This window comes from Pinus tabuliformis, chromosome 1_2, assembly GCF_031772625.1.
Source record: "Pinus tabuliformis cultivar Carrire ecotype Pingquan chromosome 1_2, CPIR1, whole genome shotgun sequence".
Taxonomy (NCBI): Eukaryota; Viridiplantae; Streptophyta; class Pinopsida; order Pinales; family Pinaceae; genus Pinus; species Pinus tabuliformis.
The window spans coordinates 458,843,739-458,915,827 of record NC_142298.1 but is presented as its reverse complement, the minus strand read 5'-3'; positions in this window follow the sequence as shown (position 1 = coordinate 458,915,827).

The window sequence follows — 72,089 nt, the reverse complement described above, 5'->3', positions numbered from 1 at the left end:
GTTTCATTTTTTAATGAGGTTGACACAGTAAAAGAACTATCCTCATGACTCCTTGTTTCATTTTTTAACGAGGTTGACACGAGATTAGAACCGTCCTCGGAGCCCACTGTATTTACAGTATTTCTATCAGGGCGATGATCCACGCTGACAAAATGTTTAGGAATCTTTCGAATTCATTAGATATAGAAGATTTCATATTGTAGGTTTCCACTGTGGCCACTTCTGCTAGATTACTTGCAGGTGGTAGGGCAAAAGTACCCATTAAGGCAGGGTCTTTTAGGAGACCTACTCCAATATTTTGAAGGATTGCTTCCATGGATCATTGGAATGCTTCCCGTAACTTGTGAACTGTCAGGGAGGAAAGTTTGTTGGTCGATGACTGTAATTCCTCCTTGAAAGGGAAATGCAATCTTCCTGAAGTAGGTCGACACAACTGCGGCCATGGCATATATCCAGGGCCTTCCCAGTAGGATGTTGTAATCGAGGTTTCCATCAATTACTTCAACATCAATTCCTACTGTTTTGCCCCCTAGTTCAACTTGCAAGTTACTTAAAATCCTGTATGGAGTGTATGATCGTCCATCAAATGCTTTTAACGTCGTTGATGATCTCGACAAGGGTGGTGAGCCTAAATTCTTCCAGAACTCATCGACATAATACACGTAGATGCCCCCTCATCAATAATTGTTCAGTGAACAGTTTTGTTGAGGGCTTTCACTTGGATAAGGAAAGCTAGTTGAGCTGGTAACTGAGGGTCATATCCTTTATGATCAAAGGCCACAAGATTGGAGTCCATTGGGTCAATTTCACCTATTGTTGATAATAAAGCTTGCTCTTGGGAGAGGCAATTTTGCGGTACCTCAAGCGTCGACATAGCGGACGGCGATTGGGCCAGGTCCTCTATTATATTATAATTCTGTGCTATTTTTGCACGAGGATTAAATGTCGACTTGTACACTACTCCCTTTGGCGACTTTATCATTTGTTCAGGAATGGTGGGTGGCACAACTTTGGTCAAAGTTGTTGTTGAACTACTAGGTTATTCATTAGCCTTGTTATTCGACACCTGTGGATTCCCGTAATCCTTATTCCTTGCCAAAGCATCATTTTGTTGCTTTGAGATAGACAACATAAGCACTTGGGATCGGGAAGCATTTTGATTAGCAACCAGTTTGGTACCCGGGCTTGGAAACAGATCAGTCAATACTGCTGAGGTTTTTGAACTCTTAAAGAGTTTCTTAACTTCAGCTATATGTGGACAATCTCTCGTCCAATGATCCTCATTACATATATGACACCTCGCAGGGGGTTTCCTTTTTCTCCCTTTCTTTTTCTTCTTGCCCCCTGGTTGCTTCAGTTGTTTGCCCTTGTCGGTCGACGCGGCATTTACTTCCGAGGCAAGAAGTTCCTCATTTGCATTTTGACTAGAAATCTTACGGGTCCTTTTAGATGTAGCCTTTGTCGATTTCGTGTCTGTCGTGCCAATCACACCATCGATGGCATGAGAGTCATTGTTTGATTTAGGAGGAGGAGGAATTGAGAATTCCGGTCTAGGGGCGTCAGGTATTTTGTCGTAGAGCGTGCCAGACTGAGTATAGACCAAGTCCAGATATTGCGCACGAGCGATGACTTGCTCTTCCGTTACGACTCCCCCCTTTGCCACATCTTCCGTGATTGTAGGAAGTAAGGATTTGATAAACCATTTAGCTAATAGCTGATCAGGAACGTACGTTTTTACCATCCTACGACGACGTCGCCACTCATGTATATGATCAGATATGTGAGTGGCCATTTTCTGTTTGAAGTTGGTTATGAGTTCCGTTCTCGTTTCATACCTTATCGGTAATTGAAAATGGGTTAAGGAAGTCGTGGCTAAGGTACTGAAGTTGTTGAAAGAAGCTCTAGGCAATTCAATATACCATTTTGCCGCTGGACCAGTTAACGTCCTCTGAAAAAGGCGAAGCCTAATCGAATCATCGTTTAGGGTGTTTGATGAACACCACATATGAAATGTCATCACATGATTCGATGGATCTTCACCCGGATTTCCATTAAATTTAGGAATATCTGACGGAAGTTTATGCGGAATCGCTGGCCACCAAGGGGCATAAGCAATTGGATCATTCGTCAGCCGGTTTAGATCTGGTAATTCTAGAGTTGCTACAAAGGGCAACTGTTGATTCAGGTTAGGCGAAGCATTCCCAGGATAAGATGGAATCGCCTGAGCAGTGGGTCTTTGCATACCAGCATAATGTATTTGATGCTGGCAACTTTGACAAGGTTGATGGGCATAGCCATTATAATATGGTTGTTGATAACCGCTTTGGAAATGCGATTGCGCATTACTTACAAAGACTTGTTGCTGAGGTCCTTGATATGATTGCTGGAATGGGGGTTGTTGAGTTTGAACCCGCTCTGGTTGTTGAACCATTTGTTGTTGACCAATACTAGATGATTGACCAAGATGAGGAGTCACAGTACTTGTTTGATCTTGAGTCGCTCCAGATAAGGAGGCACTAACCTGAGGTTGTGATTGAGTCGTTGAGACAAGAGGCTGTTGTATTGCAACCTGAGGCTGTTGGGGTTGACATACAACAGGTAGCGCTTGTACTTGTGACGCAGTAACCATAGCAGGTATAGTGGGAATATTCGACACAGGGTGGACTGGTTGCATTGAATATACAACCCTTGGTTGCTGAGGCAGTATTGGTACCCAACCGCTGGATGTAATTCCAGTTTGACCTGAACTTTGTTGTAAACTCTCATATGGTTGTTCTCTGGGAGGGAACAATGAAAAGGCATACTGCCCTCCATATGGTGGCAATCCAGTACTTAAAGGGCAGATTGGCCTTTGAAGACACATTGGATCAATTTGTTGAGTTTCAACATAAGAAATACTAGATGATAATCCGGATGAAGAAATAGGAACTAACCATGTCGTCGAAGCAGTCCCTGATGGGACTCCGGCTTGTTGTTGATAACTTGCCAGGACAGATGGTATACCATCGAACATCGTTGGGGTAGCAGCAGGAGGCTCTGCCGCTGCTGTGTCGGATGACACAGTCCTAGGTGTCGATGGTTGTTCAGACATATCTAGTCTATCCAAAAGATTTTCTAGCGATTCTACAAGAACTTACGATGAAAAGAGACTAACTTCGAAGATCAACGAGGGAATGGTGATGATTATTCCGTTTAAAATAAATTTTAACGACGCTTAGACACAACCTGCTTTTTCAATTTTAAAGAGTCGAGAAAAAGCAAAAGATGACTCTAGTCTCCTTCGATGTTTTAACGAGCCCGAAGTGACAAATGCTCGGATGGACTTTTTTTGTTATAGAGTCTGAAAAAGGCCAAAAGGAACTGCTCTGGAGTTCTAGGTAGAGGGTGTTCCAAACTTTCACAAAACCGCAGAATACTTTTTAGGGTACGGGCGGTCGATCTTCCTGAATGCTGTGTTCAGTGCATTGCGATCAGTAGGGCGGCCGACACGGCTTCCTAAGGATAAAGGTTTTATGCCTATAGGGGTCTCCCAATATATACGCTACGGTACGTGGGAGCACAATCCGTACTGGTGCTATCGTCCCTCAGGAGGAATCACCCACCATCAACGAGATCGATAGTCACCAGGCTTTACGACGCCGGAACACATCTCTAGCCTAGACCTCTATGTTGTGTGTTATGTTGCAAAGCATTGTTAAGTTCATTCAATTTATTTTAGGTTGATCTTTTTAAAAGTTTGCCTTTCTGGATCACCACAAGATGTATGATACAATTCCTAAATGCAGTCTAAAGATGATAAACAAGCTTTATATCTTTTCAACTTATGAAAATCCTAGCTACAAAGGGAAAAGAAAGACACCATCTTTTCTCAAAGAGCAATCAACACACTCTAATGCACTTTTCCTAAATCCAACATGCAAACTATCAAATGCAAAATGCACAATGCAGGTGTTTGTTTTCCGCTTTCTTAGTATTGATGCCTACAAAGAAAGCTTTTTGTACAACTTTGAATTTGCTTTTAAATGATCAATACAAACAAGTTCACTTTTTTCGAAATCAGAGAAGATAGAAGAGATTACAACACTTAACGATTTTCGAAATAAAGACTTGTTTCGACACTTAAAAGAGACAAATTCAAACCAATAAGCAAAAGTAAATGTATAGTCAATCTGCAAACAGCCAATGAACTCTCTTCTAAGATCTCAATCAACAGATCTGAATCAAAGGCTACAGGATGACTATTTAACTCATGCAAAGGAAAACTGTAAATGACGCCACAAACACATAAAAACACTCACAGTCTTTTTGTACAAAAGGAGGCGGAATCTAAGCAGAGAAAAGGAGTTATCAGACTGGTACCTATGCTGGTTACAGGCTGCAAAAATCAGAGATCAAAACAAGGCAAAACAGAGCAGAGAACCCCAGCTGCACAAGGACAAACTGGTTTAGCGCAACCTCAACACAGGTTTTTTGACATTCAGCGCAGGTAGCCTTCACGGGACCTGCGTTGAAATGCAGAATCCCTTCACTGGGTCTACGCTGAAGGAGAAACTCTCGTTTCCCTCAGGTTCTGGGTCACAATTTGCTATTTAATCAACTGTTTCAGGCCAAATAAAAGCAACAAGCAAGGTGTAATCAAAGGGATGCTTTGAGAGGCTACTAATATCTATCACAAGGATCATCAAATCATTTGTGAATCCATTGTTCAGATCATAGACAAGTCCAGCAATTGGATCAAAGCAGCAACTTTCTACTTTGCATCTGGGAAAGATGTAGTTCGACTGTTGCTGTCAAGTCTATGAAACAAACAATGATAGAAACACAAATAAAATGACTAAACAGATCTCCCCAGCGGAGTCGCCAATTTGTTGTGGGGAAAAATGCCTATGTAGGACAATCCTATCCACCTAAGGCGTGACAGTGCCTTAGCAACAAACGAGTACAGCTATTCTGGTTTCTTCCTTTATGAAATGTGAAAGAAGAGAGATCAATAGACTTACCAGTGTCTTCCGTTTGTCCCTCGATCCGGTCTCTCTTCCCTTTGGGTGTTCACAGCTACTTGCCTTCTTGCTTGTCCAGCTTCAACGGGTTCGTGCAAGATCACAAGAGAACAACTACTTGCGACAAGAGAACAGCTACTTGAGACAAGAGAAGAACACTACACAAAGACAGATGTTCACATTCATAACTAGTTTAGGATTAGAAATAAACCAAATACACTAATACATTCATAGATCAAAATACATCAGCATATAGGAGAAATCAAGACAGATTTATTCATGAATAACAAGGTTCAGGAAGAGATACAACCCAGAGGGCTCCAATCCAGCATCTCCTTCCCAGCAAATGGAATTCCTATCTTCCAATCCGAAGTATTCTTCCTTTATGAATTAAGAATGAAGAGAGATAGATGGACTAACCAGTGTCTTCCGTTTGTCCCTCGATCCGGTCTCTCTTCTCTTTGTGAGTTCCCAGCTACTTGCCTTCTCGCTCGCCCAGCTTCAAGAGGTTTCTGCAAGATCACAAGAAGAGAACACTACACAAGACATGGATTCATATTCATAACTAGTTTAGGATTAGAGATAAACTAAACATACTAATGCAATCATACATAAAAAATACATCAATATATAGGAGAAACCAAGATAGCTTTATTGATGAATAACAAGGTTCAGGAAGAGATACAACCCAGAGGGCTCCAATCCAACATCTCCTTCCCAGCAAATGGAATTCCTATCTTCACCCCCTTCAAAGCATTAAGCACCCAATGATTCCAATCTCAAACCAACAGCAATTCTTTGCAATAACAAAATTCCAGCCTTTAGATCTCATGGAGGAGAGATCCATATATAGATGTTTGGAGAGAGGATGAGTCAGCTTGAGATCTGACTAGTGTCCTCTCCCTCTGTCAGTTCTTGATTCCACTTGGAGGTTCTTGCTTCCACTTGGAGATTTGGAACCTCTTACTCATCACCAGTTGAATTCCCTGAGGCAAGTGTCATTTTGGAAGCTTCCTGGGTTTTGACAACTTGAGAAATGTGCTTGCCACATGTCCATTCTCGTTCAGCGCAGGTATTCAGTGTTCCCTTTGAAATTCAACGCAGGTAGCTAGTGTTGGCTTTGACATTCAGCGCAAACAGCTAGTGTAGCCACTGAAATGATCCTGAATTGACTTGTTTTGAGCAGTTTCTGGTGGAGAACTTCTGTGAATTGCTGTGGTTTGTTAGCATTGTTCCTCTAGGGGTAGGAAAAACATGTTTAGGGACTTTGGATCCCTTAGATTATGGACATTTCATGCTAAATTCTGTAAGGCACAGAAATGTCTATAACAGGTTCAGCTTGGGAAATAAGCCCAACAGGTCTCCAATGGAGAGGGGAGTCAAGTTTTGGCCAGGTTGGAGTTGTAGCATCTCATTCATAGATTCAGCAGTGATAGTGAAAAGAATGGTCTGGTTAGGGGACATGACTACTCTTTGATTGGGAACATAGTTGGCATGGAAATAATGTACAATTTTTGGGAAAATGTGGACTCTAGGGAACTAGTACTTAGGAAAATTGGACTCCCACAGACCAATTTCATCAGCCTGGTTCAAGTATCTATCCCTACTTTGGCAGTATACTTTGAGTGGGGATTCATGGATAGTGGTTTCCTTTATCTGGAAATACCTATCATCCAGGGGAAGGTGGTCTAGGTCTAAGTGGGTTGTAGAGATGGGTCTCACATCCGTGGCAATTGGGGCAGCCATTCTCAGTTCTTGTGGATTTGAGAATGGGGGTGGTAATTTGCAGTGTTTTTAGGGCAATGGTGTTTAACACAGAGTGAGTTTAAGTCCTTGAGCTTCTTTGATTAATTTTTATCTTTTAACTAATGGGATGTTTCAACTTCGTTTCCTTGAAAGGGAGGCCTAATATTCTAGTCAGGTCCATTCTTTCCAGTATTTTGATTCTGATTCTTTCTAAAGTTTGGGTTTCTCACTAGAGGTGCCTGTTGATTATCCCATTGAGCTTCCTCTCCATGTTCTCTATCCTATCCATCATTTTTTCAATACCCTTGGTTAGGACATCTATTTTAAGGTCAGAGGGTGAGGCTTCATCTTTTGCAAATCCTCTCCTTTCATTCCTAACCCTACCTTGTTTTTCTAGAAAATTGGCTTCTACATTAAATGCTACACTTAGCATGTCTTCTAAAGTTGGAGGATTTCTCTCTCTGAGTTGCAATGCCATATCAGTATCAAACCCATCAGGAAATTTTATTAGTGCTACGTCAGGTGGGGCTCTAAGATTGACTGGTATTGCATTGTATATATTATTAAATCTGGTGCAATAATCTAGGACTGTTCCATTTCTTCCTCGTTTAATATTTTCGTACTCTGAAAGGATCTGCAAAGGGTTCTTTTTCTTTTACCACCTATTTAAAAATTGTTGATAAAATATATCTAGACTATCTATGCTATTAGCAGGTAAAGCTCTAAACCATTTCCTAACATCACCAGCTAGAGTCTGAGCAAAAAGTCTCATTTGAACATCTCCAATATCAATTTCATGCAATTCAAAGTAGTTTGTCATTTTGTTTACATGATGTTGTGCTGTATAAGGTCCTATGCCATCAAATTGGACAATTTTGTTTTGGTAGTCTTGTGGCATGGCACCAAGTGGGGCAAGTAACACAAGAGGAGCATATCTATTTTCCATGGCTCTAAGTTGGGCAGGGATAAGAAGTGGGGTTGGGGTACTAGGAGATGATACAATAGTTGATGGAGAACTAGGAGTAATAGGTGATTGATGGGTAATGGTAGGTTGGTAGGGAAGTGAAGGTATAAATGGAGGTGGGGAATGAACTTCAGAGGTTGAAGGGAATAATGGTGAACTAAGGGTAGTGGAAACTGGTTTAGAAATCTCGGGGATCTTAGCAGTAGTAAGGGATGATTGAGGGGAATTTAGAATATACTCATCAATTGACTGGTTTTCCTTTTGGACTTCGATATTTGCAATAAACTATGGATCTAGAACTATGTCATCATGTGCACTTTAAAACCTAGTTCTAAATAGGGAAAGGTCAAATGATAGATCAAAGGGAAGGTCTTCTAAAAAAAACCACCCATCAGGGCAAGAGTCTGCTTTTATTGAAGGTGTTGGATTGACTAAACTTTCTTGTCTTTTGAGTCTTCTCGAAATCAGGTTGGGATTATCCACTACTGGGGCAGGGTTTGGATCTAGATTGGCCGTAGTATAGTGAGTCCTCCTTGAAGCCAGGATTTTGAGCTTTTCTAATTACTTTCTTTTTTTTGTGAAATTTTATAAACAACTTCTAATATACCCTTCAAGAGGCTTGAAACAAAGATTTGAAATTTTCTCAAAGTTTTATTAAGACAGAGGATTTGTTCCCTAGCGGAGTCGCCACTATGTTATCACTCATAATTATCCTTAGAAGTTTCCAGAAGAAAGAAGCATTCGAGGTAACCAAAACCAATCTTTTAGGCTTAGGTTCTAGCCAACCTAAGTCCAGAGAGAGCTCTCTCTTTATAATTTATCTTTGTTTTTATGAGATTTCAGGCTAGTTCTTAGTGTTCATGGGGTTTTGGTTCTGAATTTAAGGTTGGGTGGTGGAATTCTTGGAACAGATGGATAAATCTAGATCTTCAAGCCATTGGGCTATGGAGTTAACAAATGGATAGCATAACTAGACCAAATCATTAAAGGGAATGTTCGTAGGGTAGGCTAGCAAAGCAAAAAGCAAATATTCCGACCTAATGGGTGAAGTAATTCTAACCAGGGTGAAAGGAAAACATTTGCAGAAAGCAAAGATATGTACATATTGCAAGTTTTAATATCATTCATTCAAAAATTATGACTCCTATTGGTATAGGAACCTAACAAGGTCGATAGTGGGCTAGCTTGAGTGCAATGTTATTAGCGATCATTAGAGTGGTAGGACCCACCCTAGAGTGAAACCTACTAAGAGGAGCCCACAGGTTTTCAAATATAGGGATATGGGCTAAAGTACTGACACAAATTTATACTACAACAGAGCTTGGGGTGCGTAAGATTATAAGCAGAATCAAGCCCCCACATACCAACAAAAAAGTTTAGCACTTAGAAGCATAGCTGGAAGTCACAACACATGTTCGAATGGCAGAAGATAGGTAAAGGCAACAAGGGAAAGGTTCTAAGTCATGTCTATAGATGGAAAGTGGGACATACCATGAATATTTTAGAATCAAGCATTTATAAGATGTTATGAGCATACGGGTGCCAGGTTTGTGTGTTATACTATGATATAGGGTGATGACAATAGTCATTCCTTTGGATCCTCCCACTTGTGTTGGATTCTTCAATTGATAAAAAATTTCCTTTGTAATCTCAAGGGATATTTATAACCTAAAAGTGTTGATGGATGAGTCAATATCTCTTTTGTAGCGTTCCATTTAGGAAAGCATTCAAAGGACGTACTCATCAGAAGCTAGAATTATTAATGGAGTTAATGAAAATTTCCAAGAACTTTGGATAGAGACATAGAGGACCATGATATACAGAATTAAGTAATGTATCTTTGCTCAAGCAAGGACAAGTCACCTATGATCTTCCTTGCATGCCATGAAGGATTAAATGGAAAAGAACTATGGGTGCAGAAGATCAGATCAAAAGCTCAAATTTCCATGTCAAAGTACATCCTGAGCATTGAGGAACCATGCTACAAGTATCGGTAAAAATTAATGGAGGAGCTCTTTGAGTTCACAATTTCACTAAGAATTAATTCTCGGTATGAGGAACACTCAAGTGCCCATCCTCATGTTTAATGCATCTATTGTGGTTGAGTGAATGAAGCCTATTCCTAGTGTTCAATGAGGTTGCAGAGGAAAAGTAACTAGATGTAATAGTAGGATGGAGCCATGCATGAGTATGCACTTAGAATTTTTTTTTGACTTTAGAGACAACATCAACCAATGTGTAGCACATGAACAAAACCAAGATTGCAGTTGTGTAATTGGGGGAACACAACATTGTTGACTGAGTTGCTTGGAGAGCTCTGTGAGAGTGCAATGCTAAGAGAAGGTCAATTATGCATGAGATTTAGAGAGAGGAAAATAGTGTTCCTAAGCTATTGTGAGAGTCTAATTGTTCTTATGGTGCAGAGGAAAAATAATGATTAGATTGTATGCTATAGTAGAATAAGTAGAGTGTGCAAAATAAAAAGCACTGTAAGGGCCAAGTATGAGTGTATTCTATCGAGTATAAATGAAGGTTGTTGAGAAGAACATAGGTCCAAAGGAAGAGAAAAATATATACCTCAAAATAGGAAGACAGGCTGCCATTTACAGTGAGTACTAGTTCCTTTTTGAGTGTGGGTTGGGGCTTGCAAAACAGGGAGTTGGTTCCTCCATTTGAGTAAGTATCTAAAGAAATGTTGGGGGTTGGTGCTTGCATAAATCCAAGGTGCTACAAGTGTTTTCTTGCAACAAATCCATGAAGTTGGTGCTTTTGGTAAGCTAATCACATGTTTGTAGAATAAGGGAGTTGGTATTCTTCCTAGTGGGTGATAGGAAATAATCAAAGGAAGTTGGTGCTTCTGGTGAGTGGTGGATGGCAAAAAAACATTGATGTAATAAAGGAGGAGCTCTTATTTACATCATAATAACAAACAAGATTTGGTGGTTTTTCTCCCATAAGGGTTTCCACGTTAAAACCCTATGTCTCATGTGTATGTTTCTCATGGTGTGTATGTTCATGTACTAATTTGTATCACTATTAAACATATATTGTTGTTTGTCACATGAATGGTTGTCATGTTTGAATGAGAATATATAGATTGGAATAAAAATTTAAAGTTAGCCTTAATACGGATTCACCCCCCCCCCCCAGTATTATACATTGTATCCAAAAAATGGTATAAGAGCCAAGGTTCCTTCAAGAACAACTTAACCACTTGAAGCTAGATCAAATGGAAATAATGGCTAATCAAGTTTGGCTAACACCAGAGGGAGTTCCATACTTGAATGTATAATACTTAACTCTAGAGGATTAGAATGGAAGTGTATTTAATGACTTTATATGTTAATGTATGGTGCTCCATAGTGAATAGAGAAAATAATGAGCTTAATGAAGAAGTTGAAAGGAGTATCATGAAAGGGATATCAAAGCTAGATGTTGTTAAGGTGAGGCATTATGAAACAACAAAGGAAATGTTGGACAATTTTCATTTTCTGCATGAAGAATATAGAAATATGGCTCAAGAGAATTTTGAAGAAGGCTTGCAGCACAAGAAGTGAACCAGAACATGTAGCTATTGATGATAAGAAGAAAAGGAAGAAGAAAAGAAGGCATTCCAAAAAACAAATGTTGAGAAGATTAAAGATCTTCCTCTTAATGCATGAACTACTACTCATCACTCTCAAGAGGACGATGAATAATTAGATGAAAGTCCATGCTTCTTAGAAGGTAATTTATTTATTTATGATAACTGTGAAGAGATAGGTCACTTAGAAACTAGATGTACATATTCCTTTTCTAAAGATAGAGATAGTCATACATCTAGTTTTTATGAAGAGAGACCGACATTTGTAGCAATAGCTAGTGTGGGTATCTCAATGAAAGATTAAAGATCCCATGTGCACTCATCCATAGGAGGAAATAAGAGTACCCCTCGTAGTGATGAAGAGGGGATACTCCCAAAACCTATGGAATAATCCATGCAAACAAAGGGGAATGTGGATATCTGTGTTGCCTAAGCTGGCACCCTAATAGTGAAGAAAATGTTCTATATTAAAGGATCTGTTTTAGAAATAAGTTGATATCCACTATAAATGAGATCAAGTAGCTATTAGAAGAAAATCTAATTTAAAAGGATCAGTTGCATGAATATGAGCTTGAGAATGAGAAGTTGAAAAAAACAATTGTAGATTTAAATGCTCAACAACAAGAGGCTAGCAGATTGAATGAGATGTTAACCATTCAGCTAAATAAAAGAGAATCTCATTATGAGATACTACAAGATGAAATAGTCTCATTGATATGTGAACTAGAAATGAAAAATAAATAGTTGTCTCAATATCATAATATTGAGGAGAGCGGAAAGGAAATTGAAGATCCCAACAACAATAAAGGGCAATAAGTTGTTGGAAAGCAACAACAACAACAAGAGAAGAAGTAGCAACAGAATGTTGATCAACAACATTAAGGAAAAAGGATGAACAATGAGAAGAGGCACCAATAGCATAGAATTGCTTGAGGTAGTAATTAAAATAACCATGGAAGGCACATGAAGAACTAGCATAGGTCCTTTCCCCCCCAAGGAAAAATCCCTCAAAGAAAAGGTATCTTCTATTATCAGAAGCCTTTTGATGGTTATTGTTTTTTTTGCAATAATTTTGGACATAAATCCATGTGTTGTGGGTGGAACATAAGAAAATAGAGTGTGTGGAGCAGAAACAAGGGAAATCATGTTGCCAATAGTAAAGGCCTTGATAGAAATATTGTCAATTATAGCAGTCCTTTTGTCCCACTCCTATATCATGTTGATTTCTATAAATGTGAAAAGGTTGGGAACAAAGAAGTGGACCGAAAATATCATAGAAAAAAACTCACTTCTTAAATGATGGAGAAAAATAAAATAAGTTGACCATAAAGGATGAGGAATAGAAGAGGATAGGATTGTGAGTATGTCTTCAGTGCTCTGTGTAAAGGGGGCATGCTAGAAAATAGAGGAAGAAATCATCAAGGAGATAATTTTTCTTTGAAGGAGACCCAAAGAAAAATGAATACTAAAAGGGGTGATTCTCATATTCCATTGGTTGAACCCCTTATGAGTTACCATCTACAATGAGTGTAGGTTTCTGGAAAGAAAGAGCAACAATAGCCTAGTTAATCCATCCTTGCAAATAAATTTTAGATGCTGCAAGAGGATTTGGGTAAAGAAAGAAGAAAAAAAGGAGGAATTCCCTCCATCCATTCCCAAACATGGGTAAAGAAGAAGCCAAAAGGTAATGCCTCTATCAGTACTTGGCCATTGAAGACCTGGAAGAATAAGGAGGACATTTGACTTAGGGGGAGTATATCCTCAGTTTCTCTTCATAAAAGAAGAGAATGGTCTCAAGAGAGGTTGAACAAGTCAGATGCAAGAAATCAAAAAATAATAATCAAAAGTGCATAGGAATATTGAAGGTATGTTTGAGTCCCCTTATTGATTACAATGAAGAATTTGTTTATTTCAAATGTATCAGCGTTGCAAAGAGAAAGGAGAGTGCAATCATCTTCGTTCCACTGGGAGTCCACAACACTTTATGTTGTGAGAAAAGGATGAGTTGCAACTAAAGTTTGGCATGATAAGAGACCCATAGTTAAGATAGGTCCACAGGACCAGTCCCCATGCAAAAGAAATTGAATCAAATTTAGGATATCATAGAGCATTGGCACAGGGGGAGTTGCTTTAGTAATCAGTAGTAGGAAGAAATTTTCAACCTCAGGAAGAAGGATTTCTTAGTAAATGAAAGGTTTGCACCTTGGGTAAAATACCCTTATTTCATTTAAGTTGTTAATTGATTATGGCTAGAAGTATTGTGTTCATGAAACACAATTGGTATAAAATTTTTATGTCCCTTAGTTGTTAATTGGTATCGCTATGCCAATTGGTAGTCTTGGGTTGAGGAGGAGAAATCTTTTTGTGTAAATGAACATTTCTTTTTGATAAGGAGCTATCAGAGTTTTCCTAGTAAAGTATCCAATTTGTATTAATTTTTTTGTACAATTGGTAAAATTTGAGCAACAATCCATATCTATAGGAGTATGATTTCAAGGGGAGAAGCCGTTAAGATTCTTAGGAGAACTGAGCATAGAGGATAAGCCAACAATAATAGTGAAGAGCAAGCTCAAATTCATCACTAATGGTTGGTATTTGTAGCGACAATAATACCATGAGCAATTTTATTTGGTATTAGATTATTTTAATTGGTACAAAGGATTCATTAGTAGAGAGAGTATTCAGCCAATAGCCTAAGGCATTCAGAACTGGAAAAATTTAAAGAAGAAATAGTATATGTTCAGGGGGAGCATATCACATATGTCTAATTTATAGAGTAGGAATAATTACAAGAAAGGTATAAGGACTTGTTTTTTTGTGTTTAGCTTTGCACGTGTCTTTTCCCACAATGAGTGTAGTTGATCTTGCATTGTATATTTCAAGGGCCTCATTATTGATATCAAACCTTGAGAAGAGAAGTCTACAAACAATAATGCACATCAGCAGTGAGACTATGTTTCATTGACAGTGAGTGTTTGCAAAGAGAAGAATAAGAAGCTTGTAGCCCTTTGTCATTGATGTGAAAGGGGGAGGGAAGGTTATTGGAGAGTAAGTTGTGATGGCCCATGTAGATGAGAAAACTCCATTAGTGGCTCATGTTAGTAGAAGTGTGGGATCAGCATGATGATTGTCCATTAATGTGGAGAGGTGATGAGGTGTTTCCATCAATGCCAAAGGAGGAGATTGTTGGAAAGTTGTCATTTCCTGAGTGGATAGTAGCAGCAAGTGTGTTGGAATTTATGTCAACCAAATGGTAATTGAGGTTGGTGGTGGAAAATTTTAGCATTGATTTTATGGTGTGTCAAGCTAAGGGGGAGTTCCATGGTTTTTACAGTCTCTTCTAGAGAATCATCATGGTAGTAGGATGAGGTAAGAAGCTAAAATATTGTACCTATTATGGTTAGGGAGAACCAGGATTTGGAGGAATTTATGCATCAGTATATTAGCTCAAATTATCTTAGAAGTGGTATAATTGAATGGTCCTTGGAAATATCTTTCCAATGGTATGTTGAAGTCTGCAAATGGCCTCCTAGATCAAAATTATTGATAATCAAAATTAGGATATCCACAGTCTAAGTTGCATTTTCCGAAAGCTTGGAGGTTTAGAGCTTTATGAATAAGTGACCCCGATAGCATGGACTTGGTATAGTGGGAAAAATTCTTAGAAGGTCGGAAGCTCAAATTTCTATTTATAAGTAACACGGGGTAGTCTCCAGCTAGGCTAGTGGGAATAATGCCTGAAGGTTGAAAGCCTAGAATCCCAAAAGCTTAGAACTTTATTAATAAATGGCATGGGATAGTATGGATTTGGGTTAGAAGGAAACAACAATTGATCTTACATCAAATGAAGAAACCTGTAATAGAGATTTCCTTGGAAGGTTGAAAGCGCAAAGGTAATTGTAGTTGAGAGCTAGACTTTTCCAGTGGGGCCAAGTGGAAAATGTTCTAATTATAAGAGGTTGACAAGTGGATAGCAAGCTAGCCTGGGTGAGATGTTATTGGCTCTCATTAGAGCGAGAGGACCCCACCTTACAACGCAACTTGCTAAGAGGAGCCCATAAATTTTCGAATAGAGGGCTATGGGCTAAACCACCATCATGAGGTTATGCTAAAACAATGAATCAGGGGCATGAAAGGTTATAAGCGGAATTAAGTCCCTGTAGGATAGTAAAGAAGTTTAGTGCCTAGAGGCCTAGCTGGAGGTCACAACACCTAGTCCAATTGCGGAACCTAGGTAAATGTGCCAAGGGAATGGTGCTAAGGCCATGCAAATAGGTGGAAAGTGCGCCATACTCGAAAGAGTTTAGAATTAAGAATTTATAAGAAGTTATGGGCATGTGAGATTCCGGTTCATGTTTTATATTGTGAGATATGGTGATGGCCATAGTTGGCCCTTCGACTTGTTTGACTTGTGTTGGATTCTCCAACTAATAAAAAGTTCTCCTTTGTAATTTTAAAGGAGATTTATATCCCGAAAGGTTTGATGGATGAGTTGGTAGTTCTTTGGTAGTGTGCTAGTCAGCAAGCATTTGAAGGACGTATGGGTTAGAAGTTAGAATTATTAATGGATTCAATGGGAATTTCCAATAACTCTAGATTGAGATAGAGAGGACCACGATCTGCAGAATGAAGTAATGTAGCTTGCCTCAAGCAAGAACAAGTCATCTCTAATCTTCCTTGCAATCCATGAAGGATTAAATGGGAAAGTATGTTGGGTGCAGAAGATCATATCAAAATCTCAAATCACCATGTCAAAGTACATCTTGAGAATTGAGGAACCATGCTACCAGTACAAATAGAAATTAAAGGAGGAGCTCTTTGATTTCACAGTTTGACTTATAATTAATTCCCAATATGAGAAAAACTCAAGTGTGTAACAACCCCGGGTTAAAAATCCATGTAATAGAGTTAATAAAGGAAAAATAAGACCAAGGTCTTGGGACACGTATTCCAAGTTGAATGTTGGGAAAAACATCCTATTGGGTGTTCATTTTCTTTACTATGGCTAAGGGGAAATTGGCAAAGGGTTTGGCAAGGTCTTTGGAAAGGAAAGGGGCATCAATTGGAATTTTATTATGAAAATAAATGAAATTAGGAGAAAAGGAAGGTGAAAGGACACATGTTGCATGTGAGTAGGAAAATGAAGGAAACCTAAGTAAAATTAAGAAAAAAAGGACTCATTGATAAAGTGACTTCTGAGGATCAGTTGATAACCTTTTTTCAGTTTTAGCTTGGAGCTCTCTCTCTATTCTCTCTCATACTCTTATACACAGAGAATTCTTGGAGCACCCTAGCATTGGAGAAAGGAAAGCAAAGGAAGGACATCAAAACTAAGAAAAGCAAGGATCAAGAAAGGAAAAGTTGGGATCAAGCAGCTTCAACAAGAATACTTGCATGTAACAGGTTGCATGTATGATTTCCTAGTTTCTTTATGGATGAATGGTACATGCATCTATGTGTTTGGTTCTCTTACTGTCATTGGCATGGGTTTTTCTAGGTGTGATAATGGTTTCAACCTTACCTTTCCATTCTCGGATAGACATGGTGTGATGGAGTTATTTTAATAAGTTGAGCTATATTGTTGGATGGTTTCAAAACAGAGTGAGGTGGTCTCAAGAAAATTCCTAAAGACCTAGAAATCCCTAGACTGGTAATGGTGGGATATGTGGTAAAGAATGAGGGTGGAGACAAGAAAATTCCTCACGGTGTAGATGAAAACATCTGGAGGAATCCATGGTTGTATAGGCCTAGTGATCCCTGGACTAGTATATGGTGGGATTGTTGTAAAGCTTGGTAGTGTATGTTTTGTGTTTGTGCCTACAAATCCTTGACTAGTAATGGTAGGATATACAATAAAGCCTGGTTGTATAGGTTCTTACTTTTATGCTATAAACCTAGTACCAGTTTCAACCGGATATGGGATAAAGCCTGAGAATCATGGTCATTTTGTTGTGAGTCCCACATTCATGCTTAGAATATGGCACAGGTGATTGGCTGAAAGAAAGCTTTGTTTCAGCCCAATCTATGGTCGAGTGGTATGTGGAAGTCCTTGACTTGGTTGGATTTTTCATATGTAAATAAGAGATCATTTACTCTTGAATTTTATGAGTAAGTGTACTTGTTATTATGTGGATTTAATGGTGGTTCTATAATTGATATTTCTCTTGTTATATGTTGTTTATAATCATGGTTTATGACAGACTTAAGGTATGTCTCTCATCATGCTTTCATTAATAAATGAATGCTTGATGAATGTATGACCTAATAGATGATAATGAAACTATTTTGAGAAGCGATAAGACATACCTGTATATTACATGTTCATCACGTGTTTGATGGAATGTTTGTCATGGTTAGGCACGATTAGATAAAGTTCTTGTCTAATTTTTGTATGGAAGTCTTTTTCCTTGTGTCATTTATAATTTTTGAGAGTTTCATTATGTCCTGGGCAATGGTATATAGACTAGTCCTGAAAAACTTCCTCAGGTCTCACGGTCATAGGCATAGAACTGGGTGAAAAATACAACAGTCTATCCCTTATAGCCTTATGCATGTGATTGGAGGGTTACATTCGAATTCCAACAGTGTTGTGACAGTGTCTAGGAGTCCAAGACACTAAAACAAAGGATTAAATCAGGGTCTGGGCACATGGAAGGGTGGTTTAGCCCTTGGGGTTCCTATAGCACCTAAGGGAGGTCAGTAAGTTTTTTTTTGTCGATTCAACTTCCTTAAGCTGATATAGGAGGTTGAGTCATATCATAGTAACTCTTCATCACATATTTACCCTTATGGACTAGTATACTTCGATAACTGTGCGAGGAGGGTGTTACATATTAGTATTAGAGCATGGTTCAACACTTGGACTAGATGGCTAGAGTGTGGATTTTCATGCATGTATCTAGGTTGTATATGTGCTTGTTATGTATGCATGGTGGTGATCATTGCTACATTTGTGTTTTCATGTGAAAGTTAATGATTTTGTTGTTGGGATGTGTTTTCCATGGATACATGTCAGTTGCATATGTGTTCATTATGCTTGTGGTTTGTGTGTGTGTTAAGTATGCACAATGATGGTCATTGTTGCAGTTGCATTGTCATGCATAGGTTTATGTTGAATTGATGAATATGATGAATTCATTATGCATACATATATACATGTTATGTTAATCTAGATTGATATTGCAGGCAAGATAACCTCACTTGCATCACCGAGGTACATTTTATTTTGTTTATATTTGGTTTATCTAACATACTATGTTTACAGGAAGAAGATAAAGATGAATGGAAAAATGGTGGACTATGGTTTACAAGACTCCCCTTACAAATCACATGAGAAGCATGGTGATGAGTCCTCCCCTCACATAGCAGACACCTTGATAAGTTTAAACGCGAAGATAAGAATTTACAAAGAATATAATGATAGTATAATTCAGTCATAGGAGAGACTTGCTAGGGAATATGAGAAACACGTAGAGGTTAATGTAGTTATCATTCAGAGCTTGTTAGAATTTCAGATACATAGACAACCACAAATCATCCATGAGCAAGAGGAAAGGATGAATGGAGTATATTGTAGTAGGTCTCATGGTGGGCACAGATCGAATATACATGACGCGATTAGAGATAACAGGTTCTTGGATACACCGGATAGGAGAGGTGATGGACACAGGTTCTACTCCAGTTTTGGTTCTATCAGGTACCATGGTAATCATTATCATCATCCTTACAAGAGGACTGACAAGGAATATTTTCTAGATGAGTTTAAGAAAACCATGCCACCTACCTTTGATGGATATTTTAAGAAGTTGGAAGATTGAGAGGCATGGTTTCTTGTGATGAAGAAGTTATTTGAGTTGCATGATAACACAAAGAATATGAAGGCTAGAATAGCTATATTCAACCTCAAAGGGAAAATAGACATCTGGTGGGAAGATGGGTAGTGGGTTAGAGACATCAGGACAGAGGAGTTGAGTTGGCATGAATTCAATAGAATTTTAAGGAAGAAAGATTTGTGGGGAGGTACTATGATAGTGAAGCCAAGGAATTAGATGAACTAAATATGGGATCAATGACAAATGAGGAGTATACAACTAAGTTCCTAGAGTTATTTAGGTATTTACTGTATCTTAAGGATGATAAAGCCAAAGTTCAAATATTTTCTAGTGGATTACCCTTACCATTTAAAGATCTATTTGAGTAGGATGAGACTCAGTCACTTGAAGAAGTCATTGGGAAGTTGAAGCAATTTTATGAGTAATTAAAGCGTAAGACAAAATCTCAGCAAGGTTGGAAAGGAAAAGACAACACTAAAGGTAAATGGTAGCCGAAAATAACAAGACCCTAGGATGCACGTGAGAAAGAGAATGTTGTACTTTACAAGAAGTTTAGTGGACCTTAGCCTGGAGAACAAGAGAACATGGGTGATGGTAGGAGATAGTTGCAGTGATGGACATGTAGTAATGAGCATCTTAATAAAGAGTGTTCGCAAAATTAGGGTGACATACATCATGTCTACAATGCTCAGGAGGTGTAGATAGTTGGGGATGTTGGGAAAAGCATTCCTCGGATCTATACAACATTTGATAACAAGAAGGAAGATCACTAGGTATCTATTAGCAAGATGGGTGGTAAGCTTTGTGATCAAGTTGTTTCTATTTTGATTAAACCTAGATCAAATTTAATTGTGGTTTGAATAAAGAAGTATATACAAAATCTTGGTCAGTGCAGTTGGCTACAACTACAAAGAAAAGAGTTCATCATTGGGTAAGAGATTGTGCATTTGAGTTGAATGGTATGCCTATATCAGCGCATCTGAATGTACTTCTGTTTGGATCATATAGGGTTTTTTTGGGTATGGATTGGTTGTACCTTCAAAGGACCAACATATATTTTTATGACAAGCCTATTGAATGTTTGGATGCCAATGGAGAACGAAGAATCTTGCAGGGTAAGAAGAAGGCTACATCAATTAGAATGGTGATGGTTATGTCGGAAAAGAGCAGTCGTAGGAAAGGGTGTGTGTTATTTGCAGTGCATATTTCAAGAGGTAAAGGTAAGGATGTTGAGGATACAAAGGTATTGAACAGATACCCAGTTTTACAGTAGTTTCAGGATGTATTTCCTGCAGATATTTCAAAGTTTCCACCTCATAGAGAAGTGGACTTTTCTATTGAGTTGGTACTAAGGTTAGCACCAACATCAAAGGCACCTTACAGGATGAGCACTCCAGAGCTAGTAGAATTGAAGCTACAGTTGAAGGAAATTATTGAATAGGTATACATTAGGCCAAGTGTATCACCTTGGGGTGCATTGATATTACTTGTGAAGAAGAAGGATGGTACTGTCAGGTTATGCAATGATTATAGGCAGTTGAAAATTGTAACCATCAATAACAGGTATCCTTTGTCGAGGACTGATGACTTGTTTCATCAGTTGAAGGAAGTAGTGGTGTTCTCGAAGATTGATCCGACATTAGGATACCATCAGGTACACATCAAAGAAGGGGACATCTACAATACTTCTTTCTAGATCAAGTATGAGCATTATGAGTTTGTTGTAGTTCCATTTGGCTTGACTAATCCTACAACTACTTTTATGTGCTTGATGAATAGTGTGTTGTGTTCTTATTTGGACAAGTTTTTGATAGTATTCATTGATGACATCTTGATATATCCTAGTAATGCGGAAGAGCACGTAGAAAATTTAGATGATGTGTTGAGATTGTTGAGAGAGCATCAATTATATGCCAAACTTAGCAAATGTAGTTTCTTTCAAATATAGGTATATTACTTGGGGCATGTTGTTTCCATGGAAGGCATAGTTGTGGATCTGAAAAAGATAAGGGCTATCATGGAATAGGAAGCTCCTAGGAATGTGGATGAGGTAAGTTCATTTATGGGGTTAGAATGTTACTATAGGAGGTTCATTAGAAACTTCTTGTGGATTCCATATCCTATCACACCATTGCAATGAAAAGGGAAGAAATTTGAATGACAGAGGAATGTGTAGCGAATTTTGAGCAGATGAAACAATTGTTGACAAATACTCAAGCTTTAAAGATTGCAGATCCAAATAAAAAGTTCATGGTGCGTAAAGATGCTTGTAAATGAGGACTTGGTGGAGTCTTGATATAGGAGGGATAGGTGGTGTGTTAAAAATCAAGGAAACTAAATGAACATGAGAAGAACTATGTGACAAATGATATTGAGTTGGTAGCGATCATCCATGCTTTAAAGATGTAGAGACATTATATTCTGGGAGGTGATTCATCTTTATGAGTGATCACAATGGACAGGGATACTATTTGATCAATTGAATATGAATTCCGGTAAAGCTAGGTTGGTTAGCGATGATTAGTGCAAGTGAATCATATAGAAGCTATGCGTTATTATGGGTCAAATTTATAGGATCAGATCTTGTAAGAAAGAGAGTAGGATGACAAGTATAGGAAGATTAGGCACATGATATAGTAGGATATAGGTGAATAGGATGTGGACTATCATCTTACACTAGACGATTTGATTAGGTTTAGGAACAACATCTATGTGTCGGAAAAAAGTGAGCTCAAGAAGCTTACCTTGAGGTAATTTCATGATAAGTTGTATTCAAGTCATCTAGGATATCAAAAGACATTGACAGTGGTGAAAAAGTTATACTATTGGCTGAATCTAAAGAAGGAAGTGGTTGATTTTGTGGCTATATGTTTGGATTGTCAACAATTAAAAGAGAGTGTAAGCATCCAGGTGGACTACTTCATCTAATTCCAACTACAGAGTGGAAATGGCAGGTCATTTCCATGGATTTTATTACAGGTTTTCTGAGGACATCTAGACAAGATGATTCTCTTATGGTTATGGTTGACAGGTTGAATAAGGTAGCACACTTCATTCCAGTGAAGTATACTAATTTAGCTAGTGAGGTAACACAGTTCTTTATCAAAGATATAGTGAGGTTCCATGGTATTTTGAACAATATTGTGTCAGACAAAGATGTCAAGTTCACATCTAGGTTTTGGAAGGAGTTATTTGCAGGTTTGGGTATAGAGTTAGCCTTCATCACATCTTATCATCCATAGATAGATGGACAGATAGAGAGGGTCAATAGGATATTGGAAGATATGTTGAGGATGTATGTGATGCATCAGCAGTGGAAGTGGGAAGATTATCTTCAACGGGTTGAGTTTTCCTACAACAATGGGTATCAGGAACCATTAAAAATGATTCCATTTGAGGAACTTTATGGCAGGAGTTGTAATACTCCTATCAGTTGGAATGATCCAATGAATAGGGTGTTGATTGGACCAAACATGTTGGTAGAGATGGAATAGGAAATGTAGGTTATCAAGAAGAATCAAAAGGTAGCACATGAAAGAAAGAAGAGCTATGCAGATCAGTACAGGATGTTTAAGGAGTTTCAGGTTGGTGAACATGTGTACTTGTGTATCAAGCCCAAGAAGATATCCTTGAGGATTGGTTCATGTGTGAAGCTATCACCTCTATATTGTGTACCATTTGAGATCCTTGATATGATTGGACTAGTCACCTATCAACTTGCATGACTTATGTTTCATTTCTTAAAAGATATTGGAAAGATGTTGATCATGTCATTGACTAGTCTATATTCCAGGTGGAGCTAGAAGGAGAATTATATCTGAAACCTTAGTGAATTTTACAGAGAAAGATTCTCATGCTCTAGAATCAATCAATCGAGCAGGTTAAAGTGCATTGGAAGCACTTTGGGGCAGATGAAGCTACATGGGAGATGGCTGATCAGATGAGGGCTATATATCCTTCCTTGTTTGCTGGTTGAGGCAAAGAAGTTTTGGTATATGTATGTATGTATATGGATGTAAATACCACCATTATTTGCATTATAAAACTACAATAAGAAACATGGTTTTCATGTTGTTATGTTTGTCATGTTGGTGTTTATCTTCAGCAGGTTGTTCATTCTAAATACTACATTGAGCTAAGTTATAAAGTTCCATAGGTATTATGTTTTGGTTTTCAGTGGTCTTTCTAGTTATAGGTGTCATTGAACACTGAGGATGGTGTTCCCCTAAGAGGGAGGGATCTATAACAACCCCAAGTTAAAAATCCATGTAATAAAGTTAATAAAGGCAAAATAAGAGCAAGGTCATGGGACACGTATTCCAATATGAATGTTGGGGAAAACATCCTAGTGGGTGTACATTTGGTTTGTTATGGCTAAGGGGAAATTGGAAAAGGAATTGGAAAAGGCTTTGAAAAGGTAAGAGGCATCAATTCACATTTTATTTATGAAAATAAAGGAAATTGGGAGAAAAGGAAGGTGAAAGGTCACATGTTGCATGTTAGGAGGAAAGTTAAGGAAAATTAAGGAAAATGAAGAAAATAGAGGCCTATATTGTAAAAAGGCTTATGAAGCTTAGTTCACAACATTTTTTCATTTTTAACTTGGAGCTCTCTCTCTATTCTCTCTCATACTCTCATACACTTAGATCATTCTTGGAGCATCCTAGAATTGGAGAAAGGAAAGCAAAGGAAGGACAAGAAAGCAAAGGCAAGGATCAAGCAATAAAAATTTAGGATCAAGCAGCTTCAGCAGGAATACTTGTAGGTAATAGGTTGCATGTGTGATTTCCTAGTTGGTTTATGGATGCATCATACATGCATCTATGTGTTTCGTTGTATTGTTGTCATTACATGGGTTCTTCTAGGTGTGATAGTAGTTTCAACCTTGCCTTTCCATTCCCTGATAGCCATGGTGTGATGGGGTTCTTTTACTTGGTTGAGCTGGATTCCGAATATTTTTGAAACTGAGTGAGGTGGTCTCAAACAAATTCTGAAAGGCCTAAAAATCCTTGGACTATTAATGGTGGGATATGCGGTAAAGCCCGAGGGTGGAAAAAGGAGAATTCCTCATAGTGTAGGTGAAGAAATATGGAGGCATCCATGCTTATATAGGCCTAGTGATCCCTAGACCGATATATCATGGTATTGTGGTAAATCCTGGTAGTGTATGTTCCTTGTTTGGGCCTAGGAATCCTTGATCGATAATGACAAGATATATGGTAAAGCCTGGTTGTATAGGTTCTTTCTTTGGGATTAGAAATACTGGACCAATTTCAACAGGATATGTGGTAAATCCTGAGAATCATGGTCATATTTTTGTGAGTTCGACATTCATGCTTGGAATATGGAACGTGGGTGATTGGCTGAAAGAAAGATTTGGTTCAACCCAATCTATGGTTGGGTAGTAGGTGGAAATCCCTGATTTGGTTGGCTTTTTCATATGTTAATAAGAACTCTTTTCCTCTTTTATTTTATGAGTAAGTGTACTCGTTATTATGTGGCTTTAATGATTGTTCTATCATTGATATTTCTCTAATTATATGCTGCTTATAAGAATGGTTTATGAAAGACTTGAGTTATGGTTCTCATCATGCTTTGGTTAGTAAATGCATGCTTGATGAATATATGGCCTAATAGATGATAATGCAACTATTGTGAGAAGGCATCAGACCTTCCTAACAGTTCTCATATAAGTATGAGACCCATATGTTCAGATGTGTATTTATGATGTGTAGATGACATGTTCATCACGTGTTTGATGGAATGCCTATCATGGTTAGGCCTGGTTAGGTCATGTTCTTATCTAAGTTTTGTATGGAAGTCTTTTTCCCTATGCCATTTATCATTCTAAAAGTTTCATTAATTTTCGGGTAGCGGTCTGGAGACTAGCCCTAGAAAGGTGCCTCAGATTTCACGATCGCATTCATAGAAATGGGTGAAAAATACTACAATCACTCCCTTGTAGGCTTATGCATGAAACTAGAGGGTTAGAGTCGAATTCCAGTTTTGTTATGCCAGCATGTGGGAATCCAGGACACTAGAATAGAGGTTTAACTTAGGGTCTAGGTACCTGGAAGGGTGGTTTAGCCCTTTGGGGTCATGTAGCACCTGAGGGAGGTCAAAAAGGTTTTGGTTTTGTCAATTCCACTTCCTTAAGGTGATATAAGAGGTTGGGTCATATTATATTAACTCTTCATCACATATTTACCCCAATGGACTGGTATACTAGGGTAAGTGTGGGAGGCAGGTGTTACAAAGTGCCCATTCTCTTGTTTAATACACTATAATAGTTGAATGAACAAAGCCCATTACTAGTGTTCAATGAGGTTGTAGAGGCCAAGTAACCAGATGTAACAACAGGATGGAGAGCCATGTAGGAGTATTCACTTGGTAGTGTGTTTGACTGTAGAGACAACATCGACCATTGTGCAGTAGAGGAACAAAACCAAGGATTTCAATTATGGAATTGGGGGAACACAACATTGTTGATTGATTTGAGTGGAGATATTTGTGGAATTGTGTTGCTAAGAGAAGGTTGAGTGTGGCTGAGCTGCAGAGAGAGGCCAATAGTGTGCCTAAGCTATTGTAAGAGGTTGAGTGTGCTTCTGGTATAGAGGGAAAAGAATGATAAGATTGTATGCTACAGTAAAATGACCAGAGTGTGGAAAATACAAAGTTTTTCAAGGGCCAAGTATGAGTGTATGATGTTGAGTATGAATGAAGGTTGTTGAGCAGAAGAAAGGGACAAAGGTAGAGGAAAACAGAGCACTTAAAATATGAAAAGAGTCTTCCATTTACAATGCGTATTAGTTCCATTTTCAGTGTGGGTTGGGGCCTACAAAATGTGGAGTTGGTGGTTCTGTCTTAGTGGGTATCTAAAGAAAGCTTGGGGATTAGTGCCTCCTGCAATTTGGTGCTTGCATAAATCCAAGGAGCTACAAGTTGGTGTTAGTAACAAATCCATGAAGCTGGTGCTTTTGGTAAGATGATTAGGTGTATGCAGAAGAAGGGAGTTGGGGCCTCCTGCAAGAGTGTGTTAACAAACAACCAGAGGGAGTTGGTGATTCCTATGGGTGGTGGCTCACAAAAAAACATTGATGTAATAGAGTAGGAGCTCTTATTTACATCATAATAACAAACAAGCTTTGGTGGTTTTTCTCCCAAAATGGTTTCCATGTTAAACCTTTGTGTCTCATGTGTATGTGGCTCATGGTGTGTGTGTTCATGTGTTGATCTATATTGATATTAAACATGTGTTTTTGTTTGTGACATGAATGATTTCTTTGTTTGAATGTGAATATATAAATTGACATGAAAAGTTAAAGTTAGCCTTAATACATATTCACTTCCCCTCTTAGTATTAAAGATTGCTGCCAACAAATTCAGGTATGGAAGTACGAACAATTTATAAGTATGTTGTTGGTTATAATTTATACATGCTTTCGAGTTAGAGAAATAATATACCTTGGGTTTGACTGATGGTTTTAATGAGAAATTAGAAAATGTGAAGAACATATTTTAGCAAACTAAGGTGAGCAATTAAGAATTCATTCTTAGCTTATTGATATCAAATAAATAACTGAGCAATTACGACTTCAACTATAGGAAGCACAATAATTTGAAATTATGACATTTTATTCCAACCCATGTGAAATTCTACCAAAACAACAAATATAATTGATGAAATATTGATAAATTTCACAAAAAATAAAGAAATAAATCTCATATATCAAAAATTCTCTTTAATTCACAATTACATTCAGATTTCGTACAAACATCATGTTTATAATATGATCTTCCATGGAAAACCTTGTCCAATTATATTAATGTTTAGAAAAATTCAAATTACAAGATAGGTTTTTAGAATTAAATGGAAAAGAGCACTGAAATCCCAAGTCATACATTAAAATTCCTCCCTTACAACAACTTGAGAATATCCCAACAATTTCTAGAAAAAAATATACAAATTTCCTTACTTCATAATTTTCTCCCTTTATTACATCAGAATGAAGCCTATATATCAGTTATCTATACCCAAAACTCTAACCCTAAGCCAATAGTGGTATTCAATAACCATTAGGAATCTTTAAAAAACCACCAATTATTTTATAGCTAACTTATTCTAGAAGTTTCCAACTATAGGGTGCTAGATTTTTTCCAGTTGTAGTATGGACCCCACCCTATCTTAGCTATAGTGTGATTCTCTTTCTCTCTTTCTTATGCACATGACCTCTTTCTTTATCATGCTTTGGAATTGTCTACAAGGTTGTGCCTCACCTTCATCATTTCATTGGTGGGAGTTTCCTTGGCTAATCTAGCACCTGTAGCTAATTTTGTTGTTTCTCAGGTGCCCTCGAACTCGATCCTACCTCCATTGGAGACATTTGTGCCACAACTTCTCTAGTTGGGGGCTGGGTGGGAGGCCTTTGAGTATATAATTTGTAGAGGTATATCACCCCCTTATATTATTTTCCAAACATAATATCACATGTTTATGCATCTCAAATGGCTCCATCTAACTCTCTCACTGCATCATAATCAACTGGACCTTGTTCCTTGAAAATGGTCTTCAAAATAAATAAGATTTCAAAATAGTCTACATATATGTTCACAATATATTTTCCCTGGAGTAGATGATTTTCTTCCCCAAGGCCTTTACTATCATAGTCATATCTCCATAAAACTCTTCATTAGGGACTCCTTGGAGCATATATCTCCATTTGCATCGAAGGGTGGTGGGAATCTCTTCCATGCCTTCTTATCCACTATTTTTACCAACGTTTTCTTCATTCTCATTTGATTAGCCCTTGAAAGTAACCTAGACCTATCAATTTTTGCCTTTGTAATATCCTCTTTGGGCATATTATTGAGGAATTTAACTATTGTTTCATCTTTGGTTAGGAAATCTCTTCTATTATTTTTTATTGTGTTCATATCTCTGTGTTCGATTTTCATAGCCTCTATCTTTTCCTGTAGTAGCTCCATATGCTCCCAACTTCTATCCACCATTTTCATTATTCTTCCCAAATTATTGTTTTATCGTCTCTAAATGAGGATTTTCTGGGGTGTTTGTTCCTTAGTGTTTGCTTGGTGTGTTTGCTCATTCTCGGTGCCTACTGAGAAAATCCCCTTATAACCTCTTGTTAATACATTCACCTTGGATATTTTGAGCTTGCAAACTAAAATATTTCAGGGATGGTGCATCTACACATTAGCATTGGCTCCATGGGGGACAACGAGCCCCCTGTAGCCCACTAAGAACTTGTAGTTCCAGTACCCTTTTCTGGTTATGGAGTTTTTTCGAACAAAATTATTTTCTTCCTCTTGTAACTCGCTTGCTGAAAACTTGAAAGTGAACACATTCAAATGGAAATTCCTGAAAACAAAATATTTTTCTCTTTCTTTCCTAATTTTGTTGACATGAAGAACTTAAGTGAATAATTTCTTTAAGAACTTTCCATTGAAATTATTCCCAAGGAAATCTCCATCGAGAGTCTCAAGATCAAAAGAGTTGTTATCTTGGACTTCATGTAATTGGAATGGATCAATCCAGAGGTTTAAGTTTCGGATTCTTTAATTTGTATACTTGGATTGATTCCCCACTTCATTATTAAATCTCCTATTTGTAGATTTTTTCCTTTTCCGTTTCGTCAAAAATAACTTTCATTTTTTTTGGTAAGCTTTAGTCCTAATTAGAGTTTTTTTTTTTCTTTTCAAACCTCTATCTCGATATATTCTTTTCTGCATTGGATTGGTGTCCAACTCCTCTTCTTATAGTAAATTCATTACCGGTAGGGTGAGGTTCATGCTAGAAATAACATATATACCATACAACAATTGATAAGGAGAAGTATTGATGGCTCTTCTAGTTTTAATTATTTTAGCTCAAAGTGTATATTTGAGATTGGTATCTTAGTTCCTTTTATTTATGTCCAATGTCCTTTTGATTATTCTTATAAGATTTATTTTTGAGGATTAAGCTAACCCATTCTGTTGGGGATATTAAGCTATGGAGTGAAAAAATTCTATGCTTTAGTCCTGGAATAATTGCATCATCTTCGATGATTTGAAAGCCTAGCTATTATCTAAGCCCAACTTCTTGGAACACCTGATTCTCGAAAGAATGTAATCTTTGAGGAATGTGACAATCACTTTCTCATCAACCTTATGGTTTGGAATGGATTCTGCCCACTTGGTGAAATAAATAGTGGCTATGAGGATATACCAGTCTTGACCACTTGAGTTAGGATGTATCTCTCCAATGAGGTATCATCCCCACTATTGAAATGTACCTTGAAATTTAATGAGATTTAATGGAAGATATTTTAGTTTGTTCTTTCCTGCGAACATATGGCATTCAGAACATGCTCTGAGAACTGCATTGGTATCCTTACAAAGAGAGGGTCAGTGGTGGGCTCTAGTATTGTAGCAATAATGCTAATACTCCTGGGGCTTCCTTCTCTAATTTTATCAACCCGGGAGTTCGTAACAAACTTGGAAGCGACGGTGCTGTATGAACAAGTACTAGCTCTTGTCGCAGTTGTCACTTGGTCAACTGGCACAAGTCCGCTAGGGCTCAAGCCAACTTCTATGAGTTCTTAGAAGAAGCTTTTTAACCGATGAACGAAAGCTATCTCAAAGGAAATTAACCTACTGCAGAAAGGAACTGAAAGCCAACAAGAAATGAAAACCCTAACAAACCCTAATTCTACCAGCTAGTCCTACTGATGCAGAGGTGGGAGTGCAAAATGCTGGAAGAGGTGCCATTACTTCTAGGAAGGTGAGGTACATGTGTCTATACTAATTTTACCTAAAGAAAACATGTTTTTGTATTTTTGTCCAAGTTGTTGGAATTATTATGTGTGTGCTTCTAACTGGGTCTTGACTGTGCAGGGATAGATCAAGGAGGGAAATGCTTGGAAAAGGTCAGGAAGGCTCAGAGAGGGTCTAAGGGATCCCTAGCATACTTTCAGAGGAGTTCATAACGTTCAGGTGCTTGGCAACCGTGTTTACAAGCTTCTACATAAAGTCTGTAGGGGTTCTACAGGATGTTTAGGATTTCTACAGGAAGTCTGCTAATTCCTACAGGATGTTCTGCAATAGGATTTTTGGGTGATGGATGAGTGGAAGAGGCTATATGGATTGTCAAGGAGGTAGGAGGGGAGCTTGTGATGGCTTATGGACAGAGAGATGAGATGAAGAGGGGGTGAGCAAAGCTGGTGGGTCTAGAGGAGGTAAGAGGAAATGGAAGGCCGAAAAGGTAGAATCACGTGGGTGATAGAAGAGTTTTGGAGGTAAGTGGTCTAACTGAGGGAAGAGTGGGTGGCCTAGGCACGGCTTAGGAGGGTAAGGGCGTGAGAGAGTAATACTGCACAGTGTAAATGAAACAAATCATCCGTGTCTTGCACAAAGCCGAGAGTTCATCAACCTATTCTAACTGTTTTCATAAAACCATAGAACAACAACGTGATTTTGTAAGGAAACTCTTGCATGGTACTGAAACAAAGATTCATTTCACAAGATTTGAACGCATGGATGCTGCCACAACCGAGAACATTGCATCAAAGCTTGTAAGAACATGTAAAACTGTGTTTTTGGTGGGTGGCACGGGCTACAATCCCAATCTCTAAACAGAGGTGGAAGTGAGTGTGCAATCAACCCTTTTTGGAGCTCCAATTAACTCTAATCTCCTTACTCTAATCTAAGCTACTGGAAGCAACTTTATCCATAAATCTATCCTACTTAATCACACCAAGAAATTCAACTCAGCAAACTGTGTTTCCAAATGCATGTAAAGGGAAAGAAATACAATGCTGAAAGAAAAGTAACAATACAAAGAAAGGAGGCCTATTGCTCTCAGGTTGGGCCCAACCCTGAGAGCTATAGCTCCTCTAAGAACTCAGAACTGAACTCAAATCTGCCTGCCTTTTATTAAAAGATAATAGTCATAAGTCTAATAATGTGCCAAAAATGGCTTACAAAGAGCAAAACAGAGCTATCAGCTCATAATCCAGAATAAACAACAAAGTTTCAAAAGTCCCCATCGAAGGCTACAACCTCATCATTTATACATTACAAGGGCCAAGATGGCCTCCCAAATTAGTGGGGTTTGGCTGCCCAAACTAAGAGTAATCTGCTGTTTCCTTTCAATTCGTTTGGCTGCCTTCTAGCTCGGTGGTGGTTGGAGCTCGGAGTTGGGGTGGAGATCACGAGGAAGGCCATTCAATGCTGTGGACAACCTTCCTACAAAACCACAATCCCATCTTGGGTGTCTCCTAGCCTTCATCTACATGGTTTTGCTCCATTAAATGTCAAAAAAACCTGAAATAAACATGTGTTAGCCACCTAGGAATAGTGACTGCCCTCCTTCGCACAAATAACATAAATATACTAGAAATGATGCATAAGTGATGAAAAATGAAGGGTTGAGCAAGGGTAAGTAGGCCAAATGAGCCCAAAATGTTACCAAATTTGGGGCTCAATATCACCCCCCAGCTAAAGTGATTACTCATCCTTGAGCAACTAGTCCAGCTCCTCATCCTTCATTGCCTTTACTGCCACCCTCACATCCCAAGCTTCTGCAGTAGTGTCCTCCTTTCTGACATGGAACCCAGCCTTTCTTTCCACCTCTTCCCACTGTTCATGCTCATCTTTCTCTGTGCTACCTTCCATCAATCCTAACAGCAGAGGTGGGCTTAGTTTGAGGCCAATCCAGCTGGTCTGGAGGTTCTGCATAGATTTCTTATAAAGGGGCACCCGTACTAGAGCTTCCCTCATGCGAGTTGGAGTATGATACTCTCTGATTTTTAGACTGTGGGCCAATGTATTCCATCGGCGGGTGCAAGCGTGAACACAGTTTTCCCCTAGTAGTCTCTCCATATCCTCAAAATGCGCTATGGCCTGGGCTTGCTGATCCATATATTTCAATGAAGCTTGAGGGTTAGTGGATAAGTGTTGGTGTGCTGATATTAATGAAGTTGGATCCCCTGGTTTTGCTCTAATTAGTAATGGCTCATTCAGCTCTCGGTTCATGACCGCTTTGGCTTCTGCTGCTCTTTTGTCTTCATGGTTCAACCATGAGGCAAGTGCCATTAACTGCATATCCCCTAAGACCATGTTGGGATCCCATGAAACCACATTAGGAAGGGCCAAATTATGGAGGTAGAACTCCGATAGTTTGGCCTTATCCTCAGATGAACTAGTATTGCATAATTCAGTGAACTGCTGCAAGTCTTGGAGCTGAGAGATACCCCTTTGCACCAAGGTGTTGATTTCAAATTGTAGCCATTGGTCTCTCAGGTACATGCCATAGGATTTGGCCGGCTGTCTGCATTGTATAGCATCCATGGCCCAACTGGCCATGCAGGCCAATTGTGCCTCTTTCTGTTGCAGTTGTTGTTTGAGAGCTTGCACCTCAATTTGTGCTTGCAGCTCTATTTCCTGTAGATGCGTGGTTGGCTCCCCAAGACCAATGTGCAGTTCCTTTTTTCCTTGTTGTTCTGCTATGGTGTCCCCGGAGGATGTGCCTGTTCCTCTCCTCAGCTCTTGTAGACGCAGTCTAAGCTTTTCGTTTTCTTCCTGTAGGAACACCCATTGGAAATTTTCCACGTGTTTAGCCATGGCTAATTCACTTCTAGCATCCTTGAGTTGCTCCTCCAAGGGACCTATGTCCGCCACACCTTTCGATTTGGCTATTTTCATCCACGTGTGTGTACGTACTCTATCTTCCTCCAATGCAAAGAACAGTGGCACAGTGAATTTTTGTGGTATAATTTTTCCAGCTTCCAAGAAGTTATAGTATGAGCTCAGACTTGGCTGAGGGCTAGGCTCCGAGATATTCTCTTTTTCTTCTTCTCTTGGTGGCTCTACTTCGCCCTCCCTCGGTGGTGATGAGGGTGCTTCCCCTTCCATTCTCTCTATTTCCTTAAGCCGAGCTAAGGTTTCCTGTAGAGCAGCTTCAACATCCTGTAGCCGGGCTTTTGAAGCCAATTGGTCTAACCTTTCTTTCCAAGTGGTTGTTTTTGGGCTCCCCCTCTCATAGGTGACTGATATCTTTGAGGGGGACCTCTCCTTGGGTGAAGTAGGGGCATCCTCGATAGTGATTGGGCTGCTGGACGGAGGCTGTGGCTTGCCCGTCTTTATTCTCACACTTCTCCTAGCTTTAAAATATAGAGGGGCCTCCCTCTTTCTCTTTTCCTTGGGCTTAGGAGGTGTACTGAGGGCGGCCAGCACAACTGCTGCCTCCCTTGCAAGAACATCGGCTTTCTTTTCCCTTGGTTTTCTTTTCTCAGAGCTTCCTGTAGAAGGCCCTTTTTCAGCTGATTTCGGGCTTCCTGTAGAAGCCGGTTTCGGTTTTCCTATAGGAGTAGGTGGCACCACTTTAGGTTGCTTTGCTGAGGGTGTTTTACTTTTTGACTTGGTCGAGGCTGCTGTCGAGGTGCCTTTGCTGATGTGGACCTGCTCAGTCTTGTCCACCCTGCTTTGTAATCTCGTCTCTCAGGGTGTCAATATGGGTGTGTCCTCTTTCTCTTTGGAACCCTTTTTCTCCTATTTCTGTTTTTGCTCTGTCTTTGGTGTTTTTTCCATGGGTCTCTGGCCTTTTTCTTTCTTCCCTGCGGGTACTGACTCCTTCTCCTCACTGCTGGAGGAACCAAGCTCTTCAGTCAACATTTTTATATTGCCATCCTTGGTCAGATTTCGGAAGGCTTCCCATGAGAGAGGGACTTTGTATGTGTGGAGTGCATCCTCCACGAGGAACTTAATGAGCCGATGATGAGCTACCTGGTCTGGTGTGCCTTCCCTCAACTTGGTGGCACATTCAGTCATAGACTGCAGTAGGAAGTAGGGAATTCTTAATTTGTTCTCTGCAGGTAGGTCCGTCTGATGCCTCAATTCTGTGAGTAACCGAAAATGGTACCCATACACAATGCTAAACCAACCTTCGCAGGTGATGTATTTCATGATTTGGAGGCTGAATTCGATCCAAAGTGGCAGTAAGCTAGTCCTGCGAACCCCGTTCTTATCTTCTAAGAACTGCTCCTCTGGTGGAAAGAATTCTTTCTTAGCCTATTGGCCTAATTTCCTCTCTTCTTTGTCCCATGGTACTCCCATTGGGAGCTTGGTAACTCGGCTGATGAACTGTGGGGTGAGTCTGAGACTCAAACCCCTGAAATTGACGGTGGCTAATGTCTTTGATTTCGGCTTCAGAGCTCGCAAGAACTCCTCTGTCACCTCATCATCATACCCCTGCAATTTGTCGCAAAACGACATCCATTGAGCGCGGGTGAACAACTCCACCACCTCAGGGTTATCTCTTAGTTTCTTAGAGTCGGTTGGTTCCTTTCTGATGAACCCACCCGGCATGGTGAAAAACTGCTACGTTGGCTGGAGGTGGCGGATGCAACAAACTAGCCTTTTGGGACAGAGCCATGCATACAATTCATGAAAACTATCTCTAGATGAGTTTTAACAGAGCTTTCATTACAAATTATATCCTGTAGGAGACTTTACATACACCCTGACGACAATTCATGCAAACGGCAGACAATACTTGCATTGCTTTATGAGCAGACTGTAGAACGTCGACTCCGCCACCCTCGAAACCAATTGCATGGGAGGCAAGGTTCAGGCTTACCTTTTTAATTCACCACCTTTGACGTGAAGAGCCCAATTTTCCCATGACAGCAAGCTTCCTGTAGAAGCAGCTTTCCTGTAGAAACAGCGCACGGGCTTTGGAGAACACTGCAGTGGTTTTGTGCTCTCTGTGCTGCTTAACAGACGTTCGAATGGCCGAAGACTTGGAGTGTCGAGCTTCAGAGGAATCTGGATGCTCACTCGACTTTCAAACGGCTGATGATAAATGCATGGGGTGGCAATCTAGCCGATAGATTTGAATCCGGCAGAATCCATGGCGCGGGGGTGATCTGTCCCTGCCGGACCATTGGGCAACGTCACTTAATCATTCTACTGCAAGTTCCCTGACTGCCGCATCATTCCCCGCAGATCCGCCGCCGTCATTTCTGTTAAAACGCGCTTCTCCCCGACTGGATGGCTCTCATGTGTCCACTACCCGTTCCTTTTGCCACGACCACCATTTACTCATCCGACTAGACCATCTGACTGGTCGACGTGGCCAGTCGAATGGCCATACGACCGCTCAACCCATTCACTTCGCACTTGCAAACATTTCAAAGTAAAATTCATGTAATTCAATGGAAGAAAGGGCAAGGCACTTACCTGTGCGGCAGCGACATGATTCTTCAGGCTTTTGGACGACGATGACTAGATTTGTTTGCTGCTGCTTGATTGCACAGGCCCGAAGGTTCCTCTTCACAGGCTGCTGACGATGAAGCTTATGATTCGGCTGCATGTGCCTGCGTTATCCTTGCATGTTGCAGGCGATGGAATGGTGTACACTCTAGTTGGCTTAACTGCTACGGGACTCCTGCAGGATGTCCTGTAGCAGTTTTTCCTCCTCGGGTGCATGCTGAACGATGAAGACAGTGGCATCACGATCACGCTCACAGGGCCCCTGGATAGCTGTGATGGGTATTGCATGGCATCTCAGCATCTTTTTTCATTTAAAAATCGTTTCCTCTTGATAACTCAACGATTTGTTTTGATTGTGCAGGTACTTTTATTGCATGTCAACTGGGGTGGTAGCAGAAGGTGACAGCAGTGTGTGATGGAGGAAATAGTAGCTTGCATGCCTCCATGTCAAACCTTGGTCGTTAGATCTCCCCACATAATGAATTCTGGGCCGTCCCGAACTTCTACAGGAAGTTTCCCGTAGAAATACAGAACTTCCTGTAGAAAGTCTGCACCTTCCTGTAGAAGACTAAATCGTGCCCATACCTTGGAGAAGATGAGTGTTTTTGGAGGAGGTGTTGGTGAGGTCTCCTGGCAGCATGATAAGGATCCTTGACTTTCAGTTGAGAGACCTCCTCTCCTTCATAGAATACCTACAACCTGCATGCATTGCCACATTATGAACTTGTTGTCCCTGTCTTTTTTGCTTATTGTTTTTTCTTTTTTTTTCTTCTTCCTTTTCTTTTTTTTTTTTTTTTTTGAAAGATAGCAGGGGCGCCTCAATGAGGTTTTTACCCTTGCCATCTGCCTTAAGCGCCTTAGAGAGGTTTTCACTTAAGGATCTTTTTCAAATTTTTTCTTTTTTTTTTCTTTTTTGAAAGACAGCAGGGGCGCCTCAATGAGGTTTTCACCCCTACCGTCTGCCTTGGGAGCCTCAGAAAGGTTTTCACCCAAGGATCTTTATTTTTTTCTTATTTTTTTTTATTTTTTTTTTGAACTTTCAGGGTATGCCCAAAACAGAGGCAGAACCCTTCTCTATGACCAACACTTATTTCTCCACAGTTTTGATGAACTCTTGTCTTGAGAGAGGTTTCCTGTAGATCTTCAGTCGATGCCAATTGACAAGCATGGGGATGGCCTCCTCATCAATGGTCCGAATAAGAACAGATCCATTGTCATGACATTTTTCCACTGCATATGGTCCCAGCCATCTGGTTCTCAGCTTCCCCTTGAAATCTTTGTGCCCGGTGTCATACAATAGCGCCCAATCTCCTGGCTGGAATTACTTGTCATTGAGGTGTTGGTCATGCCACACCTTTCTCTGAAGTTGAACCACTTTTGAGTGAAGGAGGGCCTGCATTCGGTGCTCGTCCAGTCCATTCAGCTGCAATAACCTTTCTTGTTGGGCATGGCTGAGATCTAGGTCCAGCTGAGCTGCCAACTTCAAAGTGTTGTATTCAAATTCAATTCAGCAAAGCTCTCTTCCCATAGACCAACTCATAAGGTGTGAAGCCGGTTGTGGTCTTCCAAGTGGCGTTGTAAGCCCATGTGGCCTCAACCAGGCGACCTGCCCAATCTTTCCTACTGCTGCTCACCACCTTAGTCAAAATCCCTTCCAATGCTCTATTGGTGACTTCCACTTGCCCATTTGCCTTAGGATGATAGGGGGTGGAAGTCCTATGCTTGATTTTGTGATGAGCTAGTAGGTCTTCAATTAAGTTGGATGTGAACTGGCTTCCTTGATCGGTGACTAGCTCTCTTGGGTAGCCAAATTTGTAGAAGATGTTTTCTCTTAAGAACTTAGCCACCTTTTCTTCTGTTGCTACTTTGATTGCCTTAGTTTCTGCCCACTTTGTCAGGTAGTCAGTGCACATAATGATGTAAGACCTTTGCCTCGAAGGAGGGTTGATTGGACCCACAAAGTCCATACCCCACTTCTCAAATGGCTCAAGAGTCACTTGAGGTTGGAGAGGCATCTCATCCCTTTGATTCGGTTTCCCCATTCTTTGGCATCGGTCACATTGGCTGATATATCTTCTGACATCTTGATGAAGTGTGGGCCAATAGTAGCCTACCTGTAGGATTTTGAAGGCAGTCCTCTTTGCTGCAAAATGTCCTCCACAAGGCCCATCATGACAGGTGAGGAGGATATCAAAGACTTCCTCCTCCCTTACACAATGCCTTAAGATCTGATCAGGGCCAAGCTTGAACAGGTTGCCCCCGATCCAAGTAAATGAGGCACTTTTTCTGATGATTCTGCTCTTCTCTCTTGAAGATAGGTGCGGAGGGAACTGCGCTGAAACAAGGTAGTTTGCTATATCAGCAAACCATGGAGAGAGTACTGAAATAGCAAACAGATGTTCATCGGGCATCTGGTCATTCACCATTCCATCCTCATCTGCAGATAAATCCAATCTAGATAAAAAGTCAGCAACAACATTTTCTTTACCTGGTTTGTCAACGATAGTCAAATCAAATTGCTGCAACAAAAGTAACCATCTAATAATACGAGCATTCACATCTGGTTTATTCATTAAATATCTAATTGCAGCATGATCAGTATGTACAAATGTTTGATAGCCAGTGATATAATGTCGGAACTTGTTCAGTGCATGGACCACAGCCAAGAATTCTTTCTCGGTTACAATGTAATTCAGTTCTGCTTTGGATAAGTTTTTGCTAACAAAGTAAATGGCATACGGAAGTTTTTGTTAAACTTGTCCTAAGGTTGCCCCTATGGCTTTGTTCGAGGCATCAATGTGGATGTGGAAAGGTAGGGCCCAGTTTGGACCTCTCAAGATTGGGGCAGACACCAACTTGTCCTTTAATTCATTCAGAGCCCTCTGACAATCGTCAGTCCATTTAAACTCCACATCTTTTGCCAACAGGCCAAACAATGGTGAGGCTAGCTTGCTGAAGTCTTTAATGAATCTCCTGTAATACCCTACTAATTATAAGAAAATCCGAACATCCCTTACCTTTTGGGGAGGTGGAACCCTCTTCATGAGAGCAATTTTATTAAGGATCCACCTGTAACCCCTGGCAAGAAATGGTATGGCCTAGCACGGTCCCTTCAGTCATCAAGAATTCACATTTTTCAGGACTAAGGGACAGGTTCATCTCAATGCATTTGGTTAGGAATTTTCCCAGATTGGACAATGCTTCCTGGAAGTTGGACCCATAAGGAGTGAAATCATCCATATAGATTTCCACCGCATCATGGACGAGCTCAGGATGGCTCTCTGGAAGGTAGCAGGAGCATTGCATAGCCCAAAGGGAAGAACTCGGTAGGCAAAGGTACCCCAAGGACAAGTGAAGGTGGTCTTATCTTGGTCTTCCGGGCTGATTTGGATTTGGTTGTACCTGCTAAACCCATCTAGGAAAGAGAAAAACTTCTTTCCTGCCAATCCATCCAACACTTGATCTATGAAAGGTAGAGGGAAATGGTCTTTCTTGGTAGCTTTGTTCAGTTCTCGGTAGTCCACACAGATTCTCCACTTCCCATTCTTCTTGGGAACCAACACCAGAGGGGACACCCATTCGCTATCTGATATGGGGTAAATGAATCCGGCATCCAACTGCTTTTGCAATTCCTCCTTGACAATGTCCTTAAGGGCTGGATTCATCCTCCTCTGGGGTTGCCTAACCGGTTTACAATCCTCCTTGATGTAAATGTGATGGGTACAGACCGAAGGATGGACTCCCTTCATCTCCTTATATCTCCAAGCAAAAGCATCTAGATGACTGGCCAACAAACTACACAGCTCCTTTTCCTGGGAAGGAGATAGGGAGGAGCTGATCTTTAACGTTCTCTCAGGGCTGAACTCCACATTCTTGACTCTGGGAGTGACAGGGTTGGTCACACAAAGGTCCACTAAGGTGCTGGCTTGGGCATCCTCCACCAATTCCTCTAAGGTCAGTGCACTGGGAGGTGGATTCTGGATCAAGGTCTCAATCAAATCATCCTCGGTTGGGGGGTCTCCCCTAGTGGTGTCTAGGGTGCAAAAAGGTGTTGAGTACACCTCATCCTCTTCTCCTTCCTCCAACCAAAGTGGTAAGTCATGCTCTAATGAGGGTTGGGCAGGAGGGTATAGGACTAGCTGCTTGGACATAGGACCATTTTTGATGGTCATGTTTCCTGCACGCCAACTTATGTAAGCATCTGCAGTGGCTAACCAAGGCCTTCCCAAAATAAGAGGATATCCAGTGAGCTTTGCCTTTGGTTGCAGCACCAAGAAATCTGCAGGATATTCCCAAGAGTCAACAGAGACCAAGACATCCTCCACAATCCCTTCAGGAGTCACGGTGGAGCGATCTGCTAGTTGTAGGACTATCGAGGTCTTCCTCAAGGAACCCTGAAGGTTGATTTTGAGCATGGTATCCCTGGTCATCACATTAATGGCAGCCCCCAGATCAATCAAGGTGTGAGGTATGATGGTGCCATTGATGTGGACATCTACTACAAGACTCCCAGGATATAGATACTTTGGGCAGATGACTTGTCCCAACATGAGGTCAAACAGTTGTCCTATGACATTGATGGTTGAAGCATCCCTCTTTCGTCTGCCTGGGTGTCTGAAACACTTTTCCTTAACCAGTTTGTTGTATATTGGCACATCCTTGATGGCTTGGAGAAGTGGTATTTTCAGACACAACTGCTTGAGCTCTCCCAGAAGCTCATCCTCCTCTGGGTTGGTTGTGTGGTGGCTGTTAGTCTCTCAGGAAAGGGTGGAATAGCCTTTGGTTCACTTTCTTGTTTGTCTTCCTCGTCCTCTGGGGGAGGAGGTTGGCGATCCGGAAGAGTCTTTCCAGATCGCAGATTGATCTCCTGGATCTCCACAGCATAGGTAGGGCATGATGTTTCCCCAGTGTATACTTGCTGGGCCTGTCTGTTGTTGGGGTTTGGGTTCGGTTGAGCAGGCATTTAAGGTTGCCTTGGAGGAGCAGGAGGTAATGGTTGAGGTTGAACTGGTGGTGGAGGCAAAATGGCGGGAGGAGTGTTGTACTGGGGCCTCCACCCCGACTGAGGTGCATTCCACTGAGGTTGTGGCTGGGCATGTGGGTGATACAAATGAGTAGTGGGTTGAGTATGATACTGAGGTGGATAAGACCATGGAGGGGGCACAGACCAGGAAGGCTGAGCAGGGGGACCCCAGGAAGGCATAGGAGTAGATTGGTTGGGGCTGTAATAAGCTTGGGGTGCCCCTTGCATCCCCTGCTGGTAAGGTCTAGGTCCTTGTGGCCTCCTTTGGTTGAGGAAATAGAGAGGTTCAGTGGGGGCTTCTGTCCCTTGATACATGGCTTTAAGCCCAGGTAAGGTTGGACATTGATTTGTGGGATGGTCCTCCTCACAAACGAAACATACCTCAACCGAATGTAATGGGCATTCGTTCTTAGGGTGTCTCCTTGTACATCTAGGGCAGAAGATAGCCAAGGCCCTCTCAGCTTCTTCCTTCTTCTGCTGGATCCTGAATGTATCAAGTTGCATGGCAATGGTCTGTCTCACTTCACTTTTGAGATCCTCTAATTGATTTGCAAACTCATGTTTGGAGAAAGGAATACCAGCTGAGAGGAGGTTTCATCTACATCGCTTCCGGGCTACCCTAGAGTGGTTTCTAAACACAGTCTTTATGTCCTCATAAGGCAGTTGGTAAATATCTCCTCCATCTAACATGTGAAGGGTATCTAAGAGGTCTTCAGGGACTCCTCGGAGCAGGACCAACTTGAGGGATTCAGGGTCAAGTGTGCACCTATCCCGTTTATAGCTAAGTTGGAACCTTTCCTCATAATCCTCTAAGGACTCATCATTTCCCATGGTCATCCGGAAGATTTCTCCCTTGGTTTCCTTGGACCTACAGTAGTCCCGGTACTTGGTATTGAAAGCTTGCTGCATCTGAGCCCAAGTGGTGATACTGTTCCCAGGTAAGCCCATGAACCAGCGTAATGCTGCATCCTTAAGGGTTGAGGGGAAGAGTTTCAGCTTCTGCTCATCTTCAGTATAGTCATAGGTTCGACAAAGGACAACAAACTCAAACAGGAAGGTATCAGGATCTTCAGTAGTCAGTCCATGGAAGTGAGGTAAAGCGGAGGGGCTAATGTTCTTCATTTTCATGTCCCCATTGGTCTCTCGGATGGGGAAGGCACCTTCTATTCTCTCATCTTCTCCTCTATTGTCAGCCATAGCTTCAGATGGAATGGTCTCTAATTCTTCTTCTGCTATAGGATCTTCGTATATCTCAGGAGGTTCACCTATAGGTTCTTCTGGATCGCTGTCACCGAAGAAGAGAGAAGGGTGACTCAGTGATGTAGTGGGGGTGTTGGGTAAGAATTTGCCTATTTTATTTCGATTCCTACGAGGCATGAAATGGAAATACTTTTGATTGCTTTTGTTTTTTTTCTCTGGTACCTGCAAAAAATGAGACAGATTGATCTACAACTAACTATCTTGCTGAAATGAAAATGCAGAATTGAAATGAAAGCAGGAAAGAACTAATCTACTTTGCTGAAATGAAATTGCAGGAATGGAAATGCTAGTCTACGCTTACAGAATTGAAATGCTAATCTATGCTTGCAAAAATGAAAATGCGGAATTGAAATGTTAATCTATGAAAGCAGGAAATGTCTATGCTGCTTTTGCAAAATGGAAATGAAATAAACTACTTGGCAAAAGGCGAGAGTAGGAAAATAGAAGAAAAGCAACAATTACTAATACTCTAACGCTTCCCCGGCAACAGCGCCAAAAAGGATGGTGGGCTCCAGTATTGTAGCAATAATGCTACAACTCCTGGGGCTTCCTTCTCTAATTTTATCAACCCGGGAGTTCGTAACAAACTTGGAAGCGACGGTGTTGTATGCACAAGTACTAGCTCTTGTCGCAGCTGTCACTTGGTCAGCTGGCACAAGTCCGCTAGGGCTCAAGCCAACTTCTATGAGTTCTCAGAAGAATCTTTTTAACCAATGAACGAAAGCTATCTCAAAGGAAATTAACCTACTGCAGAAAGGAACTGAAAGCCAACAAGAAATGAAAACCCTAGCAAACCCTAATTCTACCAGCTAGTCCTACTGATGCAGAGGTGGGAGTGAAAAATGCTGGAAGAGGTGCCATTACTTCTAGGAATGTGAGGTTCATGTGTCTAGACTACTTTGATCTAAAGAAAACATGTTTTTGTATTTTTGTCCAAGTTGTTGGAATTATTATGTGTGTGCTTCTAACTGGGTCTTGACTGTGCAGGGATAGATCAAGGAGGGAAATGCTTGGAAAAGGTCAGGAAGGCTCAGAGAGGGTCTAAGGGATCCCTAGCATCCTTTCAGAGGAGTTCATAACATTCAGGTGCTTGGCAACCATGTTTACAAGCTTCCACAGGAAGTCTGCAGGGGTTCTACAGGATTTTCAGGATTTCTACAGGAAGTCTGCTAATTCCTACAGGATGTTCTGCAATAGGATTTTTGGGTGATGGATGAGTGGAAGAGGCTATATGGATGGTCAAGGAGGTAGGAGGGGAGCTTGTGATGGCTTATGGACAGAGAGATGAGATGAAGAGGGGGTGAGCAAAGCTGGTGGGTCTAGAGGAGGTAAGAGGAAATGGAAGGCCGAAAAGGTAGAATCACGTGGGTGATAGAAGAGTTTTGGAGGTAAGTGGTCTAACTGAGGGAAGAGTGGATGGCCTAGGCACGGCTTAGGAGGGTAAGGGCGTGAGAGAGTAATAATGCACAGTGTAAATGAAGCAAATCATCTGTGTCTTGCACAAAGCCGAGATTTCATCAACCTATTCTAACTGTTTTCATAAAACCATAGAACAACAACGTGATTTTGTAAGGAAACTCTTGCATGGTACTGAAACAAAGATTCATTTCACAAGATTTGAACGCATGGATGCTGCCACAACCGAGAACATTGCATCAAAGCTTGTAAGAACATGTAAAACTGTGTTTTTGGTGGGTGGCACGGGTTGCAATCCCAATCTCGAAACAGAGGTGGAAGTGAGTGTGCAATCAACCCTTTTTGGAGCTCCGATTAACTCTAATCTCCTTACTCTAATCTAAGCTACTGGAAGCAACTTTATCCATAAAACTAACCTACTCAATCACACCAAGAAATTCAACTCAGCAAACCGTGTTTCCAAATGCATGTAAAGGGAAAGAAATACAATGCTGAAAGAAAAGTAACAATACAAAGAAAGGAGGCCTATTTCTCTCAGGCTGGGCCCAACCCTGAGAGCTATAGCTCCTCTAAGAACTCAGAACTGAACTCAAATCTTCCTGCCTTTTATTAAAAGATAATAGTCATAAGTCTAATAACATGCCAAAAATGGCTTACAAAGAGAAAAACAGAGCTATCAGCTTGTAATCCAGAATAAACAACAAAGTTTCAAAAGTCCCCATCGAAGGCTACAACCTCATCATTTATACATTACAAGGGCCAAGCTGGCCTCCTAAATTAGTGGGGTTTGGCTGCCCAAACTAAGAGTAATCTGTTGTTTCCTTTCAATTCGTTTGGCTGCCTTCTAGCTCGGTGGTGGTTGGAGCTCGGAGTTGGGGTGGAGATCACGAGGAAGGCCATTCAATGCTGTGGACAGCCTTCCTACAAAACCGCAATCCCATCTTGGGTGTCTCCCAGCCTTCATCTGCGTGGTTTTTCTCCATTAAATGTCAAAAAAACCTGAAATAAACATGTGTTAGCCACCTAGGAATAGTGACTGCCCTCCTTCGCACAAATAACATAAATATACTAGAAATGATGCATAAGTGATGAAAAATGAAGGGTTGAGCAAGGGTAAGTAGGCCAAATGAGCCCAAAATGTTACCAAATTTGGGGCTCATCAGTCAGCAGCATCCAAATCATAAAATCATGTACGTTATGAATTTACATGCTTGATGGCCTCCACATGCTCCATAATGCAATTATGAAGTAATATCCTACGTTTTATATTCAATGACACATTTAAGCATGACACTAGAGAGGTGTTCCAATACAAACCTCCATCTATAATACAATACTTGATTACTCTCAATTTCAAGGATCTAGATTTGGCTTTGGATAGCTTGGGATGACATTGTAAACTTTGTAGGAAGAATATTATGTCCTAATACCAAATGGAGTTCTAAGACATTGAAAGGCCCTTTAGGAAGGGTTGTTATGGATTCATTCCTACTAGAATGAGAGGTTCTTATGGATTCTATACCCCATAATGAATAAGTTCTTTTGCGTTGTCTTAGTCTGAAGAAGGAGGTTCTTATGGATTTTCCTCTACATAGATGTTACAAATATATTAGTTGGTGCACATCCCAAGTGCTACATGATTTGACTCAGTGAACATCTTAACCAATCTGTAACCTTTCATGAGTTTTTAGGTTTTATCTCCACATCATACTCCTTGACCTTAGCTATCAAATTCCATTATCTACCATCATTGTCAGGTTTCATGAGAATCTCCTTTAGTGCCATCGATGGAACATATGCTATCACTTTCGAATGGAGCACATATTCTCTAAACTATTTGAATTCTTTCACCACAACATACACATGTTTCTCTAGAATGATATAGTTTATATTTGTGTCTCACAATGTGCAGCTGAAAAATGATATGGGATTCTCATGCCCTTCTTGATTCTTTTTAAGAGGATTGTGGCTATTATGCTTAGAAGAAAAAGAAAAAATATAGAATTATTTTTAAAAATCTATAATTTCCAAGTCCAGGGCTTCCATAATTTCATTCCTGATTTGCTTATAATATATGCAAGATTCAAGTACCCACCTCACATCATTGTTCTTATTGAGCATGAATTTTATGTGTTTGAGGAGTTTTGCAAAATTTGTGATGAATCAGTGCAAAATATTTGTCTTCCCTAAAAATGACTGAAGTTCCTTTTTATTTCAGTGTAAACTAATCTTTGATATAGCCTCTACCTTTTTTGGATCAATTTTGACACCATTTTTTGAGACTATGTGTCCCAACAATTTTCCTTCTTGCAAAGGAAAGAAAAATTTATTAGGATTTAAAGGAAGGCCAAAATTCCTACACTTCAAGAACACTTGTCTCAAATCATCTAGGTGTTCTTTTATTTTATTTGGAAAGTACTGTCATGTCATCCAAATGAATAATTATGAAATCATCCCTTTCTCTGGGCACAAAAGAGATGTCCATGGACATTTGAAATGTCACTCCCATATTCATCAATCCAAAGGGAATTTTATTATACATTAATGTGCCCCATGGTGTTGTGAATGCTAAATTTTATTTATTTTTTGGGTGCATATCTATTTGATTATAGCTTGATAAACCATATATCATCATTATTCTTGAGGCTCCTATCACCTTTTACAATAAACGATCCATCTTCAGGTGTAGTAAAAACTAATTCACAATAGAAGATAGCCAAGCACAATGAGAACCATGGATTTTTGGTCAAATACCAGGGAAGTGCTAGGGAAAAACCCCACAAGGGGGAAAACCCAAATCAATTCTTCTTTTTCTTCTTAGTTAAAGATTGTTTATCATGGGATAGATAGTCCAATACTACATCACCAAACCATTCAAAGTCAAGCCTTTGACTACCAAGAGAGTGAGATTCAAATCCAATAAAATGAAAGAGAAAACCAACAATCTGTTACCAATCAACAATTTGGTCAAAGGGGCAAATTTTGGCTTGTGATTCCTCATAAAATTCTTGGTCAAAGTCAACACTCAAGCCTACAGTCAATGCCTATAGTTTCAGTCTGGATTTCATTCAAATAAGATAGAAAATGTTGGGTTAACTCAACCAAATATGTGACATTCCAAAATAGTCAAACCCTCAGTCAAACAAATTCAAAGACTTCCTATGATTCTCAATAAATCATTCTAGTCAACCCTATGGTCAACCTCAGTATGTGGTCAAGCACAATCAAAGATACCACAAAATATTTGGCCTCTAAAACATTTCGGTCAAATATCAGAAGAAGAGTCTCAATCAACAGAAGTTGATACTAGTAAAAAATAGGCAGAAATCCAAGTCTTTTTCAAAGAAAAAAATGTCTCCTTCTCTTTCACATGTGTCAACTTTCTTCTGTGAGTTTTAAGATGAATTGATGTGATGTGGTGTGTCCACATGACCTCCATGATGGTGTATCTATATGAGGTTGAGGAGGGGTCATTTCACGTAGCGGGGTGAACTTGTACTCTTTCAGGTCGACTTTGTGAAACTAAAAATTTGATTTCTCTCTAATAATTTACAAATCAAAATTCCAACCAATGATGCTATTTTAAACAATTACAAGGTTTGGCATTCCAAATAATTTATTTTTTCATAACACTTTTTACTTTTCTTTGATTAAGCTAGTTGAATTTTCTTTTGATAAAGGTATTAAAATTAGATAGTTTGCTAACTATTACCCTCAATGTAACAACTTATCATAATCTACTGATAAAAAAATTCTCTGAATCGTAAAAAAACTATGAATGAAAACCAAACAAATTGACATAAATCTCTTCCCAGTGCATTAGGGATTCATACTGTTACTCTGAAATTTGCAATAGGAAGTTCCCCTTACTACCATATTTGTGGAAAGGAATCCATTTTACCTAGCCATATAGATTTAATCTCACTTCAATTAGGACAATCTATTAGGGATGAGCCTTGTCCAAAAACCCAGGAACGAATAGATGAACTATTAAAGTTGGAATAAAAAGGACATCAGGCCAAGAAAACACTCTCTAAACATAAAAAAATCACAAAATCATGGTTCAATAGGCATTAGGTTGGTAACAAATATTTTAATATTTGTGGTTTCATTTTGAAATTGGTCAAAGTCCATTAAAATATAGAAAAACACACGAAACTTCAAAAACTTTGGCTAAGACCATTTCAAATATAAAAAAAATATCTACTCTTCAACATATGTTCTATGATCATTGGAAGAGTAGAAAGAAATCCTCCTCATGAATAATCAAATTAAGGAAAAAAAATCATATTAATGAAAATATATAAGTAGGGATATTTACATTTATGTAAATTTGTACTTAAGATTGTATTTTCTAACACATCTTTTTATTTATGGCTTCTTTCTAAACTCTTCTTTACTTTCATATTTTTCTTTACATGGTTAGTTGTTTGTATAAGTATAATGTTGTGAATAACTTGAGAACCTATTTGTTAAATATGATAAACTTTTGATTTCATAATTTTATATCAATATTACATGTTTTCATTTACTAAATCTTTATATAATATATAGTCCTAAAGACCAAGTAACTTTTAATTATGATATATATATATATATATATATATATATATATATATATATATATATATATATATTATATGATATATTGTTACATAGCCTTCATGATTAACGAATGTACTTAAAATATTATTTTCCATAAGAATCCATCCACTCTACATTGAAATGCAATGACAACTATTAGAATTTGGAAATGAGTAATTGAATAGGGCTAATCTTTTATGCACTTTGATAAGGTTTTACATTCACATTCATATATATGTATATATATGTCAATCAAAAGGGTGAATTTTAAATCCTAGGAGGTTGAAAAAACTAGAGGAATGTGTGGGGGCGTTTATATAAAATCTTTGGGGCTATGGATGGTCGATGATAGTGAAGTAATATTGGGTTAATAGAAAAATCAACATAATTGATTGCACTAAATATTGCTACATAAAAGTACCGCCCTTTTGAGTTATTCATAACTAAATTTCGAAGTATTTGCATAATAAAAATTATAAAAAAGAGTTCCATATATTTTTTCTCTTATGGAAAATGATATTTTAGATTATGGATACTGCAAGTAAAGTTTTTAAATATTTATGAATTCAGATGCTAAAATTATAATAATCATCATATGTGAAAGTTTGCAAGAACATAAATATACTTAAATTTGATTCATGATGTAATGCATGCATCTATATATTGACAAAAATAATTGTTTCTTATAGTGTGTCGCTATTTCTTGATGTAGCAGCAACAACATTTAATTTTTCTAAAACTTTTGGGGTCCGTTCTTTAAAAACTTTATTGGGCTAGTTTTATTTTATAAATTGGTTAAGTTTTTAAATCAATTTCCATTTTTACTTTATGTTCCAGTTTTAAACCTAAATATATTTTCTTAGCCCATGATTGTTACAATGTAAATAATATAAAAAAACCTAAATGATTAAAAAAAAAAGAATTATAAATAAGTTAATATCAAAACTTTTTCTAAAAGTTTTTTAATTTTAAAGAGCCCTACTATCCCTTAGTCCCACTTTGTTTTCATTTATTGTTTGAATGTGAAATGTCCCCTTTCTCGCCTTTTCCCTACTTTATTTCCTAAACCTCAAAATTCAACTTATATCTCAATATCAGCCCTTAAACTTCCCAAGGTAAAGATATCTCAGTGTAACTACAATCTTACACATCCACATGATTTCACGTTACTAAATGACAATATTGGGATTTTAGAGCTTTCTGTAAAACAAATAAAACTCCGATACCTTGATATGGAAGGGTTTTCGTTACACTGATATGTTTGAGATGTCCGATATCCTTTTGTTTCAATATTGAAATATCAAATAACTTTGATATGTTCATATGACCAAAGAATTGCAAAAATATGATGCTTTGATAGGCCAACATGCCACATCATCATCAAAAAACCAATAATCACATGGAAATGTGAACAAACCTTGAACCATTCTATATGTATTGTTCTATCTTATGTGACATAAAAGACGAAAGATTCATTTTATGAGATTTGTAACAATTTTATGATCCCATTAACTGAGTTATTATTTGTTTATCTCCCTACTAGTTTTATTTGTGAGGCCATGGAGCCCATTGCTCCAATTGGTGACTAGCTTATTGATGAAGCATTTTCTTATGTTAGAATCTATGGTTGTGAAGGACCACTACATACCTTACCTTGATATGTTCTAAATAGGATGACATTAAGAGAAATAGCCTATCAAACTATTTCTGTAGGTATTTCCATAGCCTTATTAGTTGGTTCAAATAAAACCTAGAATTTCTTTCAATTTAATTAGAAAATTTTCCTTGAAAAAACCCAAGCATGAAAAGAACGAATCTTTATAATTTTTTAAGTTATCTTACATAGCCTTTAAGAAGCATGACCCCCTCGATATTGTTCAATTATATTGTAAAATTCAGAAGGGATTCAAAACATGTGAAAATGATAAATGATTATTTGATCAAGCTTTTTAGGGAACCAAATCCTATGAAGAGGTAGCAAAAAGAATTCAAGAAATACTAGAAGGCCCTTGTAAGAATTTATGATAGACAATCAAATACAATATAGTTAGGATAAGTTTATATAGATTGAACAAAGGCTTATTGAGCATCCATAGCTTGAATATGTTCACTAGGAATTATTACAATCATAAAATCCTATCCAAGGATATATAAATTGAATAATTTCAAATTCAAGAGATGAAAATAGATTTGCTTGTAAAGACATGCCAGCCAAAAGATGAACAAGTATTATAATCACATCTTAAGCTTGTACCACAACCTTAGCTATCACCGAATCTTGAATACCATACTCCTACATCTAAAGGGACCAGAAGCTTTTTGGGATCGAAAAAATTGGCAAATAAAGTATCAATTGTCTCCAAGCACACTCTCTAGAATATTAGAGGTACATAAACACAAAATGGAAATCACATTAGAAGATTAGTCTTGAAAATTGAATGTTTGTCAAAACCTAATTACTGAACCAATAAATTTATTCTTAATCATGTGGGAAAGCCCAATGGATATAATAATTTATATATTCTAGGGCCAATGTGCAATTTCTGGGAAAGAGAATACTCAATCACTCCATTAGTAATATTCTTTTTTTTTTTTAGGCAAATGTTAATCCTTCTTTTGCATTAACTGATCAAATAGTTTACAATATGAACAGAAAACTCCCCTCCGCCGAGGAGATGAGAAAACTTAGAGACAGCCCAAAGGGCTAACCATAAAGCTGAATAGAGAAAAAAAAAACCTGGCGGAAGATCCCATCACTCTGGGCCATACAATCCGCAATCACACTGACGGACGAGGTTAACGGATGAGGTTGACCATGCACTGACAAGACATTCGAATTTTGGTGGGACCAAACCTCCAAGCTGCAGGGAAAAGCAAGACCGTTGATTAACCTCAACTACATCCTACGGTGGAGATTATATTGCACCGAACAACAAGACCACGCGATAGTGAGTGGGGAAGGGCAGTTTCCCAAACCCCCTCCCTGCCACGTGTAGGCATCTGAATAAGATCGCTCCGAAAAAGCAAAAACCGCTTCCCGAGAGAAGGCAGTGCGATCAGGAGAAAACCACCAGTGAAGCGGTTTATCCCTCCAAACCCCAAAAAACCCATCAATCTGGGCCGTACAATCCGCAATCACACCGACGGACGAGGTTGATGGACGAGGTTGACCACGCGCCGACAAGACATTCGTATTTTGGCAGGACCAAAACTCCAAGCTGCAGGGAAAAGCAAGACCGTTGATTAACCTCAGCTGCATCCTACAGTGGATATTATATCGCACCGAACAACAAGACCACGTGATAGTGAGCGGGGAAGGGCGGTTTCCCAAACCCCCTCCCTGCCACGTGTAGGCATCTGAATATGATCGCTCCGAAAAAGAAAAAACCGCTTCTCGAGAGAAGGCGGTGCGATTAGGAGAAAACCACCAGTGAAGCGGTTTATCCCTCCAAACCCCAAAAAAATGGATAATCCCTGCTGCCGGGAGAACTGGGATACCTTCCTCGCTCACTGAATCACCACTCCTGAACCTGGAATCTAGAAAGGAAAAGGAGCGCTCCCAGGAAAAACGAATAGTGGTTACCATTACACTCACTCTTAAGAGCATTGGAATCCGTCTCGCTGTCTTCAATTAATCATTTTCAACCCCGCGAGCCCAATAATCATAAATTTCCTTGTCCTTTGTGGCTTGAGCCTCACAGATGGCTTTTAGCCTGCTAGGAGGCATTTCCTGCCATTTCATGTTTATTCTGCACTCTGTATTAATTACTCCTTGGTTGGCCAGTAGATCTGCAAGTTTATTGGCCTTCCTTCGAACATGATTGAAGCTAACCGTTCGAAGGCATTGGAGATGTTTATGGATTCTCTGGTAAACTTGTATGAGTCTCCACTGTTTTGAGACCCTTTCAGGCATTGTTCCATAGCTGATTTTCTTGACTGCATTTATAGAAATCTCGGAGTCTGCTTCTATGAGAACATTGTAGTTGTGATTGAGTTTAAGCAGCTCCAGACATTGTTCCAATGCCATTAATTCAGCCATGTTGTTGGTGGCTTTGCCTAAATGGCAGTGGAAAGTGAAAATTATTTTTCCTTCTTCATCTCTTAACACACCTCCATAACCCGCAATTCCTGGGTTGCTTTTTGAAGCCCCATCAATGTTGCATTTCAGATAACCTTTTGGTGGAGGATGCCAGAATTCCTTTTCCCTTTCCAACACTCTTACTTTTTTGCTAAGACCCTGGAGAATAATCTCATGCATTCCCAGTTGCTTGAGAGTTCTCAAATCGCGCATGGTGGGAGGATTCGAGGGGTAACTGTGCACAGTGGTGGAGACGGTCTCCTTAATCTGCTTTAAGATCAATTCCAACAGGCAAATGGCAGTAGTTTTTTCATCCTTGAAAATTCTTTTATTCCTTTCCTTCCAAACATTCCAGATAATGAAGCTTGGTGTCAAGGTCCAGGCCATATTAAGGATATCATTCTCTGAAAAGTTTTTTCTCCACTTGTTCAGGGTATTACTGATGCTACCTTTTTCTCTATTTGTCTGTTGAAAAATGATGTTGAAAGAATCCCACAACCAGTTGATATAGGAACAGTTGTTGAGAATGTGCTCTATTGTTTCCTCTTGAGCCTCACATAATGTACATCTAGAGGGCCCCATAACCCCCCTCTTCTGAATGTTGTCCCAAGTTAATAATTTCTTGTGATGAACTAACCACATAAACAGTTTGATCTTCATCCATCCTTGGTGACTCCAAAGTTTTTGCCAGGACTTTGCCGAAACACAGGGATCTAGGTTAAGGGTAATTCTTTTTGCTTCATGGATGTTAAAGATGCCTTCTTTGTTTTGTCCCCATCTTAACTGATCCTGCCCATCTGTGACCAAGATCTTTCTCTGTTCTAAAATTTTCATAAGTTCTTCTATTTTTGCCTTTATGGGGCCTTCCCCGCTACATTCTATTTTCCTCCAGCTTCTCCATTTCTCAGTATCATGAGGAAGATTCCAGAAATCCCTGACTTTAATTAGTCCTTGGGAATCAGTTTCCTGCTTGATGCTCATAAATTCCTCCCTTAACAACATTGGTTCTTGTTGCCATTTATCTTCCCAGAAGAGAGCTTGTTCACCAGCTCTGATTTCCCAGAAGCTATTGTTCTGAACTAGGCTTCTGTTGTCCCAGGCTTTATTCCAGATGTGAGAGCCTTTTATGTTCCCTGACATTCTAATGAGATCACTTGTTTGCCAGGAGCTGGCATATTTTTCTTTCCAGGTTTTAGCCCATTGTGCCTCTGGTTCTTTAACCCATCTCCACTAGAGTTTGGCTCCTAGAACATTACTTAGAATCTCCTGATCATCTAAGCCTAGGCCTCCATGACTTTTGGGTTTACAGATTTTATCCCAAGAAACGAGGGCCCATTTCTTTTTTGTCTCCTCCTTGCCCCATAGAAAGTCTCTTTGAATGTTCCTGAGTTGTTGTAAAACCCCTTTGGGAGCTGGCAGGGTTGATAGAAAGAAAATAGGGATGGATTGCAGAACTGCCTTCGTTAAAATCAATTTGCCAGCTAGGTTCAGCGCTCTAAAAGTCCATTTTTTGATCTTGTCTTGCATTTTGTTGAGCACCGGTTCCCAGATACTTTTGCACATTGGTTTATTCGTGAGGGGGATGCCCAGATATTTAGATGGTAGGACCTTCCTTTGGAAGCCTAGAATTCTAGAGATGTTCCTTTGAATTGCAATGTTAGTGTTAAAGATTTTTTTTTTTGATTTGGAGAGATTGACTTCCATACCTGAGGCCAAGGCGAAGTCATTTAAGATTTTTTTGTACTCTGTAGCTTCCTTGACTGTGGGGATACCCTGCAGCATGGTGTCATCCACAAATTGTTGATGAGTCAAGGCTTGGCCATTCTCCGTTAATTGAAGGCCCTTGATCTTTCCTAAAACTTTTGTAGTTTTAATAGTTCGGCCCAATCCTTCCATCATGAGGATGAAAAGAAAGGGAGAGAGTGGATCTCCCTGTCTAAGGCCTCTGGAAGGAGTGAAGATTTCTGAGGGTGCGCCATTCACCATAATTGAAAAGTCAGGAGAGGTAACCATAGCCATAACCCATCTAATCCATTGATGATCAAAAAACCCAAATGCAGAAAGGACCTTTTTGATGTAAATCCAGTTCACCTTGTCATACGCTTTTGCAATGTCTAATTGCATGATCATACCTGCCTGCTTTTTGCTGGTGAGAGAGTGAACGACCTTGTGGGCCTGAATAATATTATCCAGGATTTTCCTTCCTTCCACATAACCAGACTGTTCCCCAGAAATCAATGAAGGCAAAAGAGGTTTGAGTTTGTTGGCCAGGATCTTAGAAATGATTTTGTAAACAACATTGCATAAAGCAATGGGTCTGAACATATCAGGAGATAGGGCTAAGTCCTATTTGGGGATCAGGGAGATGAAAGAGGTGTTGAGGGCTTTCAGAATGGATCTGCTTCTTCTGGATTCCTCAACCACATCCAAAATATCCTGTTTGACAATTTTCTAGCAGGCTTTGAAAAAGTCCACATTAAAACCATCTAGACCTGGAGCTTTGCCATTATGCATCTCTTTGATCACTGTACTAACCTCTTCTTTAGAGACTGGTTTGTTCAGGTTAAAGTTATCTTCTCTAGACACCATTCATGGAATATTCTTTATAATTTCCTTGATGTGATGGTCTCTGTTTGGATTGTTTTCATTTGTGATACCTCTGAAATGTTGAACCATCACAACTTCGATATTCTTGTGAGTGGTCTGAAGCTCCCCATATTCATTCAATATTGAGGAGATTCTATTGTGCATTCTATTGGCTATGGTGGAACGATGGAAAAACCTAGTGTTTCATTCACCTTCTTTGAGCCATTGAACTCTGGACTTTTGTCTCCAAAAAACTTCCTCCTGTTTGCATAAATTCTCCCAATCAAGGTTGAGTTTTTTAGCTTGCTCACTTTTGGATTTATCAAAACCTTCTGCAATCATTGCTTGGTTTAGAACCTGCATTTTGATCTCTACTGATTTTTTGTTTGCAAAAATATTACCAAAATCCTTCTTGTTCCATTCTTTGAGTTTGGTTTTTATGTGCTTTAGTCTTTTGTGGAGGAGAAACATTTTGGAGCCTTGAATCTGAAGATCTTCGGACCACCATTCCTCAATATTGCTGATAAAATCTGGGTGGGAGAGCCAGATATTTTCAAATCTGAAGGGTCTGTTCTTGGGAGCATCAATTCCCTTGATTTCTAATTGAATCAGCCAGTGATCCGAGCCTCCGAATGGGAGAACACTTGCAGCTATTTCTGAATTTGTGAGCATCAACTTCTCAGAGATAAAAAATATGTCTAACTTAGAGGCAACCTGAGCATCACCTCCTCTTTTGTTGTTCCAAGTAAAAAGACCATTTTGCATTTCAGAGTCAACCATCTTCATGTCTTCTGTGAAAGAATTGAACCCTAATGCATCTCTACTGAGGATTCTGGTGCCTCCTTTTTTTCCCGAAAGAGATTTAATCATATTAAAGTCTCCTCCAATGACCCAAGGGATTTCTTTATGTCTGCTTCTGAGATCTACCAGGGAGTTCAGAAATCTAAGCTTCTCATCTATTCTCTAAGGACCATAGACATTTGTAACCAGGAAGGTGTCAGACATCCCCATTGGCTGAATGATAGCTGATAAGTAATTTCTCGTTGCCTCTGCATCTACAATAGTGACTTTTTGGGGGTTCCAGAGAGTAAGAATGCCCCCCACTGTGTTTTCTGCTTTAACTTCTAGAAACTCAAATTTACTGAGCCATTTGCTATGAATTTGTTTTATTTTCTGAATGGAGCATTTTGTTTCTTGAATGAAGATTATGTCCGGCATTGCTAGTTTCATTCTGTTACTTAGCATTCTCTGTTTTCTTTTACTACCTAGACCTCTGATATTCCATGAGATGAACTTCATAATTAAAGATTTGTAAAGGAGTAGCTGGTTAGATCTTTCATCTTACCTGAGTCTATCATTAGCTTTCCACACTCCATTAGGAGCTCATTTTTCTTTTTTCTGCCTCTCTTCTTTCCTGGATTTCTAGTGGCTAATCCTGGATTTAACTTCAATGTTTTCACCCCTCTGTGCTCCTGTTTATGGATGTTCTTGCCTTGCTCCTGCCTTTGTTCCTGAGTTTTCCATAAAAACAACTGCTGTATTCTGTTGCATTCATCTTGGGGCAGAGAATCTAGTCCTCCTTTGGTGCCTTGCATCAGGAATCCTTCCAGATCCAAGTTTTCCTTGTCAAGGATTTCTTGTAGTTCGTGCTCTTCCAGATCTGTTTCACTTTGAGTCATTTCTTGGTCCATTTCCATTTCTGTTTCACTTCTCATTGCTTCTTTTAGAGAGTCAATGCCTGGAGAGAGATTTAAGTCCTCTGTCTTTTCTTTTTCTTTAGCATCTTCCTCCGGATCTTGATCTTCTCTTGTGATTTCTTCAGTCTCTTCTAGCACTTTAAACTTATTCTGACTGCCTTTTTGCCCCTCTGTGTGTTGTTGTTTTGATCCCTTTTTTCCTCCTCTTCCTCTACTAGCCACTTTCTGAAAGCTTTTGGTGTCCTTCGATGTATTGAGTTTTTCTTTGTTATCCTCTTTGCTGAGAGGACAGTCTCTTAACAAATGCCCATGTTCATGGCATCTTCGACATCTGAAGGTTATATGCTCATAGTCAACCACCTGAACCCACTCTTCATCCAAAACCTCCAGTATAACTTCATCTGGAAGTGCACCTGATAGATCCATTTCCACACAGATTCTAGCAAAGGAGGTATATTTTCCCCTTCTTGTGGTTTCAGAAGCTTTGATATAGCGTCCTAGTTTATTACCAACAGAAGCAAACGATTTAGTTTGCCAATAATCTAGAGGTAGAGAGTAGAGCCTTACCCACACAGGAACTGAGGAGAAAGTCTCCCTCTCTGGTAAAAATTTCATTTTCTAAGGTCTCATATAAGACCTGCTGCAGCAAAAAAATAGGGTCCTCCGAATATTCTGTCTCTGTCTTCGATGTTGGAGAACACTACTGTGAAGAATCCTTTCGACCCCAGATGTAGGTCAATGCTTCCTTTGGGCTTCCAATGATACTTGATCCACGTCTGTAAAGCCTTTTCAGTGGGCCATAGTCCCATGAATTTACAGATTATGGCGTAGGTTCCCATATGTTCCCTGTGCTCCTGTAGAGCAGGATCATTTAATATTACTCGGGGAGTGATTTCTGCTTTTGGTTTGCAAGGTCCTTTTAGTTTTTTGTCTCTTGAACCTAGAATTTTGTCTTCTTCCTCTTTGTCCTTTGTGCTACTGTTTTCTTTTGTTCTGGTCCCATCTGTTTCCTTTTCATTGTCTCTGAATCTGTAGTTCATATCGCTTTTATTGTTTCCAGTTGGCCCCTTACTTCCGCTGGCTACTGCATCTTTGTAGGAGGGAGCTGAGCTCCCTCCCCTGCCACTCTCCATACGAATCGAACTCTGCTTGCTGAGTAACCCTGGTCACCGCGTTTCTTCCACTCCCACCCCAGCAAATTCTCCTTCATTAGTAATATTCAACAACAGAGAAATGATATAGAAGATTAATTACAACACATTGACAACTGGATGTGGAAAAATATTAATCATTTCATTATTAATCTAATGAATTTTTTAACATTAATTAATAATATTTTTTCAAAGATGAAAGGAGAAATTATAAACATTGTCGGAAAATTCTATTCATATGAACCAAATGTGGATGATTCAACTCTAGCTAAGGTTTTGTAGCTTCTGGCAAATTCAATCCTAGTGGAAAGTTTGCATTGATGGTTATGAAAGGAAGAAGGGGTCTACTCAAGGTGGGATATTGAATCTTTAAAATTTGCAAAAACTTTCTTTATTTTAGAAAATTTCTAGTGCACTCATTAAATAAGGTGAAACTAGGGTCCTTGTTATATTCTTTTATTTTGATGTATATATAGAACTTCTCCAATAAAAAAGGGGTTGAAAATTCTAGATAGAAAACTATGTACTCTATTTTCAAGTTAGTTTGTGGAATTAAAGTCCATAATTTGGTGACTCATTTCTATTTTTAATTTATTGATACTATTTTTATTCCTACAAGAATACATAAATTATACCATTTTGTCTTCCCAATTGTTTTTTTTAGTGGAATAATTCGTAAATACATACTATGCGTTTTATGCATTACTATTAGGAGGATCAAGTTATATTATTATTTGAATTCCATTTTGGTTGAATTAGATGTGAATGACATTTAATTGAATATGAGAACTTATGTGAGTAAATTGAAGGTTGAAACCATTTTGCCTGATGAAATGCCAGAGTGAGGGGGTCCTGCAGAGATTCTATTTTCCAACTATGTCAGACCTACAACTACCATCTACATCAGTTTCTAGTCAAATCTATGAGTTCTATGAGAGGGAGGGGGGAGACCCCCTCCTGCAAAGGTGCGGTAAGTCACTCTCTTAGAAAGATATGAAATGAAGGATTCGGGAATGTGCGAACATTTGGCGGAGACAGATAGTCAAAGAATCATGACAACGACAAACCTCTAGCATTTGGAGCATAGTGGTAATCTAAGGTCAATAGTGGATTCCTCCCAAAGGCTAGAGAGAATCCAAAATTTGTAATCTCTAGTGGCTTTCTAGACAAATCAAGGAAGTTATTGAAATTGAACCCTTGATCTATAAATTTATGGGGATATGGACAAAGGAGTAGGAGATCGTAAGATGGATCCAACAGAAATGGAAACCCAAAGGTTTTGAAGAGCTATGATTGTGAGTGAAAGGGTTTTTCATGCTTATATTCTCATCCTTGGAGGATAGGAAGCTAATCTTTGAGAATGGCCATTACTTTATGAACAATGAAGGCCTATTTATGAGACATTGGGAGGATTGTTACAATCTAGATAGCGAACATTTCTTCGCAGCCCCAATTTAGGTCTGGTTATATTCTCTTAAAGATGATTTATGGGAGCCTAACATTGTGGAAGGCATAGATAATACTATTGGTAGATTCATGAAGATATATAATATTAAAAAACGACGAAGGGAAGCTTCATATACAAAAATCTACATCTATATGAATATCTCATAGCCTCTACTTGAATTGATTAACCTGGAATACCAAGACGACATTTGGAAGCAACCCTTAGACTACGAGCATGTTCCATTCAAGTTTTGACGATGACATGAGTATGAACATATTTTTTGGGCTTTCCCTCTTACTCTAGCTGAGTAGCAAATAAAAAAAGAGCCAGAGAACCTTGAGGGTTTTCAACAGGTCACGAGGAGGAAGAGAGGAAATAATTAAACCCAACAAGAATAATCTGGCTCCAAATCTAAAGGTGAGCCTTCTCAGTTCACAAAAGATGAAAATTTATTTGTTTTATGAATAAATTAGTGAATATGGAGGACGAAGGAGAAAAACAGGCAAAAAATCAAGACAAAAATTTAATGGAGATTAAGAACCCCCAAATATGCATAAAATAAAAACCCCTCCCACCCATGTAGAACCAAAATATTTGGAGCTACTGGCTAGAACATTTTATGTTCTAGAGGTAGAGGATAAACTAGATAACCTCAACCCGGATGAGAAAACCATGCCAAAATTCTTCGAACCTAGGCCTCGACGAAATCACTAGAGATTACCTTGAAATATTTCAACAGTTTTTGCACCTTTATGGAGACTAGATAAAAACTCTTTTTAGTGCTAAAGGAGGCTCTTTTGGACCTAGGTGGGCAGGAAAGGTTCATCCTTAGCGTAAGAAGCTAAGGATTCCATCATTGTAGATCAAAACAAGAAAGGAATAAAATTATTTCGGGAAATGTTGTGGGAAACGAGAGAATTTATTTTGAATTCTGGTCATATCTAGAAGATCATGGAGTATTGGCTCCCATCAAAAATTGCTTCTCCATTAATATCATCAAATGGAACATTTGGGGCCTCAACAATAAGGGTAAGAAACTATATCTGAAGTTCCGAATAGAAAATGAGAAACCGAATATTGTTACTCCTCAAGAAACTAAGGTATTAAGCTCTAAGTTGGAAGAAATCCTTTGTAAATGATTGAAATGCACTGAATCCATGGGTTTGTATCCATAAGGAATTGTGGGAGGGATCAAAATAATCTAGAATCCCCAATGGGTGATATTTGATAGTTGTACCTCTAATGCTCATGTTATATCTGGGGCTAATTAGCATGGAAACGCATGGAAAATTAGCCCACCTATGAATATTAGCCCCTAAAAAAATATCTAGGGTTGAGGGAGAACCTTTGGTTATCAATATTTTATAGACCTGCAATGATGGGAGCCAAGGAATGTTTCATGCGATAATTATGGAGTATGAATAGTTGGGTTGGCAAGAAAAAGTGGATCCTAGGCGTTGATTTCAACCTCCTTAGGAGCCTTGAGGAAAAAAATGAGGCATATGCTAATTGGAGTCAATCTCTATCCTTTTTGAAGAAGTAATCCAAGAATTACACTTGGTTGAGATGGAAGAAGTAAATGGAACATATACATAAAATAACCAGCGAGGTGGTAAGCACCAGATAGCGTGTAAATTAGATAGTTTTTTCCTTCTAGAAGATATGATGGTGAAAAATTTGTTCTAGGAGGTTGTAATCATGCTTGATATGGGTTTGGATCACTGAACTCTTTTCTTGGAGGTTGCTCTGAAAAAACTCCCCTCAACTGACGCTTTCTATTTGAAAGCTTTTGGTGTTATGATCCTAAATTCTTGTCACATATAGAAGGGTGGTGGAAAAGTTTAGTCATTCAAGGAAAAAGTAAAATGTAGGAGATGTAGCTAAGGCTCAAGGAACTAAATATATGAATTAAAAAATGGAAAAGGGAGGAATTCATAAATATCTTCATAGAAAAGTGACATTTAAAGGAAAAGATGGAAGTTGTTCAAACCAGAATTATCCAAAGGGACAATCAAAAGCTCTGGTTGTAGAGGAAGGAAAGTTTCTCCATGACTTGGAAGATCACAAAAAATAGGAAGAAATATACCGACGATAAAAATCAAGGGTTCAATGGTTATGGGAGGGAGAATGAAATACAAGATACTTCCACAAGGTATTGGTCACACATCGACATCATAATCATATTTTTTCTCACTAATCATCAGATGGTAATTAGTTGGTAGAGCATGAGGACGTCGAATAGGAGCTGGTCTCATTTTACCATAATCGACTACAAGAGGAACACCCCAACAGAGAATATGTTGTAGCTCATATCACCAACCATATTCCTAAATTAGTTAATAGGGATTAGAATGAAGATCTAATGAGAGAAATTTCCTTCTTAGAAGTAGAAGAAGTAGTAATGGGCATGCCAAGAAATAAGGCATTCACTATGGATTTCTTCAAGGTGTTCTATTTGTTCATTGGAAGAGAGGTATTTGAAGTGGCAGAGGAATCCCACAGAACAAAATAGGTGTGGTATGGTATGAATGACACTTTCTTAACCATGAGTCCCAAGGTTCATCATTTAGACACTGCATGCAATTTAGATCCTATTTATTTGTTTAACGTTATTTATAAAATCATCTTGTTTATGATTACAAAATAACTAAATCCCTTACTCAAGTATCTCCTTGAACCTATGCAAACCGTTTTTGTAGAACGATGACAGATCTTGGATGGTTTAATCATATCCCACGATGTGGTCCATTCTTCGAAAAAAATTAATAAGGTAGGCATGGTTATGAAGCTTGACCTCTCTAAATCCTATGATCGCCTAAGCTGGAAGTACTTGATCTGTGTCCTCGAACCTTTTCATTTCTGAGATTCTTGGATGTGTTGGGTATACTCCTTAATCTCTTCCCTCTTCTTCTCCATCTTAATTAATCGTTCCCCATCCAATACGTTTAGAGCTTCACGCAGATTGCGCCAAGGAGACCCTATCTCCCCCTTCCTTTATGCAGAGGGTCTGGGTCCATATATCAAAGAGGATGTCCAGAAAGGTCATGTGAAAGTCTCAAACTCTGGATCAGGGACATTTTGTTATCCCACCAACAATTTGTCAATGACATCATGCTATTTGCAGACCCTTCCATTCAAGAGTGCAAGGCCCTACGAAAAATTTTGTGTGATTTCCAGGAAGCATCTGGTACCTCGATCAATGGGGATAAATCTCAAATTTTCTTCTTCCACGCCAATGTTCTTGTTCAACTACATATTGCTTGAGAGTTTGGATTTCAAATTGGTCAGCTGCAACAAAATATCTAGGAATCCCACTCGTTTTCAATTCAATGTGAATCTCTCTATGGAAGGAAGTGAAACAGAAGCATGAGAAATGTTTGGGTAGCTGGGCTAATCTTTCCTTGAATCTACCTACTCAAATTACCCTACTCAAAGTCATCCTATATCCAATTCCAATTTATTAGCTCTTAGTTCTTCCAACCCTGAAAGTTGCTTGCAATGACATTGCTGCCCTCGTTAGATTTTTTTATGGCGAGGAGCCCTTGCAGCAAGGAAATGTATGCTCATTCTGGTTCGAACGATCTTTGGCTACTCTGACCATAATGTTATAGACAATTTTGTGCCTTGCAGTATTAGGCATGAATTGTCAATAATCCAAGGGATCCAAAGTCCCTAAACATGATGTTCCTACCCCTAGAGGAACAAGGTCAGCAAACCAATAGCTCTCAGATCAGTTCTCCACCTGAAAACACTCAAAAACAAGCAATCCTGAAATCAAAGCAGGTGCTCCACTAGGCTTCTGCGCTGAAACTCAACTCCTCCATGGTGTACCTGCGTTGCAAAGCAGGTAGGACAAAGGCCGCCTACGCTGAGCGAGATAGGACAAGTGGCACACTGAGTCATTGCTCTGGAATCTTCCAAAAATGACACTTGGATCAGGGATTTCGCCTTGTGATGAGTCAGAGGCTCTATTTCTCCAAGTGGAAGCAAGGTTCTCCAAGTGGACTCAAGAACTGAAGATCAACTGAAGAGAGAGAGGACACAAGGCAGCTACACATCAGTTGCAAGCTGACTCATCCTTTCTCAATTCAACTATATATTGAGCTCTCTCCTATGAGCTCAGGAGGCTGGAATTTTGTGCAAAGTAATGATATGCTGTTGGTTTCACTATAGAGCTATTGGGTGATTGCTTGAAGGAGGTGAAGAGGAGAAATTCTTTCTGCTGGGAGGTGTTGCTGGATTGGGGCCTTCAATGGTTGTAACCTTCTCAGAACTTTACTTCTTCTATTAATAAAAGCTATTGAGGTTCTTCTATATGCACTTGTTTCAATGATATGTTGTGATAATTGCATATTTGATTTATGCTAATCCTTGAATCAGTTATGATTGCATGCTTCTTGTAGTTTCCTTCTTTGTTATTTTGCAGGATCTCATTGTAGCTGGGCCAGCAAAAGAGCAAGGGGATGGGAGCAAGCAAGCAAAGAGAAGAGCTTGGATTCGACATTAAGCGCAAGGCAACGGTTAGTGCATTTCTTCATTCTCTCTTGCTTTCATAAAGAAGTAAACCTTAAGTAGTTTTCTTTACAGTTGTTGCTGAGGTACTATCACCCTTAGAGTGGGATAGGGTCATCCGAGTCGGATACTTTTCCCTACAACAAACTGGCGACTCCGCTGGGGATCGTATCTGTTTGATTGTTTGTAGTATTTTGCTATTCATTTCCTGAACAAAAGAGTACCAAATCGAAAAGCTTTTGACTATATCAAAAGCGAAGTAGAGGGCAGCTACTCTAGCTCATCTCTGAGCATGTTCATGATTTGAAGAGCTGATCTACAAGGATCCTTGTAAGCTCTTAGTGATAGCTTTTCACCTTCCTTGTCATCCCTTAGTGTGTACTTGACTGATAGACTAGTTCACTTTCGTTATGGGAAATTGTAAATGACGTAAGAAATACAAAAGAACAAGTACAATTTCGTTATATAATAGAGGCGGAATGATGGCAAGTAAGGTTGATTTCAGAATAGGATTCTTTTGTCAAAGTTATGTGAGCGGAAGAATCGCTCCCTTTGTCTAAAAAAAAGTAGGCTCTCCTAAGGAGGAGATCCATTTGTGGCGGCAAGTAGCCACCATCTTTGAATGTCAAGCCTCACCCATTAAAACATATGTTTTGAAGGATAAGTAGGGGTAGTCTCCAAAGAAAGAGATGAAATTGCTGCAACAAGTAGTCACCATCCTTAGCAACCTAATGATAGACATCGCCGGGAAAAAGAGTTTAGTTTGCGGCAGCAAATAAAACCATTTTTCGGATAATAAGTCAGAGGAAAACCTCCCTCCGTAACGCCAATGTTTTATCTCTTGCGATCTTGCGAAAATATAAAAGTGAATTGACGAGAAGACAAGTACCGTCGGCACCGAAAAATAACGAGAAGACAAGTATCGTTAAAAATATAGCAAGACGACAAGTAGAAAAACAGAGGTGGGACAGAGGTGGGGTAGCCTTGAAATTATACTTTATACCTGGGGGCATGCGAACCTTTTGGAGTGCAAGCACGGGACGACTATTTATTTTTTAAATTTTTAGGTCCTCCCTTTAAACCTGTAGGTCTAACCTGTTAAACTCATAGGATTAGCCGTTTCCAGCTTGCATAAAGAAAGGATGAGGGCCAAAAGTTAAAACTTGCCAAATAGGAGCACAGCTTCGTGAGATAAAGCTCCTTAAAAAATAGCTATCTCACCTGAGGCGTTTCTTGTATTACGACTAGTATAATCGAGCAGTTTTAGCAATGTTCATGCTCGTTAAAAAATAAACGCAAGATCCGAGCAGTTTTAGCGCATAGTTCATGCTCGTTAAAAAATAAACATAAGTTGTGAGCAATCTTCCCCTAGAGTTCAAGCTCACTCAGAAAAAATGAACCGGTAAATAACCTTGGTAAATGTAACCTTTGACTGCCATATTAAAAGCCCTTGGTCGTGTTTATATGCCATCACCTCCATCCGTTCATTTGGCCAATCGTTCATCTCCATATGATTGTTTACCTTCTTTTGAGGAACAGCTGCGAAGAGTGATTTCGCTAAGCCATCCTTGTGACACTGTCGTGATTGGAATATTCCAACCTGTACCTGGAATCTGCTGCTATCCCTGTTTATCACTCGTTCCTCAAAAGACGAGTCTTCTTTGAGCTCTTTTCACTGACTCGTAAAATATGAAAAGTTTGCCGAGTTTTGGCCTTCCAGCTCGTTAAAGCGACCGAAAAGCTATCCCTCCTCTAGATTTTAATCTTTTTGGACCTGAGGGATTATTGCACAAAAAGATCGAGCGCTTGTTTTGTTCGGCTCGCTAAAAGTACCGAAAACTCATCCCTTCTGTATTGTTTTATACTTTTTCGGACTTAAGGGATTAGATGACGAAAAAGGAATTCTGGGTTGACTTTATGTACCTTTTCAGACTCTCTAAAAATGAAAAGGACCGAGTTATCCTTGTCGTTAGACTCGTTAAATTCATTAAATAGTGACAAACTTGTCTTTAGACGAGAACGAGTTTCCCTATCGCTAGGCTCGTTAAAACATAGCGATGGGCTTGCCCGAAGGGCAGGTTATAGAACAAGCATATGTTATCCTCCTCAAGCTTGACAAAAATAAAGGGGTACTGGTCAGTAATGACTGGGGAAAAATTGGGAGAACCTCACAGCTTTAATGGTAGCAAGTCGCTCTTGAACATGACACTTTGTCCTCCGTATCACATCGGGTTGGGTTGTTTCATTCACTGGTCTCATCACCATGGTCCTCGCCACACCATCCATAGTTGGGGTAATGCTACCGATCCATCACATCAGTGTCGTTATATGTTCAAGAGATGTTGTTCTGCAAAGAGTCAACCGTGTCCCATCCACTGCCATACATTGTCCTTCATCCATTTCATGACCGCCACCCTGAATCATACATCGCAGTTTGTTTTCACCTCATCACAATCACTAGCTCCGTTCCGTGTCAATGATGTGGGATTCATTAAGGCCCTCCTTTGACGGATCGCTCCTTGTCGACATCAACTCATTATCCAAGGAGTTGATCTAGGAACAACCCCTTCAGTACTTTGAAGCTTGCATGCCTCAATGGCAAGTTTCTCACTTCCGGCGACAGGTATACATCAATGACCTTCGACCAGAAGATTTTGCATGGTGGTCGACACCAAGTCCTTTATTCCCACCATGTGAATTGTATTGTTGTACCTTGAGGGTCATCATCCTTATCGGTGATTCCTCTCGCGCTTGTTAACGGTTTAATCATTGACCGGTAATCAAGCGATGTCTTTCCATGTTCGACTTCAAGAAATTCTCACATGGATCGACTTGTACATCGAGTGAAGATCGGAAGAGATTGAAGACCCCGGATCTAGTTTCATCCATCCGGGCTGCGATATATATTCAGGATATAAAGACATTTGATATGTACATCATTGCAGCAGATGATCATCCTTCTCAAAGGATGATAATTTCAGCAGAGAATTATCAGTCTACCATCAGACGATCGTCTGTTCTATGTACCAAAATGAATTTATAAAGCTGAGCGTGGGAATGCCCGCCTCAGCTAGATCATGAAAAAGTATGAAAAATAATGTATTGTATTGTATCTTATTACAGGACACTTCTCAGCAGATTGAATGAACTTTGTATCCTCCTAATAAAGCATTTCACCCGATAAACGACCTCATACTTTAGGGGGCATCTGTTATAGACAATTTTGTGCCTTGCAGTATCAGGCATGAATTGTCAATAATCCAAGGGATCCAAAGTCCCTAAACATGATGTTCCTACCCCTAGAGGAACAAGGTCAGCAAACCAACAGCTCTCAGATCAGTTCTCCACCTGAAAACACTCAAAAACAAGCAATCCTGAAATCAAAGCAGGTGCTCCACTAGGCTTCTGCGCTGAAACTCAACTCCTCCATGGTGTACCTGCGTTGCAAAGTAGGTAGGACAAAGGCCGCCTGCGCTGAGCGAGATAGGACAAGTGGCACACTGAGTCATTGCTCTGGAATCTTCCAAAAATGACACTTGGATCAGGGATTTCGCCTTGTGATGAGTCAGAGGCTCTGTTTCTCCAAGTGGAAGCAAGGTTCTCCAAGTGGACTCAAGAACTGAAGATCAACTGAAGAGAGAGAGGACACAAGGCAGCTACAAATCAGTTGCAAGCTGACTCATCCTTTCTCAATTCATCTATATATTGAGCTCTCTCCTATGAGCTCAGGAGGCTGGAATTTTGTGCAAAGTAATGATATGCTGTTGGCTTCACTATAGAGCTATTGGGTGATTGCTTGAAGGAGGTGAAGAGGAGAAATTCTTTCTGCTGGGAGGTGTTGCTGGATTGGGGCCTTCAATGGTTGTAACCTTCTCAGAACTTTACTTCTTCTATTAATAAAAGCTATTGAGGTTCTTCTATATGCACTTGTTTCAATGATATGTTGTGATAATTGTATATTTGATTTATGCTAATCCTTGAATCAGTTATGATTGCATGCTTCTTGTAGTTTCCTTCTTTGTTATTTTGCAGGATCTCATTGTAGCTGGGCCAGCAAAAGAGCAAGGAGCTGGGAGCAAGCAAGCAAAGAGAAGAGTTTGGATTCGACATTAAGCGCAAGGCAACGGTTAGTGCATTTCTTCATTCTCTCTTGCTTTCATAAAGAAGTAAACCTTAAGTAGTTTTCTTTACAGTTGTTGCTGAGGTACTATCACCCTTAGAGTGGGATAGGGTCATCCGAGTCGGATACTTTTCCCTACAACACATAATCCCAATAGTGTGGTGGAAACGATGGAGACTTAGTGATACTCAGTGTTCAAATGTCCGATAGAAAATAGAGCTTGGATACTAATTCTAGGGATTTTATCATGGAACATTATGAAGGCCCATAATAAGGTAATTTTTAAGGAAAACAAAATTACAGGGGAATAAGTGTGGGACATAACTAGAAGAAACACCAAAAAATTGATTCTATCGAAAAAGTAGTTGGAAGATGACTAGAAGGTGGAAGGGGAAGAGGCTCTAATCCTATAGTTCCTGGTGCTTTCACAGGATATGGTGAATCAATATCCCTGTGTATCTAATATGGGTCGATCGACTTCCCATTTTCCTTCACCCTTCCCCCCCTATGTTTACCAAAGTAAACTTCGATGGAACCTCCAAAGGAAACCTTAGCCACACAGGTTTTGGAGGTATTTTCTACGATGAAAACGACAAAGTTCTAGGATTTTATATGGGCTACTGTAGCTATACTAGTAACAACACGTGGAACTTGGGGCATTGCAATGAGGTTTATCTTGAGCTAAGGAGAAATTCTTTCAGAGAATCCAAATAGATGAAGACTCTTTTCTAGCTATCACTGTGATTAAGAAGCTTCTGGATGAATCCCCTATGCAGAAAGTAGTAAAGTGCTAGCTACTGGATCTAGTGGCCCACCACATTCGGGAAGTGTCACTGTCGTTCCCTTACATTATCACTTCAAATGACTTAAGGACTTAAAAAAACAGCTAATATTTTGGAAAAATGGGTTAGTTTGGATCCCAACCTCCCCATATGTCAGGAATGGCTTCTCGCATCTCCCTCTGAATAGACGAATCAAATTGCTTTTACTCTAAACCAAGAAAATTGATCCCCACTGGGGGTGATGGAGGTTAGTATGAATTATGGGACGGGAATTCGGGATTAGTCCCCAACCTTAAATGTGGAGTGTTCTCAATGTGTATGTATGCCATTTGTTGTTGGCACGCGAGCATCTTTGGAAACTTTGGGGAGAAAGGCCTTGAGATTTTTTTTGAGGTGTTAGTGGTGTTGGTTTGCCTCAATCGGCTAATGGGAGGTGCATGCAAGCTACATTGGGTGACTATGTGGGCTCAAGCTAGTCTCTAGGATGCTTTGGAGCCGAAGTGGGATTTTGTTGAACTTTAATTTGTCTAGTGAAAACACATCTCTGGGCTCCTTAGTATGTCTGCAGGTGTCTATTTGGGACTGTGGACCAATAATAGTGGAGTCACTTGGGAAACTCTTCTAAATTAGGATGTATTTTCTATCTCCTATGGGGGTAAGTTCAACTCCCTCGTCTTTCTGCTCTCATTCTAGCCTTGTGCTTGGTTGGGGGAGCGTTGTGGTCTTTATTTTTCTATCACTGGTGCTTTGCAATAGTCAGGTGTTTAGTTTTTTGGGCATGTGTTGTGTCTTTATCATGTCGATGACGAGGGAAAATTTCTCCTATTCCCTTGTGGTGAGCTCATCTCCCTCGTCATTTAGTTCTTGTCTAGGAACTGGGATAGGTAGGAGAAGATTTGGGTTGTTGTTTGTTGGATTTTTCATGCATTTTCGTAGATGGGTGTCTTGTTCTGCGTGTGCAAACGAAGCCTCTGTAGCCTTGTTGAGCTATGTTAGGTGACAACTTGGTACTTTGCAGGTATTTGGGGTTAACGGGTTGAAGGTGTGATCTCAAGGTTGTAAGCCTGAGGTGAGATATTGGTATTTTCCCTTGTGGCTAGTCCATGGGGGCCCGGGATGCAATAGAGTAAGCAAGTATCGGTCCTGTGGGTGGTCCTTTGGGAAGATTTTTTGTGTATTTGGGCAGGCACATTGGGTGCACATTCATAGCATCTGTCTCTTGTATCCTAGATGGTCTAGTTTGGTGGACCCTTAGAGAATTATGTAGCATCGACGTGTGCAGTGGGTCAGGGTTCTCCAGGGAGGTTTGGCAGAATGGGGTGGTCATCCTTGGGAAGTAGATGAGGAGGAAAATGAAAATGCAATGCAAGAAGGAGAATTATTGCTCAAGAGGTGCCACTATCTCCTTTGTCTATGGTGGCACCCCCTAGATTCCAATTTATAGCTCACTAGTTCAATTGAATTACAACCATTATAGTGGATATGGGCATGCAAATGCAGGAGTAGCAGGCCAAGTCCTTGAGCCTCATGGAGGAAATTTAAGAAGCCCAATGGGATCAACTTGAGCGTCTTGCCTCCCTTCGGCAGAATTAGTCACATCTTCACGCTTGACTGGATAGGCTTGATGCTATAATTGAGCACCTTTAGTTCCATGCACATGGGAAACCTTCTCCCTCTCTTATTCCTGAAGCTGAACATTTTAGAGTCTCTCTTGACAATTTCTAATGCTTATAGGTTATTTTAAAATTCTATCTGTTTTTTGGAGCCAAAACGACTATGTTTTTGTGAAAGTATATGGTTTCTAGCAAATGAATAGTTGTAATGAGATTTCTCTTATGGCAAACAAATCTAGTCGAAGTGAGTCTGAAAGAGAAATGACCTCGAGCAAATATTTTTGCAATCTTTTGAAAATCTAATGAAATTTGTTTTGATAGAAGAAAAAAAAAATATGAGCACTTATAAGTAAATTATTTAAATAATAAAATTCTAGTGGTTGGTTAAATTGCTATTTAATTTCAAAAATATTTAAAAAAATTCATCAATTTTACCCAATATCTCATATTTAACCATTATCTTTCTTTCAGGATAGGTTAGTTGAAGTTAGAAATGATTGCATATAGAGATAGTTTAATTTATGTTAATGAAGCAACCTAGGGTTAAAAGTTCATGTAATAAAGTAAATAAAGGAAACATAAGATCAAGGTCATGGGATAAGTATTCCAAGTTGAATGATGGAAAAACCATCCTAGTGGGTGTTCATTTGGTTTATTATAGGTAAGGGGGAATTGACAAAGGCTTTGAAAAGGCAAAGAGGCATTAATTGGGATTTTATTTATGAAAAATAATGGAAAATAGGAGAAAAGGAAGGTGAAAGGACAAAAGTTGTATGTGAGGAGGAAATTGAAGGAAAAATAAAGGAAAATAAATAAATTAGAGGCCCTAAAAATAAAAAGGCTTATGAGTATCAAATTACAACTATTTTGGTTAAGCCTTTTGACAGTTTTAGCTTCGAGCTCTTTCTCTATTATCTCTCTCATACTCTTGCACACTTAGAGCATTCTTGGAGCACTCTAGCTTAGGAGAAAGGGTAGAAAAGGAAGGACAAGAAATCAAAGGAAAGAAAGGAACAAACAAGGAAGAGTTGGATCAAGTAGCTACAACAGGGTTACTTGTAGGTATTGAGTTGCATGTATGATTTCCTTGCTAGTTTTCGCATGCATGATGCATGTTTCTATCTTGTTCTCTCACTGTAATTAGCATGCGTTTTTCTAGGTTTGATAGTGGTTTCTAGCCTTGCCTTTCCATTTATGGATAACCATGGTGTGATGGATTTCATTCATTTGGTTGAGCTTTGGATTATCAGATGGGTTTGGAATCGGGTGAGTTTGTCTCAAGAAAATTACCAAGGGTCTAGGAATCCCTTGACTAGTAATGGTAGGATTGCTGTAAATCTTGAGGGTGGAGACGGGAAAATTACACAAGGTGCTGGTGAAGAAATATAGAGGCATCCAAGCTTCTTTAGGGTCTAGTGATCCCTTCACTAGTTTTGGCAGTTTTCTGGTAAACCATGGTAGTGTATGTTTTTTGTTTGGGTCTAGGAATCCCTTGATTGGGAATGGCAGGATTGCAGTAAAGCCTGATTATGTAGGTTCCTATTTCAGGCTTATGAGTCCCTTGACCAGTTTTGGTGGGTTTGTGGCAAATCCTGAGGAAGCCCTAGTTTTTTGTTTTGAGTCCCACATTCATGCTTGGAATATGACACAGGGGTGATTGGATGAAAGAAAGATTTGGTTCAACCCAATCTATGGTCAGGTGGTACATGGAAGTCCCTGACATGGTTGGCATTTGCATATGTTAATAAGAGCTCTTTCCTCTTGTATTATATGAGTAAATGTAGTTGCTATGATGTGTCTTTGATGGTTGTTCTATAATTTCTAGTATTTTGGTTATATGTTGATTATAAGCATCGTTTTATGATAGATTATGGTTATAGATATTAGCATGTTTTGATTTGTTATTGAATGCATGACCTAATAAATCCTATTGTAGCTATTATGAGAGGGAATTATAACTTCTTGATGATTTTTAGATAAGTACGAGACCCCTAGGTTTAGATAGGCATTTACAACCTGTAGATTACATGCTCATAATGTGTTTGACGAAATGTATGTCATTGTTAGGCCTGGTTAGGTCAATTTATTGATTGAGTTTTGCATCAATGGATTTGTATTTCTATCATTCATCATTCTAGAAATTTATATCATGTTTTGGGCAGAGGTCTGTATACTAGCCTTGAAAAAGTGGCCCAGATTCAAGGGTCGCATGCTTAGAGCTGGGAAATTTAGACTGTAGTCATTGGGAAGCAATGTTATCCATACGACCGGAGGGTCACAACTACTAGTTTTCCTTGTTATGAAGTATTTGGGAGTCCATATTGCTAAAAAGGAAGTTTATCTTAAGGTTTGGGCACCTCAAGTGGTTGTTTAGCTCCTGTGGGTCTTATAGCTCCCGAGGAAGATCAATAAGGTTTCATCTTGGT